Here is a 72,089-nt window from a genome sequence, read left to right as displayed (position 1 = left end):
CCATGGAGTTTAGGGTACCAGGTTTAGGGTTGCCAGCCTCCAGGTAGTGGCTGGAGATCTCCCGGAATTACAACTGGTCTCCAGGCCACAGAGATCAGTTCACCTGGAGAAAATGGCTACTTTGGGGGATGGACTCTATAGATTTATGCCATGCCAAGGTCCTTTCCCCCACTTTCTCCAGGTTTCACCCGCCAGATCTCCAGGAATTTCCCAACTTGGAGCTGGCAAGCCTAACCAGGTTGCCTGCTATGGTGGCAAGCTCCCATTTTCACACTCTCTCAATGGAGCAGCAGGAGACAAATAGAAGAGATGGCATCACATGATGCTCTAGGAATTTCTCAATCTCTATGTTCTTACCATTTGTGTATGTGTAGTGCCATCAAGTTGCAGCCACCTTATGGCAACCTCTGCTAGGGTTTTCAAGACAAGAGACGAATAGAGTGGTTTACCCTTGTCTTCCTTGGTACTTCCCATCCACTTACTAACCAAGGCTGACGGTGCTTAGCTTATAAGATCAGGCTAGCCGTTGATGTGATGGCACCCCCATGTCCCCCCCCCAGTCTCTTGCCAGGTCCCAGCTGCTGACTAGAAACTTTACTTAGAAACGAGAGGAATGGCCAAATAAGATTTCTCATGATTGTGGACATGGCTTCATTGCCCTGTGCAGTCTCTTGTCCCTCCCCTGGTTATCAGAAGCAAAATAAACTATGCAAAACACAAAATTCGCATGCACTGATATAGTTTCAACTATGTAAGATTCCAGTTTTCCTCGGTGCAGAGCTTGAGCTACCGTGACACAGATTTTTCATCTTAAGAGCCCTCTGTATTAAGTCCGAAGCAAAAAGGCTTAAGTTGTCATTAGCTTTTGGTTGTGGCAACAAAGTGAATTTCTCCCTAAAACTATATCCCTTTGTATATAATATGACTGAACAGAGAGATATACAGACACACTGTTTTGAGCACATCCACTTTGAATTCAGTAGATTGGTAGAAGTGAACTCTATGGCACTTTGACATTTCTGCAACAGCTTCAAACCAAAAGACAGATTGAGCTTTTTATTGAATTTAACATAAAACCTAAACAAACTCAAGAACTCACTCAATGGACTCTTCATTTTACATTGAATTTGATACAAATATCAGTTTGGAACTCTTTTTCTTTGCTGCTTTATCTCATTTTTCCAATGTGCTGGAAATATTAGTGCTAGCGAAAATGGCAATGCTTGAAACCGGCAGGAAGGGAAAGAGGATTTAAGTTCAATAAATAATGCTTTGTATGATGAAATGACTCTTGTTTAGTAATCTTCTGTTCTTAATGTTAACAGATCCATTTATGTTTAGGTTTTGATTTGATTTGATAGCACCCTGAAGGTGGTTCATATTAAAAGTATAGATTTACAATTAAGGAAGTGTAATTGGCTGCTTACACGAGCCCTTGGAAGGAGGTCCGACCTTCCTCACTGCCGCATCGTTTACGATTCATGGTCCACGTTCCCAGGCTGCACTTCTGCAATTAGTAAGAACTAGCCTCGAGCCGACTGCCCCAGGAACACTGTGCTGATATAAAAGGATAATCGATTGTAGGACCTGTCCTGCCTCTTCTGAGATTTGCCTTCTCTTTTTTTTTAGTGTCTAGAATTAGGAGCAAAGTATTCTTGACTTCCTCTCACATCCTCTTGTCCTATCAGTTCTGTGTTGAATTGTTGGAATTGAACTGGCTGCCCTCCCACTGTGCTAGAAGTAGTCATGAGTCACCATTACCTGAAAGGCCTGGTTAGGATAGATGGAATGTACTAGAGAAACGCTGTGAATTATTTCCCTCCTGTCTCCTCCAAACTGGGGCCTCCCATGCTCTACAGTGGCCCGATCCAGGCCCAATTCGGCCCGGATTGGGCTGCTATGGAGCATGGGAGTGATGCTGCACTCCGCAGTGACCTGATCCGACTTGATTCGGGCCCAATCCAGCCCAATTTGGGCAAATTTGAGGCTGGATCCACCCAGTCAAGAAAGCCATGGGAGAGTCTAGCTTGAAGGAAACCCAGGATCTAGCAAGACTTCTGTATTTTTGTAGAATTCAGTCAACGGCCTGGTGGCAGTCAGATAGATGTGCTCCAGGTCAGAAACTATTCCAACCATGCTGCCCTCACCAGGAAGGTACCCAGATCCCTTTCTGCATTTCAATTTCAAACTGAGTGATAAAAAACAGAATAAAAATATGCATTATATTTCTCTAAAACAACTTTTATTAGTGTTTTTAAAAGTTACTTTAAAGCAGACCTGCGCTATTGCTCCCTGTGATTCCAGAAGCTGTTATCTTCCCTCTGGCAAGTATTTTGAAACAAAAAGCTTGAGTGAGAGAAAGGCGCTTCTGCTTCAATCATTACAAAAATATAGACAAACTATGCCATAGTTCATTGGATCCCACAGATCTGTTCCAAGTGTCTCACGTCAGGAAATTATTCTTTTGCTGGAGGAAAGAGCTTACGTTAGCAAAACAGATTCTAGTGGGATCCTAGTGCTCGGCTTACTACGGACAGAGCTTCCAAAATAAAAACACTCTATAGAAAGTACGACTCTCTCACCCCCATTAAAGCTATGCCTAGCATTAATTTTGGATTAAGTGCAAAGATAACCAGGATTTCGCCTTTAACTTTCCATCTTGACAGCCATATATTCTTCTTAGTTATCTCCCCAGAATCCATACCTCCTGTATGGGAGAAGACATTTCTTGCATAAGAGGAACATACCCAGGATGCAGTATGCTAGAATCAAAATGTAAATTCTATCATCTGGGCTGTACAAGAACAGGGTCATGCCACTCTAGTGGCCATATTTGACTTCTCCTTCCCATTTTACTTGGGTCGCAATTATCATTATTAACATTTCAAGGGCTATCTATGCTGTCAAAAATACATGTGTGTTGGAAGCTGATACTTTTCTGAGGTTTCCTTCTAGCAAACATAGTCAGCAGATAGATATTTTATTTTTCTGTGTAGCTGTTAAAATACATTCAGCCTGATTTTTCCCTTTCTACAAATGCTAGGGAAGGAAGATGGCATGATACAGCCCAATCTTATCAGATCTTGGAAACTAAGCAGAGACGGGCCAAACTACAAGTGACGAATGACACTTGAACGGCAAGGGTATTCCTCCCTGTTCACTTGCCCTCCACTTGCTCTCCACTCGATCCACTTGCCGTTCAAGTGTCATTCGTCACTTGTAGTTTGGCCCTAAGAAGACATTGCAGAAGAAGGAAATGGCAAACCACCTCTGCTTCTCACTTGCCTTGAAAGTCCCATGCTGAGGTAACCAAAAGTTGGTTATGCCTTGATCTTGTATACCTACTTATGTACAAATACTAGAATATCAAAGTTATCAATTGTGCATGTAATTAAGTTGTTAAGTGGAAAACCTGCCCAGCTGATGAAAACAAACTCAATAAGAAAGCCAGTTTGAAGTAGTGGTTAAGAGCGGCAGGACTCTAATCTGGATAACTGGGTTTGATTCCTCACTCCTTCGCTTGAAGCCAGCTGGGTGATCTTGGGTCAGTCACAGCTCTACCAGAGCTCTCTCAGCCCCACCTACCCCACAGGGCAATTGTTGTGCGGATAATAACAACATACTTTGTAAATCACTCTGAGTGGATGTTAAGTTGTCCAGAAGGGCCATACATAAATCGCATGTTGTTGTTGTTGTTTTGCTTATGAACCATCTAAGACTGCCACAAATGGACCTATTTACAATGACAAATCTAGCTTGCTATATCTCCTATAGTTTAAGGAATTGCATTTAATAGCTTTTATTGTAGACTTGAGTCCCAATGAAAAGGCAAACTAGAAACGAAAATAAATAAAATAAACACATAAAAATATTACTTCAGGAATGCATAACTCACATATATAGGAGACTGAATTGTCCTGGTGTTGTGAGAATTCTTTTACCACTCGGATCCCCCCAAACACCTGCTACTAGTGTAGAATAGTGTAGGTAGTATTTTGTTGCTGCCTCCTAGTTCTACTTCTGATTTTCAAATGAGAAGATTGTTTTAAATTCCTCAAAGGCGAGCAACAGATGAGGTAACCCTCATGTCAGGTTCAGGCCTTCAAGGGCATCTGCTCTTACGCTGCTAACAGATTCTCTATATCATCATGACTGTATACAATAGAAAAGTCGGTGTCTGCTGCTGATCTTGGAGACAACAAACACAAACCACCCACACAGAACCTGAGCTTTCTAAATACTCAGGGGAGTCTCCAGAAATGCAGATAAATATGGGTTGGATCCAGCCAACTTTTTCATTCCGTCTCAGAAAATTCCTCTCCTTACTACAACCCCTGATCCACAGGACTTTTACCCATGCAGGAACCATCATCCCCTCACAGCCTTTTTGGTGGTCAACAGGGACCACCCGCTCCCTTTTGCACCAGTGGAAAAAACGGTTGAATCCAATCCGGTGCCTGTCAAGTGACGAAAACAGCTCAAACACAGCACATTTGCTCCAGTATGCTTTGAATGTTGGGATCCGTTAAGAATCAACTGCAGTAGGAAAAACAGGTAGGGGAAATCCACCTGCCCAAATCCATGAATGTCATTTATGTTCTGGATGCGGGGATACATAAATGGGATTTCCAAACTGTTCCCTCCCCATCCTGTTTTTCACTGTTTTCAGCTTTGGGGGCAATATTTTCTACCACAACATACAACATAGGAGGGTGATCAAGAATCAGATTCTCTCCATTCAACCAATCAATTGCAGCAGCCTACATTCAGAGGAAAGAATGACAAAGGACTTCACTGAGCAACAAAGCTCTCTCTTCCAGTATCCTTTTTTCCCTACTTGATATCAAAAATCTAAACTGCTTAATTATATGCCTTGTGCAATAATATAAGCCACCCAAAGCAAAATGGCCTTTATTAGACTAGCTCTGAGCTCTAAAACCAGTTGTAAGGGCATTGCCAGGAGACTGAGATTCCAAGTCTTTTTTCCATGCAGGTCTGTTTGGCCCAGGAACAGCACACGTATAACATTGGCTTGAATTAACAAATTATGTTCATGTGGGTTGTTGAGCCACCACTAATGGAATTCTAATAGATGTCACCATAACTCAAGCTCTCCAGCAAGATGGCAGTTCTATTACATTCCACAGCCAACATCACAACGCCATTTGCCAATCAACAGTTGAGAGTTCCCTCTTCTTTCATTTCCTTCTATGGAGAGCCACTCTTCATGTTAATAAAAGGGTGTGTGCAGGGCTTTTTTTCTGGGAAAAGAGGTGGTGGAACTCAGGATCGCACAATGATGTTACTTTGGGTCAGCTGGAACAAGGGGGGAGTTTTTTAAAGTTTAAATCGCCCTTGGCGAAAATGGTCACATAGCGCACGTGCGGCGCAGAGGGCAATCTAAACTCCCCTCTGTCTGGAGATCAGGGGGCGGGGGCACTGGCCATGTGACCATTTTCAAGAGGTGCCAGAACTCCATTCCACAACATTCCAGCTGAAAAAAAGCCCTGGGTGTGTGTGTTTCGTTCATATAATAACAACATTTGATTTATATACCGCCCTTCAGGACAACTTAATGCCCACTCAGAGCGGTTTACAAAGTGTTATTATTACCCCACAACAGTCACCCTGTGAGGTGGGTGGGGCTGAGAGAGCTCCAGAGAACTGTGACTCGCCCAAGGTCACCCAGCTGGCTTCGTGGAAGAGTGGGGAATCAAACCCGGCTCTCCAGATTAGAGTCCCATGCTCTTAACCACTACACCAAACTGGCTCTCCAATTGTATCTCTGGTTCCCCCACCATTGAATCCAGCTATCTTTTTCATTGAGAGCGGAACTACAAGTGACAAAAGGCACAGGTTGGACACATCAGCTTCCCTCAAGTTTTGACGGGAAATGTAGGCATCCTGGTCTTGCAGCTTGGCTCTCTGACTGCTGTCGAATGGACTTTTCAACTGTCACTTGTCCAACATTCCACCAAGCTGCCTACATTTCCCATCAAAACTTGAGGAAAGCTGACAAGTGTCCAACCTGTGCCTTTTGTCACTTGTAGTTCCGCTCCCAGTCTCACCTAATTCATCCCACATGGCTTTTGTCCATGCAGATCCCAAAAGACCTAGCATAGCTTTTAGGGTGGTCAAAGGGAACCCACCTCCTTACTTTTTTATCAGAGGAAAAACTGGTTGGATCCATCCCACTATATGAGCACTACACTTATTTTTCAGTTAAGCTATTCTTCTACCAACTCAGGTTTTCCCTTTCTCATTTTAGTGTACGGTGCCCATGATGGTTTCAGTGGGCTTCCAAGGTCTAAAGCTGCTCAATCCTACCCAAGGCACTTTTGCACGCACTAATTAACTTTGCAGCAGCAAGACTGTGCATTAGTATTCAATGACTCCACAGCAACTCAGCCAGTGGCTGGGGACAGGCTCATTTCTCGACCAGCCTTCCGTGATGTCATAGCAGCTTAGCCAATGGCTGAAGAGATCTCAACTACTTGACTTATCTTGAGCTCCAGTTTTGTCCCTTTACAAACTCATGCAAAGCGGTAAGGGGTGATGCTGAAATGACTGTATTTTACAAATTGGCATGGGAGACACCAGCCGATTTTAGAATTTGCCAGCCTTACCAACATAGCCTGTGCAATGATATTACACTTTGGTATAGAAAGGACTGAACTTGCTGGAGAAAATGGAAAGGCTACAGCAAGTTCTGCTTAAGCAAGAACTGGACATCTGAAAGCAGGTATAACATATCAGTGACAAAAGGAAGCAGGTCCCAAAATATAATGTGTTGGCCCAGATTTGTGTGCTTGCTATCAAAGTCCTCAATAAGTGGCCTCATAAGATTTCCTATTCGCAAGCATGTGACACTGTGATATGTCCCCTTCCCTAACATTAATATTGCTGATTGTGCTGGCTTCCCACTGTAGTGCAATAAACATGGTCCCTGAGATGACTCAGCCATAAGTTACACCCAGTCAGGCAGGTCAGCTTAGGGTTGCCAGGTCCCCTTACCCTCCCCCAGCAGGAGGGGAGACCCTGGCACTTACCTTTACTGTCTTCTTGCGTGCGCACACTCCCTGCACAGCTCAATGTCATCACTTCTAGGAGTAATGTCATTGAGCAGGCCACAGAAGTTCTCCTGGGCTCCACACTGGGCCGATTTGAGCCCTCAAATGGGTCAAATCAGCCCCGGCACAAAGCCCGGAAGCACTTCCAAAGCCTGAGTGATGACAACACAGTTGGAAGCAACATTGTTGTGCCGCACCAGGAGTGCACTCCAGGAGACACGTTCCCGTGATTCCCCCCCCCCCCACACACACACACCAACAAGGTGAATGGTGGAGGGGTGGAGGCTGGGAGCAGGGGATCCCCTGCCTCACCAGGGGAACAGCAACCCTAGGACAACTTAACATTCAGGCTTCAAACCCTGCCGGAGAATATTATGCCATCATGAGTATATTTAAACTTCAAATATCACCTGGCAAGCCCAAGCTGCATTGGATTTCTATGTAATAAATGTGGCATGTGTAGAAACAAAACATCTCCTTCTCCAGTAGCAAGGATCCCAAAGAGCAAACAACTGACTAACGAGAAGCAATCTGATGCATTCTGTCATGTCTGGTTCCCTAACTTACTTCTAACACTGATAAAACCTGGAGTTTATGGTCCCAGGGAGCCAGTCTTTAACCTCTTCTCTAGTAACAACTATTTTTACTTCAAGGCACATGTGAGATCAGAAAAATCTTAACAAGCCTTCTGTTCTGCTGCATTTGATTTTTATTAGGATACTTATTTGAGCAAGTCCGGTCAACATTTTGCTGCCTGAAGCTAAGTTCTTTAAACCACACAATGAACCTCCCCTTAGTATTTCCCACTAGCACAAAACCACAGAATCACAGGTGACACAGATGCTAGAAAAGTCTCCCCTGACACTCCTGGATTGCATCTGTCTGAATGGAAACCCCCGTTCTTGTTGCTGATAACTGTAAGAATATTTCTACACTTGCATCCAAATTCTTCCTTCAATCTCAAAATGTTTCAGAACACAAAAGTGAAGACTTTAAAATGCCACTAAAATAACACTAATACATAAAATCAGATTTAAAAACTATATAGTGCCCACACACTGAGCACCCACTTTGAGCACATCATGAGAAGACATGATTCTCTGGAAAAATCAATAATGTGAGAAAAAGTGGAAGGCAGTAGGAAAAGAGGAAGGCCTAAAATGAGATGGCTTGACTCAATAAAAGAAACCACGTCCTCCAGTTTACAGGATCTGAGCAAGTCTGTTAATGAAAGGAGATTTTGGAGGTCTTTCATTCATAGGGTCGCCATAGGTTGGAGGTGACTTGACGACATATAATACACACACACAAACATAAACCGATCCCTGTGTTCAGTTGGAAAGAGCACAATTCTTTGCACCTCTTTCCAGCTTCCTTCAAAGAGAAAGAAAAGCCGGAACCTTGTTCTGACGCGCACTTATCCCATACCTTCCACAGTCTACAATAAAGCCACCAGCAGCCACTAAACCATCTCCATCTGGTTTCATGCTTTCAAAGCAAATGGTTCTCTTGCAGCCACTTAAATATTGTACTTCCCGAACTCGTGTCCCACTTCAAACATGGGAGAGGGCTTTGGCTTCAACCATTTCTCATTCTGACTCTCGTTCCTCTTCCTTTAACCAACCACCCGAGAGCCAGCCAAAACTAAAGATCACAGTGTGCCCACCCTGTGGCTGCCCACACTATTTTACAGGAAAACTTAGCCCTTTCAAAATTGCCACAAGGCGCAGTGATATCATGTAATATTGTCACCTCCTTCCCCCAGCTCTCCTTTTCAGGTGCCAAAACCATTGCGGTGCCACAAATTTTTTTAAATGGCTTGAGTCTCCTCTAAAATGGCATTGGTGGCCTTGGGTTGGATTTGTGTCCACCGTAATATCTAGTTTGGCCCTGAGGCACAGTTATTCAAATTAGCTACCATCTCTCCCCTCCACACATACAATAACTTCCATTGAATAACTTCCATATAGACTACAGACAATGAGGCCCCACCCCAAAGAGGAGCATGAAGACATCTGGTGCCCTCTGGGCCCACCTGCAGGGGAGAAACAGGAAAGTCTTCTAAAAGACAGTGGCTACTTTTCTGTGCTGAGTAAACACATCCCAGACTGACATTCTCTGGTTAGCCTCAAAACAATTTCTCTTCTTTTTTGAATTTTATTCCTGAGAAGAATGGGGAGAATCAGCGCTGAAAAGGAGCATTTCTCCACAGGAGCTTCCCATGCCAGACCCATTCTTGCTCTACTGCAGATGGTAGCCAGGCAATCCAGTCAGGGATCACCATCTGGCCCTTCCTCATGGCAGAGGCTTCATGCTGAGATACTATCCTTGTCGTAGCTGCAATGTCAGTCGGCAAGCGCCTCGGGAAAATGGCATTGCTCCAAAGTGCCCCGGACTTCTCTGCAGGAACCCCACCTTCTTATTTCTGATGGGCAGTTTAGACAGAAGAAATGGAGAGAGCAGCCCTTAATCTGTAGGGCGGGATTCAGGCATGGCCATCAGGCAATCCCTGGAGTGGGATTCAGAGACAAAACCAGCAGGGAAGACAAACTTCACAAATCTTATGGGCTCCTGGACTGGCTCCCTTCCCAGAGTAGAGAGTAAGTGTACTGCAGAATGTTTAGTAAGCAGGGCTGTAGCTCAGTGGAAGAGCATCTGCCTGGCATGCAGAAAGTTCCAGATTCACTCCCCAGTATCTCCAGTTAAAAGGTTCAGGTGATGTGAAAGATCTCATCCCAAGGCCCTGGAGAGCTGCTACCACTCGGAGTGGACAAGAATGATCTTGATGGACCAAGGGTCTTGTCACAGCAGGCAAGGACCAGGGAAGCTCACTGTAAGCTGTCACCACGCTGGTACAGGTTCTCTCGGAAGGGCCCAGGGCACCCACCCAACCCCTTTTATTTACTCTTTTGCACTAGTTTTTATGTTACATGTGACCGAATGAGGCATGAGGACCCAGGGAGAATAACAAACCACTTCATTTTAAAAGGTTTATTAATAACTGGTGTTCAAAACTTTGTAAAATAAAGAGAATAGTAAAGGTTGGTGAATAAACAAACTAACACACCCTAACACATCTAACCAGACTGTTCTTCACTGTCTCCTGCTAGCTGGCTTCCAACTGTCTCACTCCTTCTGGATGAGGGATCCCTCCGCCTGCACCAGCCTCTCCTCAGCTCTGCTTCCTAGGAGTGAAACCCACCCACTGTGGTGAGGCCTTTTATCACTTCTCTCAGGCACCACCCCCCCTACTTCTCTATCGGTGTAATTTCCCCCTCCAAATCCCCTCTTAACCAATCACAGGGTCCAAAGGGGGGCCTGGGAGATGTAGGCCCTGTAGTCACTTTAGTACAGGCTTCCCCAGAGCCACTAGGCCTCACTGTGTAGGCCCAGGCTCATAACAGGTCTGATTCACTATAAGGAACTGAGCAGACCAAACAGAAACTGTCCGGAATGTGAAAAGAGAACCAAGACAGCCTGTTTCTGCTCCTTGGTCCAGGCCTCAGAACTAGAGCTGGATTTATACACAAGTGAAATAAACCACAGTTTAGGGGTGTCTGATTATGAGGACTCAGTAAATACAACTCACAAATTTCAATTTTTAGACATTTTTGGTAATGCTATAGGGCCTCATAAATCTGACATAGTTTACAACCTCAGTATTTTTAATCTGGTCCTGTCAGAACTTCTAAGGGAAGGAAAGGGGAACTAGTACAAGCAAAATAAAGAAAGTTGGGTTTCAAAATATCCTAGTGAAACCAAATCTCAGTTCATCAGGCCTTCCCTATCTCCCAGGGTAAATGTGAAGATAAAATGGGTAGGGTTACCAGGTGCCCGCCAGTGGTGGGTAAACTCCCAGGGATTTGCCCCCTTATCCGCCAATCGCTGAGCAATCGGCGAGAGGGGGCAAACTCCAAGAGCGTGCCCGCCACTGGCACGCACATCAGGAGCACGCACTCTGTGCGTGCTCCCACCCCTCGTGCGGGCCACAGGAGCATCCCTGTGCTCCAATTTGGTCCCAAACCAGCAAAACCAGAGCGCTGGAGCATTCCTGTGGCCAGCACGACAACGTCACTTCCAGAAGTGATGTCGTCATGCCGCCACCAGAGCATGTGCACACACTGACGCGCACATGCGAGGGTGAGTTCCAGGCCCCTATCCTCCCACTGAGAGGATAAAGGGACCTGGCAACCCTAAAAATGGGGTTAGGGAGGATGATGCAAACTGCCCTGAAATCCTTGGAAGAACAATGAGATAAAAGAGTACTCAAGAAACAAATCCCTCCACTAAGGTAAGGCAGTGAAACCCCTCTTTTGAGTTTATTAGGCATGGAAATACTCAGTGGCCTAACTAGGGTTGCCAGCTCCAGGTTGGGAAATTCCTGGAGATTTGGAGATGGAGCTTGGAATGGGTGGGATTTGGGAGGGGAGGGGCCTCAGCCTCCAAAGCAGCCATTTTCTCCAGGGGAACTGATTTCTGACAGCTGGAGATCAGTTGTAATTCCAGGAAATCTCCAGCCACCACCTGGAGGCCTAACCTAGAGAGACAACAGCCAGGTCCAAGCATTCAACTCATTTATTCATATATTTGCATCCTGTTTTTCTCCCACCACCAGAGCTCCCACTACCATTTAAAATACACATAAATATAAATTAAAACAAAATATATAACCCAATAATCCACTCATTTAAACTTAACACAGGGGAACGGGGGATGGTTCTGAGACAATTCACACAGGGCTGTGGGCTACAAGCCATAGGCTAAGGGTCAAGAGCTTTTCTGCTTTTATTAATTTAGATATTTATACTTCACCTTTGTCCCCACTGGGGACCCAAAGCAGCTTATATTATTCTCCTTACTTCCATTTTATTCTCACAACAACCCTGACCAGACTGCCTTCAATCAATGAGAGTTGATGGAATGCTGAGTCAGTGACTGTTGGGGTCCGTTGGAGGGAGTGACAGAGGAAAGAAGGGGTTCAGGTGCTGCTAAAGGAGGCAGCAGAAAGATAGCTGGCTGATTACAAATCTGATTTGTTACATAGCCAGTTTGGTGCAGTGGTTAAGAGTGGGAGGACTCTAATCTGGAGAGCCGGGTTTGATTCCCCACTCCTCCACTTGAAGCCAGCTGAGTGACCTTGGGCCAGTCACACTCTCTCAGAGCTCTCTCAGCCCCACCCACCTCACAGGGTGATTGTGAGGGAAATAGTAACACACTTTGTAAACCACTCTGAGCGGAAATTAAGTTATCCTGAAGGGCAGTATAGAAATCAAATGTTGTTATGCTGTTGTTAGTAATCATTCCCTGTTTAGCCACAATATATGAGTTCTGAAAACATTTACTCCTCTGTTCTATTCTGTAAATAAAAATTCTTTATCTGTTTAACCCTGGCTGGCTTGAAGTTGTTGGCTGAGGGGAATTAAAGCACACACACACCTCAAACACTCTGATCACCATCATCGGGCCAAGTTTCAGTATATGGGGGCAGTATATATATGGGAAGAAAACCCTAAGTTGCCTTTCCTCAACAGCCCTGGGCAGCAGCTGGAGTAAACAGAGGGAAGAGGATGCCTGTCTGGAGGAGCCTCTGGAAGAGGAGGGAGGGGACCCAGTGTGGATTCAATCAGGGCTCTCTGCAGGAAAAAATAGAGGTGTTGTGACTTCCCTTTACTGCCTGGTGAATCCCCCAGGCCTGTGAAGGAGGTTTATGGTGGGTGCGGTGTGGAAAGGCCGGTTGCCGTCGCTAGCTTAGGCTGAGAGTGAATGCCTGGCTCATGGTCACTCAGAGAGCTTTCATTGCAAGGTGGGAATTCAAACCTGGGTCTCCTAGATTCTAGCAAGATACTACACGCGTGGACTCACTTGCCTGTTTGTGTATTCTAAAGACTTGCATCTCTGGCCAAGCCCAGGCTTCAACAATGTTATCCAAAGCAACATCTACTCAGAATCCTACTCAAGTATGGTCAGTAGGGTTTACTCCCAGGCAAGTGCTCTTAGCATTGAACTATAAGTGACCTCCAGAAGCAGGGAAAGCAGGTGGCCCCAGTTCCCTCCCCTCCTTGCACCTCTGGCCAAGCCCCCAGACGTTAAGTTTCCTGCAAAGCTTAACATACGACGCAAGACATCCTAAGCCTCTCACACTCATTACAGACCCAAAGAACGGGCATTCCATTAAGAAAAGGTTGTGGCAAGAAATGCTATTGCTTGTGTCCTAATTCTCTCAATGCCAGTTCTGAAACATTCATTGCACAATGAATTGCAATGGTAAATGAAAGAAGTCACAGTTACTGCTGTTGAACTGGTTCGAAATATGCAAATGGTACTCAAGAGCTTGTTTTTTGTTAAGTCACAGGGATGTAAAGCCATACTTTCTGGAATACACCCCAGAATTCCTTGCAGCAGATGACTGGTTCAGCTGATATGACTAGAGGGGCAGGCTGTCACAGAACTGACCACAAGAAACAAGTACCTATGAGGTAGACCTCCACAAGGTTACCATCTGTGGCTCTGAATGAGGAATCTGACATAAACAGATCAGAATATACTTGCAATGTGCAACACCAAGGTCAGCAGAAATGTCTGCTGAAATAAAATTTTGCACACATGACTTGATCTTACAACACATGTGCATGCCTTCAAACAGAGACTAATCAAAATCCAAACCAAACACACCCTGTTCTCTACTAAACTTACTGTAACTTATCTGATTTGGAAGTATAAAATTTAATTACATTTGGATATAATGAATTATAGTAGCTAATTCTTTGTATCCTGGTGCCTCTTTGGGGCCGTTTCTATTCCTTGAGCCTGGACAGCAGAAAGGGAGAGGAGAGAGAACGAGTCAGCAGAGAATGGAAGTCACAGAGAGAGATAGGTTGATCACCTGCGGTGGGTTTCTCTCAGAAACAGGGCTGTGCTAATATATTTCCTTTCTGTGCACATGATTGCCCTTATTCAGTGCTTTCTGCATCCTGTTCAAGCACAGAGTGTAAACTCTTTCTTGTCCTGGGGACGAATCCTAAGCAGTTCTACTCAGAGTCAAGGCCTTTTTAGCATATTTAACATAAACATATTTAGGATTACAGCCCTTGTGTAATACACGCCTCCCACTGAGCGGCTGTCTTGTGTTTTGCATTGCCATTTGTCTTCTTGTTAAGATGCATGTGCCTGCACGTGATTTAGTGCCTGCCTTCTTGGGGTGCTAGTCTAGGGTTGCCAGCCTCCAGGTAGTGGCTGGAGATCTCCCGGAATTACAACTGGTCTCCAGGCCACAGAGATCAATTCCCCTGGAGAAAATGGCAACTTTGGGGGGTGGACTCTATGGAATTATGCCATGCCAAGGTCCTTTCCCTCCCCAAACTCCTCTTTCTCCAGGTTTCTCCAGGTTTCACCCCCCAGATCTCCAGGAATTTCCCAACGTGGAGCTGGCAACCCTATGCTAGTCTGAAGTCTTCACCTAATTAAACCTGGCCTTCTAGAGCTGCAAAACAGACACCCCTCTCGTGTCCTGTGCTCTGTAAAAAGAATGCAGTTGCCTATGAAGCAGGGATCCCGTTTTGGATCCTATGGGGCAAGGGGCACAATTGCTCTGAATCTCATCCCAACTGGATGAAGAAATACAGTATCAGAGGAAGAAATGCACCCTGCTTTTAACTATTTCTAAAACGTAAGAGGCCTGACACATTTTGCATGGAGGATCTGTTGGGTACGGGACACAGTCACAAAGAATTTAATCCCAGTTGGAAGGGAAACAAAACAATTGCATCCCCAAAATAGAATCCCCGCTAAAATACATGGAAACATGCAACAATAAAGAATCCAAAGATGTGTAATAAGCATAAAAACAAAAACAAAATGCAATTATTTGCGATACAAACAGCGCCACCCTAAGCAGACCTACACCATTGATGTTAACGGGCTTAGAAGGTTGATTTCAATGAACTAAGAATGGCGTAACTCTGCTTAGGACTGCATCAAAACTGGGAAAAAAATGCGAATTAAATTGTTGAACGTACCCTTATCCCAGTGGAATAAAGGTTATTTTGTTGAACGTTCTCATCAGACTGGTTTTTTTTTTCCTCAGCTTTGTGCCTGGACAGGAACGGCACCATGGAAATAAAGGCCAAGGTCTGGAGCTTTCCCCCTGCAGACTGAGTGCCCCAGTTCTGACGCCTAAATCCTAAACGGAGTTGCATCCTTCTGAGCCCATTGACTTGAGTGGAATTCGAAAGGACAATTCTGCTTAGGACTGCATTGTGAGCATCATTCAGCAGTGGCCCTATTCTGCAATAGAGGTTACTGCATTTCAATGAGCTGTAATTTTGATCAGCAAAAAGGTTTGGCATCTCTTGGGAAAACAAGCTGTTGTATATGTAAAATACATCACTATTATGTCTGTTTCCGTAACTAGTCTTCTCCCATTTGTACTTAGAATTTTTTCCCTTAGTTTATGACCTTGCATTTTATCTAAATTAAATCTCATCTTGTTAATTTTCACACAGTTCTTTAAACTCTCTGGATCCTTTTGTTATCACTTTCTGTCTTCCACAGTTTTATGATCCCTCCTAATTTGCACATCATCTGCATATCTCATTGCTGGGTGTATAATATTCACAGGGGTGGGGGGACATAAAATGGTGCTGCAGCCAGGACCGACCCTGGTAACACCCCTTCCCCATTGATTACCTTTTAAATTGATGCTGTGCCATTTATAATTGCAGAACACAGAGCCATAAGCTAAAGTAACGAGCGGCAATTAAAAATAAAATGGGGGATTTGCAGAATGTCAATAAAGGCTGTAGAAGAGTCTCCAAAAGGAAGAGGTCTATTGTTTAAAAATAATAAAGTAGTAAGTAATGTAGCAAACTATACTAAGTGCATTTTCAAGACGGTTTTCAGGAATAACTAAGGCCCATGAAGATCAAACTATTTTGTAAAACATTCTCATGATCTTCTGATATGCATTTTTAGGTTAATGAAATATCCCTTTCCACCTGACTCGAAGTGCCTCCACTGGAGGAAAGAACATGTTCACCGTCAAGGGAATGACCTTGAAGTATGGAGAGAGGATAGGATCACCGATCACTCTCCAGTTTCCATGTTTCAATTCCCCCACTCACGCTTCTAATAAACACCCCATAAATGGCATGCAAGGCAGCTTTTTAACACAGGAAGTATCATGTTCCAAAAGCTGGTTCTTGTGATCCACAAAGCTGATGAGCAATTTTCAGTCTGCAAACAAATCTGTCCATAGCTATCTCTATGCAGGCAGAACTTTTAACTGCAGCAAAAGCCCTCCAAATGGGGATATCATTTTTTTAAAAAGCACACTGCCCGACCTCACACACAACACTAGCTGTGTGAAGGTCCCTTCTCAGGATACCGGAATTGCTGCAAGGTCCTTCCCAGCTCTTGGCTTGCTTCCCACTGCTGAGACAGCTTCTCTGTGGAGCTGTCAGCCTGGAAGCAAGCATATCACTTTGGGCAGGTAGGTAATACACAAGACAATTTAAGAACAGGATCTGAGATCCATGACCCCCCCCCCCCCCCCGCAAGTATATTACATGCATCATTCAACTGAAGCAGCCACCCCCATGTGTTGAGAAATTCCCCGACTGGAAAACAGACATTGGTTTCCACCAAGATAAAAAGAGCTATAAGGAATGTTCGAGAGACAAAAAGTGTCAGGCTCTCCCTCTGTGGGGATGGAGTCCGGGGTGCAGCCCCCTCTAGGGGTGCCTCGTCCAGTGTCCAGCTGCTGAGAAAGGGCGGAGGAAGGCTGTTGCAAGCACACCCTTGTCCCTCTCTCATTCCTTGTGCTAGGCCACCCAAGTGTGTCTTAAGAGCGCTCGGGCCCTTCCTCTCAGGCTACCCTCGGCTCCCCCTTTTGAGGCTTCCCCTGGCGGTTGGCCAGAGCTGAGCTCTTCCTCCTCTCCCTCCCCATAGGTGAGAAGAGCCAGTCCAGCGCCTCCCCTGACTTCCTGAGGCAGCAGGAGGCTCTCTGGCTGTCGCTCCCAGGCACCAGCCACTCCCAGCAGCCCTTCGCTCGCCAGGAGGGTGTTGCCCTGCTTGTTGCGTCTGCAGCCGGGGCAACAGCCGATGCGGACGGCCATGGCACAGGCTCTTGCTGGGCCAGGCTCAGCCCCATGGCTCCCTTGCTCACCTTTGCTCCCACCAGCAGGCTGAGCAGGCAGCACCTCCCAGGACTGGTTGCTGCAGCATCGGAGGCTCTGGCCACACCTGCGAAGTTGCAAGTCGCTGCTTCTTTTCCAAGGAAAGAGACTACCCTTGAACTGTTGTGATCATCACCCAGTCAGTGAAGATGACTGGAAAGTATCCACTATAAACAGGTTAAAGCTAAAAGAGTTTCATCTGTCCAAACCCCCTTCAAGATAATCTGGAAACTGACTCCCCCAGATGCATTCGTTTTGCACCACAGATGCTTGATTTTTCTTGGCTAGCCAACAATTCCATTCTACTCAAACAATTGCATTTAAAAGATCCTTGTCAGCAAAGGGAATGAGTCAAAGAGACAAATGGAAATCTTCCCCAAGATTCTTTTGGTCAGACCAGAAATTGAGTAAAACAGGGAACCAGGGATCTTCTTACTCATTTGTCCCCAGCACTAGCAAAAGAGTATTCTGGGGGATGAAGTTTACTGGAAAGGACAAATCTCCAGTTACTAAAGAATACAAAATTTGTGGTAGGGTATGATGAACTATCGTGAGTCACAGCTCACTTCTTCAGATACTAGCTCTTTTCTACTGCTACAGACAGACTAACACAGCTACTCATTTTGATCTGAAGAGCACAGTTAGGTCCTCTGACACAAGATGTTGGAGGTGGCCGTGGAGATGGAAAGTCTGGAGGGGGTAAGCAGACCACGAGTGGCAAGCAGACCATGTAGAGGAAGTGGTCCGAGATTCCTCTCCTAGAATAGTGGTACTGGAAAGATTGTGAAGAAGTGAAAACAATAACTGAAAAGGAGAATAAAGGGCAGATACAACGAGAGCAGGAACCTGCGATTGGCGAAAGAATTATGGAGAAAATACTAGGCTAGATCAGTGATCTATCAGTGAAAGGGGGATCTTCTCCATTCCCCTCTCCCACCAGCAGTCCCTTCTGAGTCTGGGAAAGTAGATTCCTGAGGCTGCAGGACCCCTGGAGAGCATTAGCCATGCAGGTCAATAATCTGCACTCCACAGGGGATGAAATTGCCCCTTTGGTCCCTTCCGTCTGCTGAACCGGGCAAGCAGGGTGGCATCCAGCTCATAATGATTTTGGAAAACAGTGCACCTGCCTAAAAAGTTGACATATCAATGCAAAAATGAGGTGACCTCGATCTCTGGACAAAACTACGATTAGGAGAAGCCCCCACCGAGGAAATATCACAATTAAAGCATGTACAATTTATTATGGAATTGTATAGACTTCATGTGCTAAAGTGCTCTTAGTGCAACCCCCCAATATCTTTTTTCAAATACAATAAATACTCCAAATAAATATCTATAAATATTACAGTTTACAAAAATGTCATTCAATAAATACAGTCCAATAATACAGCAGTTAACATCAAATATGCCCTTTTTTACAATCTTAAACACCAGGAAAATCAAGTCCCTTTAATCAACAAGGTAGGTGTGTAGTAGAGGAACCAGTTGGCCACTGTGAGAGATGGGATATGGGACTAGATGTGCAACTGGTCTGACCCAGCAGGGCTCTTCTTCTGTCCCTTTGCATTTTTAAGAAGTCAAAACACAGACAATATTCTGGCTAGCAGAAATGTCTTAATTTCTAGGAACCTTCACATCTAAACACAACTACTGTGGGGGAAAGCCAGAGCAAAGATAAGAGTTGTCATGCTTCCCCTGGCCATGACGTATAAGATGGGACACACACATCCCACCCAAAGATGTTGTGGGAAAGACATGCATGTGTGTGCATAACACACGAAGCCAATGAAAGGAGAGAAGAGGTGAGGAACTGATGCTCTCCTGTGGTCATTCTTCTTCCAGTGCGCCAAGTGAAGCCGTTCTCAGAGTAGGATATCTTAGTGCCTGCAGATGCATCAAGGACACACAGAAAGGCAGCTTTAGCGAGGAACAGTCTGTGGGTGAAGGATGCAAACAAATCAGTGGGAAAAGACTGGAGTGTGAACAGCACAGCAACCCTGAAATGAGATGGGAAGAACGAAGTGCAGACATCCTCAGGTCATCACTGTCCTGTTAAAAAATAAGTGTTTTGTCACGTAAAATATATACCTATCCATGACTTCACTGGTTAACTTCAGACAAACTTGCCCAAGGAGAGCTACCAAAAACCTGGGTTTTAGTGATTTCAGGTTCTTTTAAAAAACAGAATCTTGTTGCATATGCCTTTTCTAGCTTGCTATTGCCCAACTAGGGCAATAGCCCCCAGCCACTGCACATTGCCTCAGCTCACCTGGCCATCAGGGGGAAACGGGAAAATAAAGGAATAAATAAAGGAATAAATAAAGGGAAAATAAAGGAGGGGAATAGCCTACTTACCGGCCTGAACGCATGCTCACTGGCTACATAAAGACGTCACTGCCAGACATGCTGATATCACTTCCTGTGCATCTGGAAGTGACATCAGCACGTCACTGGTAAAGCAATGGTTTGGGGGCAAAACCCACACAGTGGGCCAGAGACTTCCAGAAGTGATGTCATTACTTCACCAGTGAGGGATGATTTCCCCCCTGCTTCCTTCTATCTTTCCCAGCTCCCACCAGTCGTTAAAGGCAACCTGGCCACACTGGCTTTTCCATGAAGATGTTTAGTGATCTAGGCATGAGAAAGCGTTGTCATGGGCATCAGCAGGGCTTTTTTTCAGCAGGAACGCGGTGGAACGGAGTTCCGGAACCTCTTGAAAATGGTCACATGGCTGGTGGCCCCGCCCCCTGATCTCCAGACAGAGGGGAGTTTAGATTGCCCTCCACACCGCCAGCACGGAGGGCAATCTCAACTCCCCTCTGTCTGGAGATCAGGGGGCGGGGCCACCAGCCATGTGACCATTTTCTCCAAGGGCAACCCACTGAGTTCCACCACCTCTTTTCCCAGAAAAAAAGCCCTGGGTATCAGTATTTTAGAAGCAATGGGATGTAAATGTTAAAAACAAAATCAGCTCACTGAGCTTAAAATGAAAATCATGTATGCGGCTGTTATGCCCCTCATTTCCTGGGCCATCCCATCCTGGGCCCTTCATCCCCAGACTGGGCCTGCTAATGATATCAGTGGGTGCACTGGAGATACCACATGGACTGCTTCAGGTGAGTGCAAGCCTCTGGTTCACCTGCTGCCTTCTTTGTTGCCAGCCTCTGGACTGTGGCCCTGACCTCCACTGACCAAAAAGAGGCCAATATGCCATACTGGCATGTGCCAGCACATGAAAAGCTCTGCAGAGAGGTATGATATTTTTATTGCTCCTCCATGTGAAAACTCGCTGCAAATGAGGAAAAAAACACCTCTGAGTGAAAGTACTTCGGCACGATCCCTTTCATGCTGTACTCATTATTAAAGCAGGTGAACTTAGTCAAATATAATCCCCTGACTGTAGTCTAAAACCGTACAGTCCATTCTACCATTTCAGAAGTGCCACCACCTATTATCTGCCTGACTCTGCTGCAGGTGTAGACCAGGACTGTTTTCACACGTCTCGGCATAGTGCTAAACTCGTGGAACGAGGGCGTCTTCATGGCACGATTTCTAACGTCATCTAGCCGAGATTCTGTTTTCATGGTACAATGACATCAGAAATGCCCTCGTTCCGTGAATTTAGCGCTATGTCGAGATGTGTGAAAACGGCCCAGTTTTTCTCACCTGAGAAAAACCTTCTGAGGCTGCCACCCATTAAATGGGTATGATCAGCAACGGCTCGTACGCATGCATTCTCTGCTGCCACACTCAGCTCAGGGAATGGCCTGTCCAAGGAGAACAGGAAGCCCCCACTTGTTTATAATTTCACAGAAGCTACAGCCACCAGACTCACCTGGGGGCCGGATTGCTGCCACTGGCAGAGAGGAGGACAGGGCATGGCGGCTGCCATGTTGGTAGCTTGCCTAGCATCCACTGGACGAGCTCGGGAGCCAATCAGTTCAAAGTTCTCAGCTCGGGGGGCCAATCAGTTTAAATTCCTGGCCAGCTTATCAGGGGCAGCTGGGTGGGAGCAGCCGGGGGGGCAGGGCCTAGCCTCGAACCTCAGTGAGGTAGTTCTCCCTCTGGTCCAGCAGCTGGGTATTTATCAGCTGCTGGCCCCCGCTCCTCTGCACTTCACTCTTGTCTGTGAAAACCCACCCACCTCTCCCTGCGGTTATGTTTGTTCTCTTTGTCACAACTTTGTCTGCCGGTTTGTCATTGGATCGGATCCCTTTGGGGGGGAGGCAGGGCCCGCGTGCCCAGCCTCTCTGTTAAGGAGATTCCCATATGGAATCTTGGGAGTGGGTTATGGAGGTGCATGCCCAGCTTGGAGGCTGCCGGGGCATACTCACTCCCAGGTGGCAGGGGAATCATACAGGGGTATACACCCATATGATCTCCCCCTTAATGTCACTCCTGGGGTACCCCCTCAACGGTGGTATGGGAGGGTGAGGGACATCAGCTGGCAAGTGGGTCAGCCAATGCTTTGGGGTCCGATCCGAAGGGGATGTCCCCCTTCTTCCATCTAAGACCACCACTTTTTCTGGGACTGCCCTTGGCCATGTGCTACACCCATGTATGTGCCCATATACAGACTCCCAACTGTTTATTTAAGTAGCCGTGCCTGGACTATTTTAATGATTGTTTTAAGATTATTATTGATTTTATAGTTTTATAATCAACTTACTATATTTTATGAATGTTGTGAGCTGCCCTGAGCCCATTTGTGGGTAGGGCAGGGCATAAATCAAATGAATGAATGAATGAATGAATGAATGAATGAATGAATGAATGAATGAATGAATGAATGAATGAATGCATCGCCAATGCTCCTTCATGCTGTATTTCAATAAAGTTGGGGCCAATTTTCACTCCAGTAAATGGTTGGGTTTGAGTTTGTCGCCGTGCCTCCTCCGCTCTTTGCCATGAGCCATAGGCTGCAATGTGCAGAACAGAATTCCTCAGGAGGATGTTTTTATAAAAGGAATAGGATTATAGACTATTGCAATGTTTACAGTATTATCACGCCGCAGTTACTGCATTATTTTCTATCCTCTTTCTGCATCATAGGGTGTCATGCCTTAGATAGTTCTTTGTTTGCATTCTTTTATAACTTTAATCCTAATACTACTGCTTTATTGGATTCTTATGCTGTTCAATTGAATTGTTTTCTATATTGTGTAATCTGCTTGAGTTTTCTGTATTGTGTAATCCAATTTAAATTAACCTATCTTATAGGGCAGTGACACGGATAAGAAAGGTAAGGATCCATGTGGCCCCACCCTGAGCTCCTTGGAGGAGACAGGCAAGATAAAATATGTGATGAATAAATTAATGTAATGAAGAAACCCTCAACTGAAATGATGCCTGAGTAATGGAAATACAGTTATGTATAATGGTCCCCCATGATCATTGTCTCTCTCCCCATTCTCTCTGTATGTCTTCCCCATGGACAATTTTTAAATTGAAAACTCCCTGAGACTTGAACCTCTTTTTCTTTTTTCACTAACATTACACTGCAAGGTTGCCTGATCAGTGGATAACAATGATAATCATAGCACCATTCTCTGGAGCGGGCAAATGAAATTAGGAAGGTAGGCATGATCAAGAATGAGCAAACTATCGGAGATCACAAAGACAGTGAAAACTAAGTCAGAAAGATTTTGCCATTTCTGTCTCAGATTATGTCGGGGATGTGGTGCTACATTTTATTGAGAAATCAATTCTAATTTGGCAGTCCAACCATATCTGGCAGAAGCCACTGGAAACAGTCTCTGTTGAAAACTGCCAGACAATTTGCTTCTGCTGACTTTATGCTAACAAACAGAGACTAGGAAGCCAGCGTATGGCAAGGAGCCTTGCAGTATAGCTGACATTTTCCCATTGAATACTCGGGCTAATCAAGGTTGAGAATCCTTTCCACATCTGTTTCACACTTAAGCATTCAATTTTCAGCCTTTTTAAGAAAGAAGGAGCCCATCTGTATGCCGTAGGTTTAGCAAAAGGTGAAATCCTGAGCACAGCTTCCTATCTCCACTTTTATAAAAGCTTAACACCATTTGTTCTTTAATTCCACTGATCTTGGGAAGTCCAGAATTGGGTCCTGAAAGAGACTGTCAAAACTGGAAGAAAAATAAAGCTTTTAAAGGCTAGTGAATTATTGAAGAAACTGCGTCTATTGAAGTTGCAGAAATGTACTGCGTAAAATTTATCACGGCTACGTGGCTGGGAGAATAAAATGTACTGCTTAATGCAATACTTTGCTGACCTTTAAGTAGCCGCAGCTGTCCTAACCTTATTTGTTGCATATAGGTATTCACTCAGAATTTATACAAACTATCATTTTTTCCCCAGAGGATCCATCCAGCTAAGGGGTCTGCACTGACTCATGAAAAGCTACCTGTGAGTGCCTTATTCTGACCCAAAAAGAAGGAGTTGTCCTTAAATGTTAATATAAGCAAGAAGCAGAGGTGCTTCATGAGTTAATTATTTCCTGATACATTTAACTGACAAGTATTTGTACTAGGACAAAGGAGGAAAGTACACAGGAGTGCAAAATGTAATGCAGCTTATTTATCTTTTTATGACCGACTTTCTTTTTGGAATTCTTACTGACATCTCTATGGTGCTATCACACAACCCTAAATTTCAAAGCAATCTGCAAGGGGTTGGTGGCTTGCCTGTTCCTTCGCCTTTTTTTACTTGCAAGCCTAGAATCTTATGGCATGAACATCTCTTGGTAAAGTGAGAGGTTTGTGGAAATCAAGAAAGCAGCAAAAGCTCCATCTGGCCCTTCCCACTTTCTAAAAACACTTGGTGGGTGTCAAGAAAAGTGTCGGTCGGCCCCACGAGTATCCACAGTCCTCCGCACGGGAGACTCTTAAGTTGGTGGTTTCCATATACTGCAAAAGAATATGGAAAAAATATAACTTATATAATTAAAATATAAAAAGAGATGCCAAAGATTGCAGCAACTATTGGACCACGGCATTAATTTCCCATGCAAGCAAAGTCATGCTCAAAATGCTACAGCAAAGATTCTTGCCATCTATGAAAGTAGAAATGCCAGATGTCCAAGCTAGATTCAGAAAAAGAAGACACACCAGATATCATATTGCAAATTTATGATGTTTAATGGAGCATGCCAGAGAATTTCAGGGGGGGGGGAGAAACAGCCTGCGTTTTATGGATTAAAGCAAAGCCTTCTACTGTGTGGATCATGAAAAACCATGGATGGTGTTAAAAGAAATGGGTGTGCCACAACATGTGATTCTGTCGATGCACAACCTGTACTCTGGGCAGGATTCCATTTCCATTGGCCTGATGGACACAATATGGAGAAACAGAATGACTTCCAATGGTCAGAGAGGTATCAGACAAGGATATATATTCTCTCCATATCTGTTCAAACTATATACAGCACATATCATGAGGAAAGCTGGACTAGATTTATATGACGGTGGAATGAAAATTGGTGAAAGGAACAATACCAATCTGAACTATTGGAGATAAGCAAATGATACCACATAACTGGCAGGAAAAAAGTGAAGACTTCAATGATTACTGATAAAGATTAAAGGAGATAGTGCTGAAGCAGGATTGCAGCTGAATATAAAGGAAACAAAAGTAATGACTGCCAAGGAATTACACAGTGTTAAGGTTGACAATGAAGAAATTGAAATTGTTAAAGGTTTTTCTTGGCTCAATTATCAAACAAATGGGAGCCTGCAACCAAGAAATCAGAAGGAGTCTGAGACTCGGAAGGGCAGCCCTGAAGGAACTAGAAAAGACTCTTAGGAATATAAGGACCAAGATCAAGGTAATTCATACTATGGTATTCCCCATTACTATGTATGGTGGTGAAATTTACCCGTGTAAAAGGCTGATAGGAAGAAAATGGATTCATTTGAGATGTGGGCCTGGAGACGAGTTTTATGGATACCATGGATGGCCAAAAAGACAAATAAGTGAGTTCTAGATCAGATGAAGCCTGAATTCTCCCTAGAAGCCAAAATGATGAAACTGAGGCTTCCCTACTTTGAGATCACGAGAAGACAGGACTCCTTGGAAAAGTCAATAATGCTAGGCAAGGTGAAGACAGTAGGAAAAGAAGAAGACCCAAAATGAGATAGCTTGACTAAAAAAAAAAAAAAAAAGGAAGCCACAGCCTCCATTTTGCAAGATCTGAGTAAGACTGTCAATGATGAAGACATAAGTTGGAAGTGACTTGATGACACATGAGGAATTTCACCAGGCCTTCAGCAACTTCCACCCCATTATCAACCTGACCATGAAGCAATCCACACAGGACCTACATTTTCTAGACACCACTGTACAAACACATGACAGATGCTTAAAAACCACCTTATACTGGAAAACTACCAATCAGTAAACACATCTACATGCCTCCAGTTGCCATCCTATACATACTAAACAATCCAGTGTCTACAGCCAAGCTCTACGTTACAGCCACATGTGTTCCAATCCCTCTGACAGAGATTCTCACGTGCAGGATATTTTTGGAATTACAGTACCCACTTGATGTAGTAAGGAAACAGATTGACAAAGCCAACTTGCTACAAGATAGGCCCAAACAAAACAACAATAGAACACCATTGGTGGCTACATACAGCTCCCAGCTCAAACCACTTCAACATATCATCAATGACTTGCAACCCTATGCTGGACAATGACACCCGTTCACGCACTGGGAGGCAAACCCTTTCTTGCCCACAGACAGCCCCCCCCCCAACCTTAAACAACTTCTCACTCATAATAATGTACTTTCCAACACTGACACAGACTCTTGGACCCAGGCTGGCAATAAACCAAGATACCAGCTCTGTCCCCATATTTACTCTGAAAGCATGAGCACTGGACCTAACAACACCACTTGTACCAGCTCCGTTTCATTCACGTGTTCACCTTGCAATGTTATATATGCTATCAAGGGTCATCAATGCCCTTCCACTCTCTACACTGGACAACCAGGTCAGTCCTTATGCAAAGGAATAAATGGACATAAATCTGACATTAGAAATGACAGCACTCAAAAATTAGTGGGAGAATACTTCAACCTTCCAGGACATTCCACTGCTGACCTAAAAGTGGCTGTCCCCAAGCAGAGAAACTTCAAGGGGAGATTACAATGTGAGATTGCTGAATTTGAGGTCATTTACAAGGTCAGAACAATGGACCCCCACTGGGCTAAACACAGACTTACAATTCTTATCTCGCTATAGTTTTAGGTGGGTAACTGCGTTGGTCTGCAGTAGAACAGCAGGATTTGAGTCCAGTGGCACCTTAGGATCAATAAGATTTTAAGGGTGTAAGCTTTAGAGAGTTGGTCTGAAGAAGGGAGCTTTGACTTTTAAAAGTTTATGCATCATGAAAATCTTGTTGGTCTCTAAACTGCCACCAGACTCAAATCCGGACTCAAATTAGCATCACCGGACTAGAGATGCTAATTTCTGCTCTAATCAAGCTGCATTGTACCATTGTACCTTTATATTCTGATATCTTTCTTCACTACATGCCTCCCATCTAATCAAGCTGCATTGTACCTTTACACTCTGATGCTTTCCCTTGTAACACCCCACCCACCTTTTGGCTGGGATATAAAGGCTCAGGGTTTCCATTCCTACTTGTATCTGAAGAAGGGAGGTCAGACTCTGAAAATCTTGTTGGTCTCTCTAGTGCCACTGGACTCAAATCCTGCTGTTCTACTGCAGACCCACAGGGCTACCTACCTACAAGCATCTTCATGCTGCAAATGTGTGTGTACACATGTGTGTGTGTGTGGGGGGGGGTGCAATTGAGTCCATCTCTCTCTCCCCTCTCTCTCTAGCCATAGCTACAAAGTAGTTGCCATCTAGGTATACAGAATATGTAGTGGAACATCATTGCTCACAGCCATGTTCCTGTTCTCTAGAAAATGCTGCCTGCACCAGAGCAAGAAGTACAACCACTGCTTTCATTCAAAACAAAGAGATGCATCTCAGATTTGTGCCTATTAATGGTGTTGTCCTCACCACAAATGATAAAACCAGCCCAGCCTGTTTCATAAATATAAATGCGCAAGCAGAAAAGAAAACAAAATTCACCAAATAATGAAATTCCAAACTCTTCACGTCACTTGCATTTAAATTATGACCTTTGTATTACTTAATTGCTCTTTGGGCGGGTTGAAAGAGTTCCAGTCTTCACTTTAAAAGCATTTATTTGACGAAAGCTTAAGCCCCCCCTGCCCTAGCACCACTGAAGGCCATTTTCTCTATCTGAGGTTTCTTGCCATATTGAGAAGTGTATCATGACTTCCATTTCCACAATCCTTTTGACCCTGGTTCAGTGCCCCAGAAGGACCCGGTTCCCTCCCCTCCACATCAACAACATTTAGAAAGATCCATTTTCCTTTCTATATTCCCCAAGGTAAGTTGTATCTAGGACAATATGCCATAAAAGTATTATTTTTCTTTTCATTCCAGAGGGTGGGGGGGAGAACTTGGTTGCTTTTTTTTTTTTTAGGGAAAACAATCGTTCAAGCTAACATTATTTCAAGCCACATACACATCTCTTCTAATCACTTTGTGCACCAAAGAACTCTCTCAAGGAGGTTCTTGGCAAAGCTATGGACTCTTGACCTAAGAAGGAGCTGAACCTTTAAGGACTCCAAACTCACACTCTGTCTGTCTGTCTGTCTGTCTGTCTTTCTCAGTCAATATAGATATATCTGAAGAACATGTAATCCTATACACGGTTAACTCCATCTAGGCAACTTGAAAACAATGGAGTTAGATTGGAGTAGCTTTGCATAGGATTGCACTGTGAATGTTATTCCTTAAAAGAAACTTTAGATGAAATACAGATGTGAAGTTCTTTTAATAATTATTGCTGCAAACATGATTTGTCTCTGCACTGCCCCAGACTATGTTAAAACATATACTCTTTCTCTCTCTCTCTCTCTCTCTCTCTCTCTCTCTCTCTCTCTCTCTCACACACACACACACACACACACACTCGCTTTCCAATGCTGTTTAATTCAAACTGATTTCCATTTTCTTAAGTGAGATAAGGGGAATACATTTCACAAATATGTTCAGCTTTACTTATCACTACTAAAATATTTTAGAACTCTTTTTGGCATTAACATCTGGTTTTAAAAACAATCCCTGCCCATGTAACTGAGGATAAGCTGGAAGTCTACAAGGAATCACAGGGGGAATAAATGATCGGGCAATTTCTCCCCCGTCCAAATGATCTCCTCTCCAGAATTCTATCAGCTCTTTGAGGATGGGACCAGACAAGGACGCTCCTTCTCCGTTTTCATTTTTCTTGAAACAGATTGCAGCGATAAGCTGCTTTTGAGTGCTTGACAGAAAGGAGTATTTATATATATATATATATATATATTCAAGGCAAGAAACATTCAGATGTGGTTTGCTGCTGAATCATGATAACAAGCCATTGAAGCATAAGCAAACAGACAATTGAAGATGATCTTCATTAAAACAAGAGATGGGACTTTAGAGGAAAATGCAAAAAGATATAAGGCCTGGTGGTGGAGGGGAGGTAAGCAAAGGGCAGCACAGAGGAGGAGGAGGACAGCAGGCAAGCCGAAAAGGAAGTTTCATCGCTAATACATCTGATTACAGGGGATTAAACATGCGTCTCCAAAGATTCTGGAGACTGAACTCCTTGCTTGTTCCCTTGAGCACCGGATGGTCCTGTGAAATGCCAGAAATGCACATTATAAGTCCCTGGAACTTATAATGGTTTGCACACAGCACTCGCCTCTTTCCTGGGATGGGGGTGGTACTTTTATGGGCAGCTGGCACGCCCTGCTTCAGAGGAACAGCCCATTGTCACTGGTCAGAGCTTGAGAGGAAGCCGGGTGACGATTTCACTCCTTACCTGACACAGAAGCCTCATTACGCTGATGAGGCTATTTCAGACTCAAAGATGCTGCAATGATACTAGAAGGCATTTTCAGGAAAGAAAAAGTTGCATAAAGTGGGAAAATCAATTTTTAAAAAATCAGAGTGGATTCAATGGATACACATTACACTGATGCTCAATTGATCTCAATATATCATGCCTCTTGGAGAGCAAGGTTTATTTATTTTTACAAAATTTCTTTCTTCCTTTCTTTCTTTTGCAACCTGGGGAGTCCCTGTGGTGAAGAGTGCCATCAAGTCATAGCTGACTTATGTCAATCCTTGCTGGGGCTTTCAAGGCAAGAGACTAACAGAAGTGGTTTGCCTCTGCATAGCAACCCTAGTCTTCCTTGGAAGTTTACCATCCAATTACTAACCAAGGCCAACCCTGCTTAGCTTCCGAGATCTGATTGGGCTTGTATGCAAAACCCCTTAACTTGTCTGTGGGTGGCTCCATATTGCCACCAATGCAACACAGGATTCAAACATGAACTTAAGTGTTAGAAGAAAGAAACTCAGAATCCACTGTAATTCAGAAGATAAAAGACTGGAAAATTTCCCCCTCCCATTGACCAAAATGTTCCCCTTCCAGGATATCCCTTGGAATTTCTTAGGGCTAATTTTGGGATACCAACCTCCAGGTGGGCTCTAGAGATATCCTGGGCACGAACCAAAAAATCCCTGAACCATGAGATTCATGGTTCGCAGATTTTAATGACCCCCAAACCACAAACTGGCACGGAACTGGGGCCAGTTACGACCCAGTTCGTGGTTCATGGGTGTTTAAATACCCCTTTCTGGCTGCTTAGCAGCAGCAGGGAAAAGGACATTTAACTGTTTAAAGAGCCCTTTCCTGCCTTGCAAGCAGCAGGTCCTTTTAAACTATCAGCTGGCAGGCAGTGGGGGGGGGGGATTCCCCCCAACTGCCAGCTGATAGTTTAAAGGGATCTGCAGTGGCAGGGCCCTTTAAACTGCCCAAACCCCAGCCCCCCAGCCCCAGTCCCCCACCCCCAGCCCCACCCCCACACCTTCAAGAGGCCTGTGGCATCCTCCTCCTCCTGTGAGGGATGGCAAGGCCGTTTTTGGCCTCCTCTGCCCCTGCGCAGGCCTACAGAGGGATGGAGGAGGCCGAGAATGGCCTTGTCGCACCTCATATGGCCATGGCAAGGCCATTCTTGGCCTTCTCCTTTCCTCTGTGGGCTTGCACAGGGGTGGAGGAGGCCAAAAACGGCCTTGCCGCCCCTCACAGGAGGAGGGGGAGGATGCCACAGGCCTCCTTAAGGTAAGTGTGGGCTTCAGGCTGGAGGGTGGGGGGGGGCTGGGGCTGGGGCTGGGGCTGGGGCTGGGGGGGTAGGGGGCTGGGGTTTGGGCAGTTTAAAGGGACCTGCCCTTGCAGGTCCCTTAAAGAGGCAGTTTAAATGTCCATTTGGCCATTTAAACTGCTCCTGTAATATGACCCAACAAACCAGTATAAAGTTCGTGGAAGTTCCGTGAAAAGAGCTTCCATGAACCCTGGTTCACGAACCACGAACCAGCCTGTTTCGTGGGGGTTTTTGGGTCGTAATTAGGTTCGTGCCCATCTCTAATGATAATTGATCTCCAAATGACCGAGATCAGTTCCCCTGGATAAAATGGTTGATTGGATGATGGACTTGATGGCTTTATACTGTGCTGAGATTCCTCCCCAAACCTCACCACCCCCAAATCTTCAAGAATTTCCTAATCCAAAATTGGCAACCTTTAACCTGAGGAAGAGTGCTATGTATCTCAGAAGCCCATATATATTGTGGACCTTGACTGGCCTTAATAAAGGCATTTATTTCATTTAACCTGTTTGAATTCTTTACCTGAAACAAAACACTGTTTTACATTCACTTCAGGCCACAAAGTCCAGCACATGGTTAACAGAGAAAGTTTTGCCTCTTAATTGGCTTATAAAGACGAAGCAGAGGCCCTGACACAGTTAAGTGATTAACACACTCCCATGACTGCCTTTGGCATTGAATATCTATACATTCATTTGCCCAAACAATTCATCTTCTTGATAAAACTAAGATTAGCAGTGGAGAAGGTTTACTTTTTATGATTAATAAATGATAAAATTCTAAATTATCCTATTTGAAATGACTGCTTTCTTAGCTATTAATTTCAGATATATCAGCTTCTATAACCCACACTATTAAGTTTAAAAATCAATTTTCCCCAAATATTATTTTAATATGCTAAGAAAAACAAGTACATAATACACTGAATGTGAAGAAGCATCTCAATTAGAAGAAAAATACACATTAATTTGAGAGCCATTTCTAAATCAAACTGTAAAGAGGCAAATGTTTGATATATAAGGCTCACATCTGAAACAGATGAGGCCTGCCAGATCCCTGGTGGGGTGGGAGACCCCCACTCCCAGCCTCTGCCCCTCACTTGCACTCACCTGGCTGGCATGGGAAGAAGGCCCCGGAGAATGGGCCTAGAAGGCAAAAAAGCTCCCGGGCCAGCATGCAGCAGGCTCACTCCCACCGGCCATGGCAACATCACTTCCTTAAGTGACATCATTGTGCCTGGTGGTGGGCACGCCCCTGAACTTCACAGGGTCCCCAAATTGGCCCCTGTGAAGGGCAGGAGCATACCTGCTGCCAGACATGATGACGTCAACTCTGGAAGTGACGTCATTATTACACCTGCAGGGAGGGCAAGAGAATCTGGCAACTCTAGAACAGATGTGATTCACAGACATGCTGTATGGTGATTGAACACACAAACACACACACACCGCTTTGTAATGCAAAATCTGCAGCAAACAAGGCACTTTGTGAACTTTTGCTTCAGCACATGTCAAAGAAGTATTTTCAATAAATTAAACTCTAATTTGCTTATATTTTCATCCTCATTCACACTGGCTTTGCAAAAAAACTCAAACGCTGCTCATTTGAAATAATAGTTCCCGTCCCCCCACCCCATCCCTGCCTTCATGGAAAAATGAATACGGGAAGGCTTTGCTGCATGTTCAACCCTTCTGATCCCCCTTCCCTTGCCTAGAAATCCTCAGTAGGGGCTGCTGCTTGGGGGAGGCAGTTGCGGAAGGGGAGAGCCCAAGGCTATCGAAGGGCATTACTGCCCAGAGCAATCACAGTTCCTAAGACCAAGATTCCATCCGTGTTCAGAAGAACACCTATAAGGTTGGGTTAGGACAGGCATGTTTCTACTGCTCCCTAGCGGAACCTTATGTCGCTTCTGAAGCCTCCCAGATGACCTGGCCACACCCTGTATCCCAGCCTCTGTCCCCTCCCCAGCAGCAATATCGACTGGGAAGGCTAAGGAAACTGGCACTGGCCTTGTGTGGAAACCACGTTGTTTCTGCTCCTGATAATAGTCTATAATGCAATCTTGAACATATAATGGAGTCACTGACCTCTTCTCAGGCCACCCGTCTATCTGGCTGGGTACTGTATGCCCAGCAAGCCCAGGATCTCAGGAAGAAGTATGCCTGCTAGCTAAGACTGCTTAACTAGAATAAATCTCAGACCTTCTGCATGCAAAACATATGTTCCACACCCCTAAGCCACAATCCTTTCAATTTTTTATAAGCTACTTTTTGATCTTCTTGGGGCTATACGTTCAGATATACATACTTATCAAGCGCAAGTCGCATAAATACAATTCTTAAAAGATAACATAATCATACAAAAGGAGATACAGTTCTTAAAATTTAAAAATCTTACCAGGATACATCAGTTACAATTTTCGAATACTGTAGCCGGAATCAGAGATTAAGTTTCTAGATTGTTTAAATTCTTGTTTGATGTGTAAAATTTCCTGATGGATTTTAGAGACAGCTGCGAGGAATCTCAAGCTGAATGCTAGGACCTGCTGGTTAACACTCATAAGAAGCATCCTGGTAATCTGTAGGTCAGAGCAGCCAGCCCAGGATACCTTCTCAGTAACGGGGAAATTATCTTTAGGTGAGTTTCTTGATAGAGTGGACAATAGAGTAAAGTATGTTCTAAAGTTTCGACTTTTCTGTTTCCACAGGGGCAGATCCTTTCCAACATAGGAATCTTTCTATATCTCCCCTCCACCACAGCAGAGGTGAGTACTTGCCATCTAGCAAGAGAAAATGCCCTCCTTTGGCCTGAAGTCTCCAACACTGAGAGGTAAACAGCTGGGGCAACAACATATCTCAAATGCTCAGGAACTAAAAAATTTGGCGTTCTGCCAATGTCGCCCTAGCATTCAATGTCTAGCAACTTTTGCTATATAATTTCTTTTGAGCGACCGAATCCTATTTCTGGGATAACTTGCGGAGAGAAACTCAAACTTATCAGCTTGCGGTCCACTGCCTTTAACCATGAGGATTGAAAGCTGTCCCGGAGTGTGAGAGGTGTTAAGCCCTGTGAGGTATAATTTAGTTTAAGCCATAAATAGATGTGAGGGAAACTCTGGCCTCTACTTTGATCAGTCCAGCTTCTAAATGTGGGCTTGTGTATTAGAGATGCAACTGGGAAGTTGGAATAAGGACCTTAAAATTTTTGCTTGGACTTGATCAAGCGGCACATAGCTGGAGGGGGATGGGCCTAACGTCATGCCATACGTAAGTTGGGGCAAAGTTTTGGCCTGATATAATTTGAGGGCTGCTGAAATCAATTGCCCTCCTTTACTGCATGTGCACTTAACTATGGCTTGAGAAAATTTGTGACCAGCTTTGGCTGCGTACGCCTGGTGGGCTTTTCCTGTCCCAGGGGATTGTAATACCACCCCAAATACTTGTAACTTGCCATCTGTCCTATCTTGTGGCAATTGATGTTCCATGTCCTCATCTTGGGTTTCTTAAGCTATTCACTATGTTGTTTATATAAAAAATGAACAAAAATGGAGCCAAGACACATCCTTGTTTCACTCCTTTAAAGGCTGGGATGGAATCAGAGAGATGCCCTTTTCTGTTACATCTGACTGTCACATCAGTATTAGAGTATAAAGCTCGAATCAGATGTAAAAGTCTGCGGCCTATGAATGAACCATCTAATTTTTCTCATAGGTTTTCCTGGAGATAGAGCCAAACGCAGATTTTAAATCAACGAAAGCTACATGCAGGGAAACCAAGCTATTAGCTGCATACTTTTTGACCAGATGTTGCACAATCAGGCAACTACTTAAGGTGGTACTTCCGTTCCTGAGGTCGGCTTGCTCTTTGGCGATTAGATTTCCCTGTTCGATCCAGCTTTTGAATTTGTCCAAGAGATGACTAGCCTAGAGTTTGCTGGTGATGCTAAGTCTGTATTAGCTGGAACATCCCTCTTCCCTTGCTTGAAGGACAGAACTATAATCGCCTGCTCCCAGTCCTCTGGGTACTTATATTTAAAAAGCACACTAAATGCTCTGAAATTGTTTGTATCCTAGAGATCGGAGCTGCAATCTTAGCCTGAAGTCAGATCATGGCTCCTTTCCCCTCCAGGCTCATTGTGTGTGGTACAGTACAGTCGAGGCACCATTGCTCTGCGATATTTATATAGTATAAATTATACTCACCTCGTTATCAGTCGGACAAACTGGTATTGAAAGTATTTTTATTTTTCAAAGTCTGATGAATCAGCCTGCACAGAGACGAGAATTCCATGCGCACACCATGGGAAATGATGCCTCTGTCACGTTACTTTTAGCTCTTTTAAAATTATGGGTTGGGTCTTAGGGCTCCCTTCTGCTAAGTTGGATCCTCTCTTCTGTTAAACCTAGAGAGAAATATTTCCTTCAATGGAGAATTACATTTTTCTGATGGAGAGAAGTCTTTCTTTGTTGAAGGAAGACATAGTGGAAAGGTGCCCTAGGATCCAGCTTAGCAGAAGGGAGACATCAGGTTAGACCCAGCACGCCATTTCCATGGGCACAAGAGGCCATTGCACAGACTGGATGCCCAGTTCATCGGCCCCTTTTTAAACCCTGTGGCATATCACTTATGCCTGCCGCCAATACTCCTGATCCCCCCGGGTGTTCCACTGGTCCCTTCTGGTTCCTGCTTCACCCCCAAACTCACAAAAGCCTCAGCCGCCTCCTCCTCCCCTGCCGATAATCATCGACGGGCAGGAGGAGTATGAAGTCACCCAGATCATGGACTCCCGTTGTTGCTGAGGCCAGCTACCATACTTGGTTGACTGGAAGGGATATGGCCCAGAGGACGGGTCCTAGGAACCCACAGGCAACCTGCCCGCTCCAGATATCATACGCCTGTTTCACCAAATGTACCCCTAGAAACCGAGCCCACCTGAAGGGGGATGGTGTCATGGGGCTCAGTGATCGTAAGGACTCCTCAGAAGAAGAGGAGGAGGAGCTCCACGCAGCCAGCTCTGGCTCAGCAGAAGCCTGCAAGCAGGGAGAGAAGCTGCAGGTTGATCAACGGTTACAGCCAGCAGCTGGGGCAGAGCCACTGACCCCTCTACGCTCCAGCTATCAAGAAGCAATCAGAGTTCACAGCCAGCAGCTGAGTCAGAACCATCAACAGATCAGCTCCGGCACAAGAGGTGGAGCTCAGCCAGTCGTTTCCAGCCCTCCAGGATCACCCACACCCTTAAAGCGTCACAGATGGAGGCGTAAACTAGAGTTAGAGGCATGCCTCCGGGCCCGACACCAGCCGCTTGCAGATAGCAACAGGGAGTAGCTGCAGGATAAACCCCAAGCAGCTGGCTGCAAATGCAGTCCTTCCACAAAAGTCTATAAAACCAGTCAAGGTGGGGAGGTGTGAAAGCAACATGTCAGAATCCTCCTGCCACCGCAACCACTCCAGTGGACCTTGCCTTGTTCCTGTGACCTTTAGACCGTGCCCTGACTCTGCTTTCATGTAGCCCTTAAACTCACCGATAACTGGCCTTCAGACCTCCAGACTCTCCTATTCAGCTCATGACTGTGTGCCCTGACCTTGCAATGGACTTTGACCGCTCTCCTTGGGCAGGCACTTTGGCCCGGCCTCCGACAGCGATGTTTGCAGGCAGAGGAAGTGCTAGTGTGTGAAGCATGAACAAGCAATTAAAATGAAACTAGGCCTGAGTGACCTTAACTTTCAGCCATATTCCAGGAGAGAATGTCTAGATAAACAACTCTGTGCCTAGGGGTACACAATTACGGTAAAGGCTGCTAACAAGGGAGCAATTTATCAAGGCAGAAAGGTAACTTAATAGGGGAGATTATCAAAGAACAGACATAAGAGATTATCAACCAGACCCTCAAAACACTCTCAAGTCCTATTTAAGAATGGCCTTGAAGATTACAAAGAAGAAATCCTAATTCAGCATTTCTTAGTAACACCCAGAGGGGATGCTGAATGGGGGGCACACATGGCTACCCATAGATTTACAGTCTGCACATGTTGCCTGTGCAAACTTCCTTTTCTGGCATCCCAAAGAACTGCTCTGAAGCAAATGTATCCTGCATCTGTTTGGATGGTGCTTTTCTTGTAACATCTGAACCCCCTTTTTCAATACATCCAGAGGAGTTAATCTATAGTAGCAAAATAGTAAAGGTCTACTGGGCTCTTTACTATTCCCCTTTTTCAACGGAACTTGATTTGATGGCTTGAAAATCAAGTTCATAATAGCTTCACTTTTTTTTGCTTTCCTTAGCCACCTAAATTTCATGAATGTGTTTTCACATAAAAAATGTCCCAGGCACTTCCAAGGAGTTCGCACTAATAAAGCACTTTATGGTTTAGAATGGTTGTGTGTATACATTCATATGTGAGTGTATCTTAGGGGCTGTTTTGCAGGACAATTTAAATTAAAATACCCAGCGTTATCATTCGATTTCTATACTACTTAAACTAAAAATCCACTGTATAAATCAATATCATAAATAAAAACTGCAGGAATGCTTCTGCAACAGCCAATAAATTGAAAATAATTGACCTTGTCTTTTCAAAAGAATGAATATCTTTAGATCACAACAACTGCTACAAATAGACTTTAAAGTGAAGAGCAAGAACTGAGCATTTCACAAGCTATTAAATTACACAAGTTCCCAGAAGCAAAACTTCTGCTGCTGCTTCTTCCGTTGCCCCCCAGGTGTTAGCTTGAAACTAAAAAAGGCAAAAACCATAATACTTAAAAAAATAAAATATGTTCATCCTATTATGTTCCCTGCCACTTTACAAGATGAAACTATCTACATCTCTTATTATCAAATGTCTCCTTGTCACATTAAACTAAGAAAATCTGTGATACATTTTTGTAGCATTAAATTGTTTGATCTTGATTAAGAAGCATTTGATGCCATGGGATGAATTGGGGACACGCAGTAAAGAGGACATCATATGGTGTTTCTCATAAACCCATTCTTGGCCAAGGAAAAATGCCAGACACACTCGGAAACTTTCCCTACCGTGCTACTTTTTAAGAACAAAGGGAACATCGAAGATTGCCAAAACTGCGAGTGCTGAACTAATGAACCATGTAATGAGATTAACGGGGGGGGGGGTGACTTATAAGCATGCCTTCGATGGGAACGACAGTTCAAAACAATGTTTTAGGAAGGAGATAAGCATTTAAGGTTGACAACCTCCAGGTGAGGCCTGGAGATCTTTTGGAATTACAACTGATTTCCAGACTAAAAAAGATCAGGTTGTTTGGAAAAAATGGCTGCTTTTGAGGGCATTATACCCTACTGAGCTCCTGTCCCTCCCCACACCCCACCCTCCCCAGGCTCCACCTCCAAATCTCCAGGAATTGCTCAACCTGGAGTTGGCAACTCTCTATATAAAAGATAGTATATTTACAGTTTTGTTAAATTTGAACAACAAGTACTCCTGCTCATTATTAAGTACATCTTTCCCCCCAAAATACTACACTCCTGGTCCCAGATTGCATCAGATAATTGAAATGGCTATCCAAGGCTGTGTAATCCTAGGCAAAGGACACAAAGGACTTCCACCGGGAAGTCCCCTTACAAAAAACCTACTGACATGAACAGGAGCTGCACATGTGCCTCTTAGGTTCTATAAGTTACTGATCTGTAGGAAGGCAGGCAGGTAGAGGGCTTTGCATTCCCTTGTTTTTGGTACACCTTTTGCTTGCTCCAAAGATTGGGCCTCCACAGTCCACCCTGGGGGCAGACCTTTATTAAATATATGTGGCTTCAGCAGACCCATATATAGTTGGTGCACAAAACAAATGCCTAGCTTAGGCACCCATAAGTAGACATAGGCATGAACAGCATTACGAATGGAAAAAACCCACGAACAGCCCATTCGTCTGTTTGCGAACAAGCCATTCATGAGGCTCCATTCTAAACGAACAAGTGGTCGTTGCAAGCCTCGTTTGTTGCCTTCGTCAGCCGTTAGTCAAGCCAGACAGTCTGGGGCCTTTCAATCAATTCCCCTGGCAACGGCAGGGACTGAACTCTGTCTGAACTCCTTCTGGCTTTCCTTCTGGCTTTAACCCTTCAAAGTACTTCCAGCAGAGAGTCCCGTTTTGCCACTGTGAAGAGAAAATGACAGCAAAGGGGGGGGACACATGGATCATGCCTTTTCTGGGGTGCAATCTCTCTGAAACTTGGGGGGGGGGGTCTTCAGAGGACAGTGAGGACTATGTCCCCTGCAAATTTGGTGGGTATTGGACATTGGGAAGGTCAGTTTGTGGGGTGTTTAAAGGACCCTGCCCCTTGCACCTGGCTTGGAAAGGGCCCTTTAAACTATCAGCTGGCAGGTGGCAGGGGGGGTTCCCCCTGCCACCTGCCAGCTGATAGTTTAAAGGGATCTTTAAGGGGCCACAAACAACAGACATGTTTGTGAACAAGGTCATGTTCATTGTTCGTTGTTCGTGGATGGCAATGAATGAACGGCTTGTTCGTTTTTTTTCCGTTCGTGCCCATCTCTACCCATAAGCACTAGTGCACTGTACAGTAGTTTAGTTGTCATATTATGAACTCTTCGTAGACGTGCCATAGCAGTCACAACTGGGGCCTGCCAACCTATTGGCCATGTGGAATATTTCTGGAGCTTGGAGGCTCATGGAAGCGTAAAGGTTCTCAAAGCACTGGTGGAGGGGAACCAGCATGATCTCCATTTTGGGAAGCCTTAAAAGACCAGGGCCGTTTCCAGACGACTTACCGGCCCCCGGAACGTCGCGCCACGGTGCAGGGAAAACGCGAAATATCGCGTTTTCTCATGCGAGTTTTGCGCGACGTCACGCAAAACTCGTGCGAGAAAATGCGATATTTCGCGTTTTCCCCACACCGTGGCGCGACGTTCCGGGGGCCGGTAAGCCGTCTGGAAACGGCCCAGGTCTGGCCTTGCTCAAGAAGGCCCAATTGTTTCATCATTCTAAAGGTATGATGAATACCTTTGTAATTCAGAATTGTCTGTAAAATGAGAGTCCAATAGCACCTTTAAGGCTAACCAAGTTTATTGTAGTGTAAGCGTTTGAGAACCACAGTTCCCTTTGTCAGATGCAAGGATCCATGCATCTGACAAATAACAACAACAACATTCAATTTATATACCGCCCTTCAGAGTGACTTAACATCCACTCAGTGCGGTTTACAAAGTATGTTATTAATATTATTATCTCTACAACAATCACTCTGTGAGGGTTGTGAGAGCTCCTAGAAGCTCCTAGAAGCTGTGACTGACCCAGCTGGCTTCAAAGTGAAGGAGTGGGGAATCAAACCCTGATCTCCAGATTAGAGTCCCGCGCTCTTAACCACTACAATATGCTTACAATAAACTTGGTTAGTCTTAAAGGTGCTATTGGATTCTCTACTATTTTGCAACTATAGACTAACATGGCTAACTCATCTGATTCTATAAAATGCTGTTCAATGAATAAAATCTATATTTTATTCTATTCTTGGCGTGTTTTTAAGAAGATAACCAATCAGCAAGATACAATGGCCTATACCTTTCCACTTGGTTCAGCTGGATTGGAAATCTTCCTTGAGCCTGAGGAGACTTATTCCACTCTTGAGAAGCCACTTAAGTAAGACAAATGTTTCTAAGGATTAAGGAAGGTTTCAAAGTTGACTGGGCAAAATGGTAGGACATGACCCAATATTTCCTGTGAATGGCATATAAGTATCACTGGCTAATTAACGTGCCAAAGTATTTGGTCTTGAAGTATTTTCTTGAAGTATTTGGTCAATGGAAATACATGGTAATGAAATACATATAAAGTGCATAATCCAGCTAAAGTTAAGTATTCTTAAATCCCATTAAGTATGTGCTGAGACTTCGATGTTTAACTTTCAGTGTATCACACACCAAAGTTTCTCCATTCATGACTTTGGCTAAATCAAAATTTAGTAGCTCAAGTCAAAAATCCCTCCACCCATAGGTAGAAGGTTCTCTTCAAGTTAAGTGCTTATTAATTTTGGAAAAGAATTTTGTACAATCTCTAGGAAAGACTACACAGCTCATAGAGCAAGAATTAGCATGTGAATTTACACATTCCTTCAGCTGAATGGTTTCTATAACTTGTGTATCAAAATGAGCCTGTTCGTTTTATGACAGCACAGTTTCACAGTCACAGCTCTCTTAGAGCGGAACCACAAGTGACAAAAGGCACAGGTTGGACACTTGTCAGCTTCCCTCAAGTATTGATGGGAAATGTAGGCAGCCTGGAGGAATGTTGGACAAGTGACAGTTGAAAAGTCCATTGGACAGCAGTCAGAGAGCAAAGCTGCGAGACCAGGATGCCTACATTTCCCATCAAAACTTGAGGGAAGCTGACTAGTGTCCAATCTGTGCCTTTTGTCACTTGTAGTTCCGCTCATAGCCTCACCCACCGCACAGGATTGTTGTGGGGATAATAACAACACACTTTGTAAACAGCTCTGAGTGGGCGTTAAGCTGAAAAGCAGTATATAAATCAAATGTTGATGTTATAAAAGCAAGCATACTTGAAATAATATCCAATGACTACCTTTCCACAAAACACAGCAGGTAGCCAGAGCACCAATTGTGAGCCAGCTGACAGGGGGCAGGGCCACCAGCCATGTGACCATTTTCGAGAGGTTCCAGAACTCCGTTCCACCGCGTTCCCCCTGAAAAAAAGCCCTGGTCTTAACTCTTTTTAGGACTATGCTGCAAAACAGTTTAACTGTATTCAGGATCTTCTAAGTCCAAGCCCTTTTTCTTTGTGAATACTTAATACTTTTCAGCATTGAAATTTTGCCTGAAGGGGAAATCTGAGGCCAATTCAGTCAAGACAGTTGAGGAGTTTCAAGAAAAGCATTGGGGGGGGGGAGTCTTGATGACTGCTGGAATCTCTTCAGGGAGTTCTCCTTAGCCTTCATGCAGTTGCCAGAAAAATTTTGGGTGGAAAAACTAAATTTTTATATTATCTTAATAACAAATGGCTGAAAGTTCAGAAATAAGTGCTTTCTATAGAACTAGGGAGTGCTAGCTGTGGTTAAATATCTAAAGAATATCATAAATATATGAGACTAGATTCATGTCTGCCATCCTCCATTAAATGACTCTAAGACTATACAGAGTTCAGGGGTGAGGAGGGCAAAGCTGAGGTAACCCGGAAGCAGATAAATGGCTGAACCATGATCTAGGAAGAAAACTGTAAATGTTCAAGATTTTCAGTGTGTCTGCAGAAACAGCCTTTGTGTCTGAGATAATTCTCATCTCTCAGGACATTTTGGCCTACATTTTTCAATCTATTTATGCAAGTGACTCTCACATTTTGCATCACCTGAAGTTAGCCTGGCATATCCAGGGACTTTCTTAAAACTGACCTTGTATGCATAATATGGGAAGCAAAATATATGCCAGTATCTTCTGTCTGTCTGCCTGCCTGCCTGTTTGCATCGAGACATTTTCATATAATTCTTTTTATTTTAAGAAAGTGGCTCAAGAATGGTGATCCCTAATACAGTGCCAATCTAAGTGCCAAACTGAACAGTTTCACATCAGCTGTGGGTGTGCAAACTCAAAAAGGTGTCCTGCAACCCCTCAAGGATACAATATAAGATTGCTATGGCACAAGAAACACATCAGACAGTTCATATACTGGGTTGGATCCAGCCAGTGCTTTTACTCAGTCTTACCCCATTTACTACAGCCCAGTTCCCATGTGAGTTTTGTGCACTCAGATCTGATGACCCCACTGGCATGACCTTTTCGGAGGTCTAAGGGGACCTTTCCTCCCATTTTCATCAGTGGAAAAGCAGCTTGGATCGAACCCATAATTTTAAAAATGGAGATTTGTTTAAATTAAGGCTGTTGTCAGGATTTACTCCTCAGGAGGACTGGCCTGTCTTCCAATGCACATTCAGCTAAAACTTTTAAAAAGTGCCCAGCTTCTTCTCTGCCTGTGTTCTTCAGATGCCTGTTCTCCTTTGTAAAAGGAAGCAGGAAAACACTGGCGGTAGGCTGGCAAACATCCCATTCCTGTGGGACAAAAGATCCTGCTGTCCCATTCTCCCAGTACCCCCTTTGATCCTGACCTCTTTGAGGATGGTAACGACCACAATGGATCCTGTGGAACTGTTCCACTAGGAGAAGCGCTTAGGCTGGATGACGTGGAACGGATCCTCACAATCCAACTCGGTATCTTCACTTTACCTACAATGGGTCGGATCAAATTATTCCGTTCTGTTAATGGCAAAGACTTCTTCAGATACAAGGAGCCGTCCAGCAGTGGAAGAGGCACGTTACACCAGCAGAAGACTTCTTAATCTAGCAGAAGGCTTCACACCCAGACTCTAAGTCGGTATGCTCAGGTCCATTCAATGGGGCTTACATCCAGGAAAGCATGCTTAGGATACACCAAATCCATTAAATGTGAAGGGCATTCCAAGTAGGTGGTGGCGTTTATTGGGTAATCTTTACCTGGAGGACCCAAGGACCCAATCTGAAAGAGTTTTGAGGAAGATCTGCAGTGCATGTAAGGGCCAATCTATATATCCCCTCTGTTGTGTGCTTTCCACTTCTCAATGCCGAGTCTAAATTCAGCAAACACAGGGGATCATATGAAATGCACCATACCAGCGCCATTGGCTCTACCACCCTGCATGGTGGCAGGACTGGCTCCATCCCATTTAATCCCTGACAGATATGGGGTGAGGTTACTAGAATGGTATGGGAGAAGATAACAAAGAAGCAGTGGTGGCGATGTTCTAGGAAAGTGCAAGTCAGATCTAAATGTATAGTGTTTTGTCAGTAGTTTCTCTATAATAATAATCAGATTGTTACCTGCCCTTAACCTCTCCAGTAGGGGGGGCTTGCAAAACCAGCAAAATATATGACACAGTTTTAGATATGAAGTCTTAATGCCATTGATTAAAATTCTGATTAACCAAACATCCTAGGTATTAAAATCTGCCATGTGGTTCCCACACAGCACTAAACAAACAGAGCTTCTGTTCCTCGAATCCCTAATCACCCCAAAGTATTGGATGCCCCCCAGGATAATCAAGGTCAGATCACAGTAACACTGGTTACTATTTGCAATTCTCTTTCTCAACACGAAATAAGGGAGAATCTGGTACATCTGTGCATGTGTGTGCACGCGCGCGTGCAAGCGTGTGTGCATGTGTAACTGTGTATAAATATACGTATATGTGTGTATGTATACACACACACATACATCCTTCTCAAGGGGGGAAAAAGCTATTGGCATGTGGTAATCTTCCTTCCTCGGCAGATTCTTTTAAGCAATTTCACAGGATAGCAAGTAATCACATTAGCTACTTTATCAGCAATTTGTTAACAATGGCATCTCCTAAAAAAACAGGTTGTGAGGAGTGTCAAAAGGAGGAAGAATCTACCTTGAGACGTATCTCTTGAAAATTGTTGCTTGTCTAATTAAAATGCAGTAGAGCAGAAAAAAGTGCAGGGATGCTGTGCTGGGTGTAATGTAAAGAGCAATCAAAGCCACTCAGGGGTGCCTAGCAGAGGATTTCATTTATCAGCTTATGAAACGGAACTATCTAATTCTGCAAATTTGACACAGGTATGGCTGAGGGTAAACACGACTGCCCTTAATGAAAACTGCCTTTCCCTACATGCATACCTACCATTAGTTCAGCACAATAAAAGGCAAGCATGGATCATGATATTAAAACAAGGGGTCAAATCATGAACGGAGATTAAAACAAACAAAACCTTGACACAAATTACTAAGATGCAGTGGGGGTGGCAGGTGTTGTATTCCTTTTTTTAAAAAAATAATGCAATAAACTTGCACTTGCATTAGGACACAGAGGAAAAAGCCCTCCCCGTTTCTTTTGATAGTGCAGTGCACACCTGCAGCTTGTTAACATAAGTACCATTATTAAGTGAAGTGTAAATTTAGAAATGCAAAAAAAGCCCCCTGCTTATTCCCTTCCCCAACTCACCCCTCCCAATTTAAACTAAGCAGATTTGGAATCGCCTAGCCATTCTTTCCAAGACAATGAAAACCTAATGATCACTGATTCCCTGTGAATGTGCTTTTGTAAACTGCTGAGCTGCAAAGCAACTTAGAAAAAAATTTCCTCTATACTCAGCCGCAAAGTTTAGAGATTCCTGGCACTTAAGACAGAATAATGCACTTCCAAGCATTCAGAGACCCCCTTTGTGTTACTGACCTGCCAGCTAGGTTCCCGCCGCAGCCCTTTTATCCAGTCTTCCTCCAAGTCCTTATTCTGCCTCGTGGCTGTTTCATCCATCGCAGATGTGGTTTGCACAATCTTGATTGGACACTGGCTGTTAGACTCTCTTTGTAAGCCTTTTAACTGTGGCAGCGGCAAGTGCAGTTCAAGGCAGACTGTCATGAAGAAAATGTCATGCCACGAGATGGGGGGGGGGGGTGAGGACAAATTACCCAAAAAAGGGCTCCTGCGCTGTCACGTGCTGACAAGTCCAGGAAGTACAGAGCCGCATCCAGGGAGTTCGCGACAGTTTAGATAATGAAAAAAGCTTTTGTGGCAAAGGGAACAAGTCCTAATTAGATGTCAAAGAAGAATGGGATACACATAAAGTAATTTGAACACATTTTTTCCTGTCCCAAATTATTTGTGAATGGTGTTATAAAATAAACTTTACAGACCAGAAATAAATTTGGAGCATCTAATATATAACTAATAGAATCTCTTCACAGGCTATTTAGGAGGACTCAGGAGCCAAAGAATATTTATTAGTATATCTGATATAGTCTGGACACCAAAGTGAGCACGATACGGCCGCCCACAAGCAAGATCAGGATATTAATTTTTTAAAAGAAAAAAAAAGGATCTCTTCCTATTGAGGTGACCTCAGAGGCAGGCAATTCCAGGCAGACGAGGCGACGCACTGGATCATTTTGCTTGCCACCCAGGGCCAGAGTTCCACCCAAGCAACCAAGGAACAGGCACCCTTGCTTGAGCCGGTGGTACAGGAGAAATTAAGCATTACCCTGACGGCAATCGACAAACATACAGCCCGTTCTGCAACGAAGGGTCTATTCATCATTTCCTTCCAGCGATTTCAAGGTGCTTTTTACATGACAGAAACAAGGGCAGGGGGAAACACCCAACCTGATGAACACGTCAGGAACCAGAAAGGTTGAGTGACCAAGAAAAAGTAAAATAAAAAAATGATAAAATAAAAAAAGAATAAATATAATTTCTAATGTCTATTTTTATTTCCAATTTTAGGTTTCATACTTTCACTACCTGGACTGAACTAGCAACATTTGTATTTATATTTATGAGCCAATTTTTTTTAATGTGTGCGTATTAACTAGCTAGACCACTGAAGACAGCCCAGCAGGCCGAAACGCGTTTGGTCTCAATGTGTCGTGTATGCCTGCATACCTGCCATTAACGTGTTTTGCATTTTGTGCTGATCATAAGTGTTTGTTAATGTTGTATTCTGTATACTGTATAAATCATCTGAGAGTGTGTTAACTGCTAATATGTAATGTACTGGGCCAGTGGGGGTTGACTGTTATCTGTTGAAAGTATTTACTTTTTCACTTCTGTAGCAAGTGTCCTTGGAGGCAAGCTGCGGGCAGTGAGCGATGTATCTTTTCATTCTGTACTCTGTCTAGCCTAAACTAATCAGTTCCCATCTAACTCTGGGGTTTTGCGCCAGAATGTTAACGGGCCCGAAGGGCGGGAAGTTTCCCTATAATTAGTAGTGCCCTTTTTTGAACAGTCACTTCTGCCAATTGCTACCTTTGTGTGAACACCTTGAACTGTATGGATCTCTAATAAAGTTGCTTCAACTGGAACATCTGAGAACTTAAGGGACCTAACTGCCAGGGACTGACACCGTGCTTGTATTGTCAATTCTGTGATTTGGTTCTTTTTGGTTCTTGGTTCTGTGTCAGTGGGTTTCTAGTTTTTAACTTTGTTGCAAGGTTTTTGTCACTTTTACACAAGCTGAATCCACACATACCAACATAGCGATAAACTGTTGGGATGCCAGCGTCTTCCTAGCGTGATTTTTGACGTCATGGCACCACGATGCTGCTCTCATGGCGCGATGACATCAGAAATCGTGCCAGGAAGATGCTGGCATTCCGACAGTTTAGCGCTATGCAGGTACGCGTGGATTCAGCCACAGTGTAATGGATACTAATTCTATTTCTTCTTTATTTTTTTATTTTATCATTTTTTATTTTATTTTTTCTTGGTCACTCAACCTTTCTAGTTCCTGACCTGTGTTTTTTTACACAACACTTACACAAAAAGAGTTTTTACACAAAAAGCCCAAAGAGATCTAGCCAAAGAACAGTAGCTAAATGTTCCAAGGCTTATGTAAGGAAAGTTCAGGGAGCAATAAAATGCAATCGGCAATCATTTCATTCCAGGAAGTTTGTTTGTTTTGCCTCCTGAAAAATTTATTTATATCCTGCCTTTCTGATCTCATTATGTAAATTTTAATCATTATATGATCAAATATTAAAGTTTTTGGGTATACCATAAGACAAAAGATATTAAAAAATAGAAGTTTACAAGCAAGGATGTAGAGTTGCCAGCTTACCCAAAATAGCAGAAAACCTTCTGCTGTTGCCTTTCAGCCCCTGCCTTTGCTTGAATAAGTGATGAGGCTGATCGGTGTCATGTCATCACTTCCAGGTCTCACCCAGAAGTGGCATCATGACACTCTAGGAACTGCCTGAAACTTTATGGGTTTGCTATAGAGTTTTGGGGAGTTCCTAGAGAGTTGTTATGTCACTTCCAGGTGAAACTCCAATCAACATTTTCCCTTCCTGTGCCCTGCCTCCAACAGCTGCCATTAATTGAGGGCAGAACCCTGGCAACCCTACCTGGTAGGCAACTTCTTTGCCATATTTATGTCCTGAAATTCCACCACCTATCAGAAATTAAAAGAAAGATAGCAGGATAGCAGCCTTTTTAATATCCATTTGGAAAGTGGGACTACTAGGGACTCCAGTGACACAGCAAGGGGCAGGGCTGCTTGCTCTTGGATTTGGATAGATGGAAATTCCGCTCATTCTCCAGTCCGCTCCTTCTCAAGAGGGGATTGGATAAACATATGGAGCAGAGGTCCATCAGTGGCTATTAGCCACGAGGTATAGATGGAATTCTCTGTCCAGGGCAGTGATGCTCTGTATTCTTGGTGTTTGGGGGGGGTGGAATCAGTGGGAGAGCTTCTAGTGTCCCTTCCCCACCGGTAGACCTTCTGATGACACCTGGTTTTTTTGGCCACTGTATGACACAGAGTGTTGAACTGGATGGGCCATTGGCCTAATCCAACATGGCTTCTCTTAAGTTCTTAGGTTCTCACACGAGGCCACTGATCTGACAAGACAACATGAGTTTTTGTTGGGTTGCAAAATCCTCTGTCTTGTATCTGTGCTCAGGTCCACTAATAGGGTCTTTCCTTCTTCAGAGTCCATCTCTGCCTCCTCAGGAGGGGCCACCACAGCAGCAGGGAACAAATCTCCCTTCTTGCTACTTTGACATGTTTGAGTAACTGGATTAAAGTTTAGATGTCTTCCACATTAAAAGTTTGAGTGATTTAATTTCTGTCATTATTTGGTTTTAAAAAAATACCTCCACGAGATTTTTTCTAAATGGAGCAATCTGTAAATATACAGAAAGGATGGTTAAAGTACTTAATACACTTAATTTTATTTTCTGTGCTCCAATTATTACACACAGAGCAGGATTTTGAGGGTAGAACACAAGACATTACATTATATTTATTATTACCTCCCTTGTTCATCTGCTATTATTTACAACCTAGAATTCATTTAGAAAAGTACACTATGAGATCCCATAAAAGTACTTTTTCCAAGTACTATTCAGGTCTCCAGATTTAACTTCTACAATGCGAGAAATAGGTGCTTTGCATTTTCCACTTAATGGATTCCTATTGTGGTGCAACAAGGGTTCTAGACTCCCAAAGCAACAAGGGTTCTAGACTCCCAAATTAAGTATCTTTCTTAGTCCTTCTCTTCCTATTGCTGGAAGAACAAGATTGCACATACTAACTTCTAAACCAGAATCACAGAATCACAGAGTTGGAAGGGGGCCATACAGACCTTCTCGTCCAACCCCCTGCCCAATGCAGGATGAGCCTAAAGCATCCCTGACAAATATTCATCCAGCCTCTTCTTGAAAACTGCCAGTGAAGGGGACCTCACCACCTCCCTAGGCAGCTGATTCCACTTTTGAACTACTCTGACCGTGAAAAAGTTTTTTCCTAATATCCAGCCAGTACCTTCCTGCATGTAATTTAAGCCCGTTGCTTTGAGTCCTATCCTCTGCTGCCAACTGGAACAGCTCCTTGCCCTCCTCCAAATGACAGCCTTTTAAATATTTAAAGAGATCAATCATGTCCCCCCTCAATCTTCTCCCAATGAAACATTCCCAAGGCCCTCAGCCTTTCCTCAAAGGGCTCAGTCTCCAGACCCCTGATCATTCTCGTTGCCCTCTTCTGCACCCTCTCAATTTTGTCCACATCCTTTTTGAAGTGAGGCCTCCAGAACTGCACACAGTACTCCAGGTGCAGCCTGACCAGAGCAGTATAGAGAGGGACTATGACCTCCTGCCATTTCGATGCAATGGCCCTTTTGATACACCCCAAGACTGAGTTTGCCTTTTTTTGCCACTGCATCACACTGACTGCTCATACTTAGTTTACAGTCCACTCTTACTCCAAGATCTCTTTCGCATACACTACTACCCAGAAGTGTATCCCCCATCCTGTATTTGTGCTTCACATTTTTGTGGCCCAGATGTAATACTGTGCACTTATGTATGTTGAATTACATCCTGTTCACAACCGCCCACTGCTCCAGAGTATTCAGGTCTTGTTGAATTTTAACTCTACCTTCTTGGGTGTTTGGTATCATCAGCAAATTTAATGAGTAGCCCATTTACCCCTTCATCCAGATCATTGATAAAATATTGAAAAGTACCGAGCCCAAAACCGAGCCCTGTGACAACCCACTGGACACCTCCCTCCAATCTGATGGAATGCCGTTGACCACCACTCTTTGAGTGCGGTCCTCTATCCACCGAACTGTCCTATAGTCCAGTCCACAGTCTTCCAGTTTACACATTAGAATGCCATGGGGGACCTTATCAAAAGCTTTACTGAAATCCAGGTAAATCACGTCGACAGTTCCCATGATCCAGTAAGCTCCACTCAATCAAAGAAGGAAACCAGGTTGGTCTGACAAGATCTGTTGGGGACAAAACCATGTTGATTTCCCCAGATCACTAAGCGGTCCCTTTCTTAAAGAGAAGAAGCTTTGGAAAATATTTATTTGATTCATACCCCACCCTCCCTGCGAACAGGCTCAGGGTAGCTTACAACATAAAATATACATTAAAACGTCATAAAAACATAAAACTAATTTAACAAACCAAATCCAGGTGCCTCTAATTCCCTGCTTTCCCCCCCCCTCTGGGAATATGCATATTCAAAACCATTTGATAGAGTTTTATTTTCACTTACTCTCAAAATTGCCAGTTATAGAGGCACCCCCTAAACACACACAGATGCATGGTGGAGGAGGTGTTCTCATTGGAAATGGGCTTCCAATCGGTGTTAGGGATCATGGATACAGAAATGAGCACAGCAGTTATTCTGGTGAGGAGTGTAAAATTGTATGTTCTTTTGGGCTGAAATAAATGGGGGGGGGGCGTGAAAAAGAAATGGAAACCCATCTTGGGACAGAAAAAAATTGCAGAATGTTGGGAAAGGGCTGAGAGATGGTATTTGGTCTTGTACTGAGGAGGCACCTAAGGAGGGGAGGGCATTAGCAAACGTTTGTCAAAGGTGTCGCGGTTGGTATCTGGAGAGGAATACAGACCTCAGGAGAGAGCCTGATAAAACACTCGTTGACACCCCAAGTCTGAGACTAATAGCAGCAAACTTTCCACTGGTGTGACACTTTGCTTTTCACAGGCACTTTTCAATAATGTTTAAAAAACTGCAAAACAGAGCTTGCTCAAATAGTAGATTCTGTGGTGCATAAAGCAAAATTCCTTCAGAGAACACTCCTGACTTTTGCTCTCATGTTGCAAAATAAGAGGAAGAATGAACCGGAGAGGTTGACACATGTGTGAGGGTGCTTTTATTTTTAGATCCAAAGAGCAAGCAGTAAACCAATATGTGAGCAGAGGAAAGAATCAGACTTCTTCTGCAGACGCGAAAGAGACAGACCAGACGTGTGAGAAAAAGAAAACTGAAAGTCATCGACTGCAATGGTTATTTCCCAGATATGCTGATTTGTTTATCATGTTTGAAAAGCAAGGTATACTTGCGAAGGGAGAACTGTCTAAATTTTCATAGAGCAGCATAAGAAAGCTCTTTTGTATCTAGGAGCTGAGAGCTTGGGTTTTGTGATAGGCCTGCCAATAATAAGATGCCACTTTGTACTAGGGTTACCAAGCCGAGCCTGGCAATCTGCATGAGGGCAGGAGGCAGGGACACAGGGGTAAAACTATAGAGTTTCTGGTAATTCCTAGAGCTCCCCTTTGTCACTTCCAGGTTGTACCCAGCGTGTACTCGGGTTGTAGCCGGAAGTGACGTAGCAATGCTATTGGTGGCGCTTTTTATTTTTATTATTGTTCTTCCACCTTCCAATCTGAATGGCAGTAGGCAGTGAAGCTTGAGGCCTCCCACCACAGCAGGAAGCCTAGTATGCCTACTAGGGTTGCCAGGTCTCTCTAGCCTCCCGCCAGGAAGGTTGGGACCTGGCACTTACCTTTGTCTGCCCTGGTTCGAATCTTAGCGCACATGCAAAATGCACACGTGCTCTTTGCGGCGGTGTGATGATGTCACTTCTGGAAGTGACCACCACGCCACGTGCATGGTGGCGTCATTTCATAAGTGACATCGTTGCACTGGCTGCGGGAGCACTCCCAGGCTCCACACGGCTCAGATTCAGCTAATTTGGGGCCCAAATCAGCCCCAAACAGAGCGCGGGGACACTCCCATGGCCAGTGTGATGACATCACTTACAGAAGTGATGTTGCCACACTGGGTGGGAGCCCGTGCCATGCGTGCACTCCTGAGGTGCCTGCCGGTGATGGGCACGCTTCGGGAGTTTGCCCCCTCTTGCTGATCGCTGAGCGATTGCTGGACAAGGGGGCAAATCCTTGGGAGTTTGTCTGCCACTGGCGGGCACCTGGGAACCCTAAAGCCTACTTAGTACAGATCTGGAACAAATGGATTTCAAAATCATAAATCTATCTAAATCTGTGGCATCCTGAGTAGATACAATCTTTTACGGAGCATCACTTCACACATTACAAGGAGATCCAACCAGCTTTTCTGTTAAGGAAAGAAGTGTCCCCTTTGATCACTCAAAACATTTACGCCAGGGGACATGGGACCTTTATGGCCAAAGTCATGCGAGACAAGGGGAGCAGTAAAGATGAAAGTTGAGCAAGACTGAGTAGAAAATCTGGTTGGATACATCTTTAGGTATGCATTGAATACTTAAGCTAAAAAGACAAAGCATGAACAAGACAAACACACTTTTGTGAAAACTTGTAGCCTTCAAGCGCTTTTGCCAGGAAGCTGTTTTGGCTCAGTTGTGTACACACACAGTTGCAGACTCAGTTTGTCTCTGGGTGATGTGTACAAAAGCCCTGAGATATCCTTGTTGCATGAGAGTGACTCATTTAGGCACTGAAGCAGGGGGGGGAAATCTTTGACTGGAAGTTTCAACCATTAATTAAACCTCTCCAACATATGTAGCTTATTGCTTGTATCACGTGTATTCTCTCTCTCTCTCTCTCTCTCTCTCTGTCTCGCAAGAGAACTGTGCACAATTTGGTATGAACTATAAGAACATGAAAACATTTATTGATGGAAATCAGAAAACTTCTTACGCAGAGAATGTTTGAATTACTTTGAAATGTGAGAGCCTGAGGCAAATACCTTTTTTAAAAAAGCATGTGAAAAGAAATGGCAATTTCCCTCTTTGGAAGCTGTCCTTTTTGCAAAGGATCAAATCTATCTTTATGCAGTTAAAGAGGTTTATATATCACTTGTCTGTGTGCCCACAAGAAAACAGAGGTGCTTATCCATTGTTCTTTGTGTCCAGAGTTTTTTTTCTGGGAAAAGAGGTGGTGGAACTCAGTGGGTTGCCCTCGGTGAAAATGGTCACGTGGCTGGTGGCCCCGCCCCCTGATCTCCAGACAGAGGGGAGTTGAGATTGCCCTCCATACCACATGGCGCGGAGGGCAATCTCAACTCCCCTCTGTCTGGAGATCAGGGGGCGGGGCCACCAGCCATGTGACCATTTTCAAGAGGTTCCGGAACTCCGTTCCACCACGTTCCAGCTGAAAAAAAGCCCTGTTTGTGTCTGCCCTGTGAAGTGCTGGGATGGAAGACCCTCTGAGAACAACACGTAAGCCATGCCAAGTTCTTCTCAAGAATAGTGGGATTCAATTCATGAGAGGGGGCAGCCACAGGATTGCTTCATGCAAGCATCTTGGGAGCATGAGAACATCCGTATTCTTACAACAGGTAATATTCACATGGAGGTGCCACCTGGGCAGAGACCTGCACATATCCATGTGGAGACAGCCAGGCTGCGCAACTTTTATAATCACAGCAGTTGAAGAAATGTGTGGGCAGAGTGTTGGATCCCCACTCTGTCATTATTATTGATTTTATATTGTATTTTATGTCATTGCAATTTTATTAATGTTGTTACCTGCCCTGAGCCTGCTCGTGGAGAGGGCGGGCTAGAAATGCATTAAATTAAATTAAATTAAATTAAATTAAATTAAATTAAATTAAATTAAATTAAATTAAATTAAATTAAATTAAATTAAATTAAGCCTAGGGGGTGACCTATGTGCAGTTGCATACCTAAATTACCTTACAGGGCTGTTGTGAGGATAAATGGAAGAAAGGAGAATGACATAAGCAGCTTTGGTCATAGATCCAGAGGAGTTAGCCATGTTAGTCTGTAGTAGCAAAATAGTAGAGTCCAGTAGCACCTTTAAGAGTAACCAACTTTATTGTAGCATCTGATGAAGGGAGCTGTGGTTCTTGAAAGCTTATGTAAAGTTGGTTAGTCTTAAAGGTGCTACTGGACTCTACTAACAAGCTGCTTTGGGTCACACTGGGAAGAAAGGTAGGGTATAAATCAAACCAGCAAGCCCCTGTATAGTTCTATGGTGTGGCTTCATTTGAAATGCTGTGTGCAAATCTGGTGACCGTATTTCCAAAAGGACATTGCAGAACTGGAAAACGTACAGAAGACAGCAACCAAGACGACTAAGGGCTTGGAGAAACTTTCCTGTGAGGAAAGGCTGAAGAGTCTGGGATTTGATGACTAAGAGGGAACACAATAGAGCTTTATAAAATGATGCATAGTGGACAGACAGAACTTTTCTTCCTCCTCCCAAAAGAAAATACTTCTTTACTCAACAAGTGATTAAGAGGTGGAATTCATTGCAAGAAGATGTAGTGATGGCCTCAGGCACAGACAGCTTTAAAAGGGGATTAGACAGGTTTATGGAGAATGAGCCTAGCCGAAGCTTCTAGCTGTGGTGACTAAAGGAACTCCACATTCAGAGGCTGTAAACCTCTTAATACCAGGAAACAACATCAGGGAAAGACCTCGGCCTCTATGGCCAGAGTAGCTGGTGGGCCACCGTGTGAGACCGGAAGCTGAACTAGATGGGCCACTGGTCCGATCCAGCAGGGCTCTTCTGATGTCCATCAGAGCATAAATAAACAAGAGTCTGGATTCAACCCAATGGTCTGCCAACTGGGCAACAAAATCATAACAAATCCCAAGCCATCTAGATTCGATAGACAGTATCATCACTGGTGAATAAACCACCTTCAGGGGTAACTCTCCACAATCCTTAGTCAGGCACAAAAGGCCTAGCTGCACAAAATCGCCTTGCAGAGCCTACTGAAGGTGACTAATTCAGGGGTGTTCCTCACATCCTCCAGCAGAATATTCCAAAGGTATCGCCAAGAAAGGATGAGCCCGGGCAGCGGATGATCAAATAACTTGAAGGGAGGGCTCTACTAGGAGGAAACTCTGGGAGGGTCTGAGATAGCGCTGGTGTAACAGGCTCATATACAGAACGTCTGTTGGGTAATTAATACTCCCGCATACCCTGAGGGGTATGAGCGACGCAGACTAACACCCAGTTAAGAACTGAGGACAGCTTTCACTGTCCAGTTTCCCTGTCAGGATCTTAAGCCTTGTGGATATAATCTTACCATAAAGGTTCCTTCTCCTTCATATTCCTTTTGTGGGTAAGCCTCAGCATAGGAAACTGCGTCTGGCTCACTCATAAACAAGACCACATTATCTTCTTTAAGACTACGGGGTAATGGTTAGAGTGTCAGATTAGGACCTGCGACAACAAAGTTCAAAGCCACTGCTCAACCATGGAAAGTCCACCAGGTGAACGTGGTCTGATTACAATCTCTCAGACTAACCTACACTCACAAGGTAGTTACTGTGATGATTAAGTGGAGGAGGGGAGAACAATTTGAAAAGCTAGGCAGGGTCCCTATTCAGAGAAAAACGCAGTGTGTGTGTGTGTGTTCATTTCAATGTATAGCTCTCCCCATTCCAGGGTTTCAGGGTGGGTGCCAAACATTGGTTAGGTTAAAAATCACTCCATTTCCGGAAGAAGTACAGTGAGCGTACATTGGTGATCATCAAGAAAAAGAATCCCAACGATGAGACAGCCTAAGAGACAACCACCTCTTTGCAAGTCTTTACAGTATATCAAAGGTAGCATTCCCTGGTGATATAAAAAGTTGTGATGGAACACAGGTTAAAGAGATCTCTTTGGTAGTCCAGGCACTTCAGGTCTTTTAGCTATGGGCCCATCGGTCATATTCCAAGAAAGAAGCTCAACAAGTAAAGCACTCTTCTGTCCCACATTTTCAGGCTACTCCTCCAGCCTTCAGACCAGCTTTATAAGCACCGCATACATAATAGGAGATGTCCAAAGCGAAGAGAACAAGAGCCACCCTCCACGTGACAGTGGCAGGCCCACATCCAAATTGGTTGTCATCTTTCCCCCCATAGGGCTCCAAAACCAGAATTAACTACTGGTGGAAGAAAGCAGCTTAGCAGAAGCAGTTTGTAAGGAAAGCATACCGACCCACTCCTAATGCACTTTAAATCCCCTCCCTTTGTTATGGCCAAAGTTGGGGCACATCCAGCTTGGTCCTGAGCTAGCCTCAAGATTCACACATCCTACCACATAAAATGATTAGTGTTGCAGTTCAGGCTCAGTTTGCTGTATTTAAAAAGCCCATCAACCACCAAATTGTGTGCAAAGAAAAATGCAAATTTAATGGAAATGCTGTTGTGTAGGGTCAAGTGATTAGAAGACCATCTTTTTATGTCACTTGATTGCCTGCTAATGAGTGCTGATGGTCAGCTGATGTTTCTAGAGCTACCTGAAGATACTTCCTCAATCACTTATGGTGGTGAGAAGATGGTGCTTTAACAAACGGAGGTGGCCGAGGACCAAACCGCACAGGATGCTGATGTTCTGTGATGGGAACGACCAACATATAATTTGGTCCTAAAAAGGAGAGGGAAGTGGGGGGGGGGGGTTAACTCTTCTGCTGTTCCATCCCCCTATGCTACATTAAGCTCGATAATGAAGAAAAGGACCAAGCAAAATATTTCCCTTACCAGGGTTCAAAGTATTGCAATATTCCCTTTTACCTGTAGGTTAGGATTCAGAATAAGGTACTCACTCAGGTGCCTGCTCTCAGGTCTGCACAACAGAGACAGGTGTGCTCAAGACAACATCTGTGTATCAACAAGGAAATAAAGGGAGGTGAGCAACTGGTTTCAGGCCAAGAGTGCTCACGCCACCTTAACAAACAGAACCGATTTAGTGGGGCCTCCACCCCCTCAGACTAAACCAACCCTCGCAAATATCAGGGGGGAAGAAGGCCAATTCCATTGTGATGTATACACAGGCATATCCAGGAAGAGTTAAATACTCCCTTCTCCCCCAGCCCTGAGCCCTGATTCATAAAGCTCCCCATGGCTGCTTTTTAAGTAATGTGTCATTAGTATTTTCTGTTTGGGTACCAAAGGAAAGAACCTTATACCAGAATAATCAACTGTAAATTAGTCCCTTGCTTAAGCTTGCCAACCTCCAGGCAGGGCCTGGTGTTCTCCTGGAATTACAACTGATCTCCAGACTATACAGATCAGTTCTCCTGGGGGAAATGGCAGCTCCAGGGGGTGGGCTCGATGGAATTATATCACGACTGAGCTCCCCTCCCCCACCGCCCCCCAACACAAACTTTCCCCAGCAGTGCCATCAAATCCCCAGGAATTTGCCAGGCTGGAACTGGCAAGCTTACATTCATGGCAAAGGCTGAATTTAAGCAACTTTAAGATATTCTTATTTAAGATGTTTTAAGCCACTTTTCACCCAGATGCAGGCTTACCAACTGGCTCATGTTAAAGGACGTCATTTTAAAACACATGGTTACATTCATTAAAATTAGTACAAATCAGTAACCCACCCCGGGGGTGGGCAGGGAGTAACAATACTAAATACAGACCGTTTTCAGAATCATAGAATCATAGGGTTGAAAGGGTCCTTTAGGGTCATCTAGTCCAACCCCCGAATCAATGGAATCCAAATGTCCAATCTGACTAGACAAAACGAACACAAGAGAGTAAGCCATTGAGAAGGCCCATTGTTCCCAGGAAGAGGGGAAGCAGATGACTCCAGCAGCCTGTGGGCAGGGTCATAAGGGTGAAGGTGCTCTCTGAATATTGTGAATTTGGTAAGTCCTACTGGGCAGGCATGACTGGCCGTGCTATGCTTCAAGCTGCCTGGGGAATGAGAGAGGAAGAGGTATGGGTCAGGGCCAGGGCCAGGGGATGGGTGCCTTTGTTGTGCTTCCAGGCCTTTGAAGCTAATAATAACTGATGGGTGAACTCAAATTAAATATAGTGTGCCAATGTGGTAAAGTGGTTACAGTGCTGGCCTAGGATCTGGGAGAGACGGGTTTGAATCCCCACTCTGCCCTGGAAGCTTGCAGGGTGGCCTTAGGCCAGTCACACATGCTCAGCCTGACTACCTCACAGGGTTGTTGTGAGAATAAACTGGAGGAAAGGAGAATGATGTGAGCTGTTTGGGGTGCCCATTGGAAAGAAAGGCAGGGGGCAAATGCAGTGAATAAACACACAAGTATGTTTCTGCCGAGCACACCTGCCTGCCAGAGAACAAAGAGGGCTCTTGCTAGCTTCCTTTCCTTTCCGTTTTTGCAAGCTACTATCTATCCTGGAACATCGATCCGGGATATGTTTGCTGATGTATAAACACTTAGGCTGTGTGGCGAGAGCAGAACGCTGCTATATAAATAGCTGCCTTCCTGCCTTCCCTTTCCTACTGCAACCTTCGATGACTCCGAAACTGTGCCCCACCCCCCAGGTTTGTAGACCTCCCAGAACCTTATGGGAATTGAAGTGGGACGCTGCTGCAGTGAGAAAGTGGGGTGGGCCAAAATCACCCTCTCCCTCTTTTGCGAGAAAACGTGGCTCACACAAACAAAACGAGAGGTTAAGAGGTCTTCATTGCCATGAGTTGAATTAATGAACACTGAGAAGCATTTCGTTTGCTCTCTGAATATAATTTTCTGTAGTGTTGTGTGGCATTCAAAAGGCTAAATCTGGGTTAATTCCCCCCCCCCCTAGCTACCAGTCTTGGACATGAAGTCCCTACTGTTGTTCTAGCCACCAGAAAGTTGCCTTTTTCTTTATTCTTGCCTCTTATTCTCACCAAATTTCATGTTTCTTATGCCTGACTCTTATTTCTTTGAGATCACAGTTTCTGGATCTTAACAGATTGGGTATACACAATTGTTATATTTATTACTAGAGAAAACCACAAATGACAAGTGAATAAAGCACAGCATGGATCTTGTATAAATCAATACAGAATGTTATAAAATGTCAGAAAATATCAAACAAGAAGAAAAGAATCGATAAATACCCTTTGAATTAAATGAGTGATTAATATTCTTTACAAGCCAGATAAATTAAAAGGCACATGCATGTGTGTGCATATCCCCCCCCCCAATTAAAGGAATATCGGACACTTAGCTCAAGACCAAAAAGGCTGAGGTCTTACTTAGAGAATCACTTGAGTCATTCACACAACTTACATCTCTACAGAGTACATGACTTCAAAGAAAGTCGACATTTGGATTTTTAAAGACCGAACTTGGATTCCCCACAGACATACAGCAGCTGCAGGGAATGGCTATTAAAAAATAAAGTGGAGCCCACCTGGGCTCAGTTTGGACCTTCGGAGCCCTGACTTCAAAGGCTCTATTCAAGAAGTGTTCATGTTGTGCGACCAAGATGGCCCAATCTGATGGGAGCATGACAAATGCCTTCTTTGTCTGAGCGCCGGCCGTGACACCACCCGGTGTGCCGTCTGCAAACAATTTACGCCGCCCACGGTGCACCATGAAAGGGCGTCATGATTGACAGTGGCTCTTTGGGAGCCAGCCCTGAAGGGGGCTTCCGACGCCGGGAATGCTGCTGCCACAGGAAAAGGACTGCAGCGACAGAGCGGACCTCCTCGGTACCTCCTATAACCTTGGCTCCAAGTGCTGATAAAGAGAGCTAGTTGGCTTCCGAGACTCAATCCACAGTTCTACCTCAGTGCCAATTGGAACCTCCATCAAAAAAGGTGAAGCTTAAGTCTAAGTTTGCTGAGAAACAGTCGACTTCAAAGTCACAATAGAGAAAACGGTCCTCTTTGTTGGTTCCAGCCATGTTGTTTGCATCTAGTCCTCCTACGGTTCCAAAGACCCCCTCTCCAACTCCTAGATGTCATTCAGCGTTGATGCCATCTCTATCAGTAGGCGAGATCCCAGAGAATATGAAGATGTCGATGGCTCTTTCTCCATCACCTCCGTCTCTGCTGTGAGCTGCCTGAGTGGAATCGGCTTCAGACAACAGACGCCAACGATTCCACTACTCTCCCTACAACTAAATGCCTACAAGTTTGAAGGTTCTCTGGACCGATACCCACCACCCCACTAGGACTTCCATGAGGAAGACTCCTCTCTACCAGTTCAAGCTGAACCGAGACTGCCTCTGTGGCATTATTAAGTAATTGCAGATTTATGAGTTATTATCAATAAGTAGTCTATAAACATGCACTTTCATTCACTTTCATTCCTCCCACACCCCAAAGGAGCGCTAAGGATTCATAGTTTATTGTTCTGTAGTTTTTCTTTTAGTTAGCTTACCATAGCACTCTTGCTTTGTTCTTTCTCTTATATTGTCATCTGTGGCAAAAAAATTCTTTACCCAATAGCATACTAATACATTACATAATACTCTACTTCGCATTACAGGTCTTCACATTGATTTACAAGCAAATGTGGTACATCTCAAGCAGTTCTGTAAATATCTGTTTTGCCTTCCTTTAGCCATGGATCTCAACCATCTCTGTCCTGTCATCTGAAATGTCAGGTTTTATCTCACCTGCCTGAGTACAAACAGAACTTTTGGTATGCAAACCAAATTTGCTTTTCTCTTCAGACTCCCTTTTTATAACCAGATTTGCAGATAATGTCAATTAGTGTAACAGCCAATCAGCAGAGGCGTTTATTCTACATTGCTTTTGCCTAACAAAGGGTTTTAAGACATTACTTTTGAACTTGGTACCTGAGCAATTCCATTTATCTCTATAACATTGATCAGGAAATGTTAATCACATGCTCACGCACTAAAGGGAGGGTTTATACTGTTCATAATAATTTCTTTCCCACTGAGTTTTGCAAGCCCTTAGATCCCAGAAAGTGATCCCCCCCCCTCCAACAAACAAACAAATCCTCACTTTCACGCTTGACGCAGCAAAGGCTGGTCGACTTGACACAACAGGACCCTGCCGAGGGACTGGATTCGGCTGTAATCCGTGCCGCTGACCCAGTACAGACCCAAGTCATGAGGAATTCAACATGGCCTCCCTTGGCACTTCTATACCAAGTTTCAGGACAGGTCAGTTTGCCCTTGCAGCCACAGCCAACATGGAGTAACAAATGCATTTTTATTATAGAACTAGCAGTAGTATATCTGTATCCACGGCAGTTTATAGAGAAAACAAGGAAGGTAGATTATTCCCAGGATAGCCAACTTGTACACTATCAGATTCAGGAGACATCTGATTCTCCCCATCCAGGGGCTGAAATCAATTTGATCTTCTCATGGAGGGTCATATATTTCAACTCAAGTTGGCTACACTTCATAGGTCAAGACTTGGCTATACACCTCTTGGTGTCGTGGTTATTATGTCAGACCAGGATCTGGGAGATCCCAGCTCAAATCCTCACTCTGACATGGAATCTCTCTGGGTGACCCTGGACCAGTCACACACTCTCAGCCTACCTCACAGGACTGCTGTGAGAACAAAATGGAGAAGATGAGAATGACGTAAGCCAGTTTGTATATACATTAGGAAGAAAGGAGGAGTATAAATAAAGTAAATAAAATAAATAAGGGGGAGGCTAAGAAACGGATATATTTCCTGAAAGATCATGCTCTTGAGAAGCAGACTAGCAGTAGTCCTTGGGGTTTCCAAAGACCAGAGAAAGAGAGAGAGCGTGCACAGTAAAGATTCATTGACATGAAATACACAAAACATTCTCATTCATATTCTTTACAAGTGGGCATTTTTTAAACACACCAAATTTACTAGGGCCACTGAGGGTTGCCAAATGGCCATTGCTGATTTAGCCCATTGCACTATCTCAAAGGAAATCTTATTTGAGAAGATACTACTTTGGCTAGAAAGGGGGCTAGCACACAACATTTCTGATGCTCAAAGCCAAAAAAAATCTGAAGCATCTTCTGAGACACACTGTTATGTCTTCATCCTGCCCGTGGATTTTCTTTCTGCTACCTTGCTAGCCAAGTAATTAAGGATTAGAGGCTTAACATCACAAAGGGAATTTTTACTTCATGGTTTAACTCTTCCCCACAAAACAAAAACCACATAAACCCTGTTGTATGATCTACCAGGTATGTCCCCCACTCCATTCTTGGATGTAGCATTCAGACTGAAATTCTGTATTTACTTACACACAAACAGAGAGAGAGAGAGAGAGAGAGAATATCCTGGACTCTGTCACACACATTTCAGCAAACCCTTGATACTGTTTTTCATGTCATGATGGGGTCCCTGTCTCTAAGGTTCTTGGACCTACAGGGAAAGTATTTTTTAAAAGGCCCAGTCCACCATAAAGAACTGAGTTTCAGAATCAGATACACGCAAGCAGGAAAAGAGGTAAAAGGAAAATAGGACCAGTTTGATTTTCATATGAGGTTTTCTAACAATGAGATTAATCCTTAAGTGGAAGGTAATGCAGGACTGACATTTAAATGGGCATTTTGGTTATGATACATACACAAGGAAGCCATTGTGGTGAATATGATCTTATCACTGCATGCATGCTTATGTGCCGTCAAGTCGCAACCAACTTATGGCGATCCCAGCAAGGGGATTTAAGGCAAGTGAGAAGCAGAGGTGGTTTGCCATTGCCTTCCTCTGCAAAGTCTTCCTTGGTGGTTGCCCATCCAAGCAGTGACTCTGCTTAGCTTAAGCAATCTGATGAGATTGGGCTATTCTTTGCTGCCTTCCCTCCCTGATGTTACCAACCTCCCCCCCCCCCCGCCCAAAATTCAGAAGTATTATGTGAGAGCTAGTTTTGGCATAAGAGTTATTATTTGAACCAGGGACTTCCTGGCTCACAGCTCACATTCTTTGATTTACACGGCTTCACGTCAATGCAGCTTGCAAAAGTTCGTCTGGGCTACGCTGGTCCTAGGGATCAGCTCCAACGCTCCGACTCCCTGTAGCCCAAGGCAGGTCAGCGCAGGCCTGGCTCGCTGGCCTAATGCAACAGAGAAGAGATTCGCTTCGGGTGTAGGGACGCGCCCTTCAAAAATGATCATTTTAATTCTTTATTGAAAAGCCAGGAAGGGCATAGTTGCCATTTTCACAAAGAATCGGGGGAACTGTTCTTGTATCAGGAAGTTGTTTAAATAAATGCCGGGAAAATCCTTCCAAGAGAAAACAATAATCGGGTCCTTTAAAAATGATACATTTTGAAGCCACCCCCCCCCCCCCACAAGGCATCAGTAGCAGGGAAAGAAGGAGAAAAAGTGTGCCCCAGCTCCCAGCTGGTCTATAACCCTTACACCCTTACACTTTAAAGGGCCATTATTTTCTATGAGAAGTCCAGGCCACTGGAGTCCAGAAGCCCAAACTATTGCCCTTTATTTCCAATCCCCCCCCAGCAATCCATAATGTTTCTGCCCTATACACTCTATACAGTCATTGTTTTCTATGGGTGGTAGATCTGGTCTTTGGAGTCTGGAGACCATAGAAAATAATCTCCCTATCCTTTATCGAAGCACCTCTTCGAACCATTTTCTTACAGCATAGCTGTATTACCTGTGTATGGAAGCCCTCATCATTTGTTTGCACAGTTTGGGGGAAGACAGAGGGCAATCTCAACTCCCCTCTGTCTGGAGATCAGGGGGCGGGGCCACCGGCCATGTGACCATTTTCAAGAGGTGCTGGAACTCCGTTCCACCGCGTTCCAGCTGAAAAAAAGCCCTGAGTGAGTTTAATTTCCCATAAATCATCATGGACACTTGAGCAACAAATTGTCTGCTCAGTCTCCCATGTTAGGAAATTAGTAACACTAACAATGTGAGGTGGGGGGGAGAAGTGGCATAAATCTTTAAAGTAATATATTGCATCAGAGCACCAGACAGATTTGCTAATGACAGATGGAATCTCTTCAGACTCTTTTGATACCCTAGTAGGAGTGAACATCTTTTAATGAAAGGGAAAGTAATTAGATTCATTGTCATTTTTAAACAAGTCTCCTCCTCCTCTTTCCCATTTTAAAAGTTAAAGTAGAATGAAGTCAACTTGCTTTCCTTTAGAAGACAGTCTTGCAATAAATGCTCCCCAGTGAATCTGCAACCATTATTAGAGGTCAGACTTGCCCCAACAACATGGCTGTGCCATAAGCCCCTTCTCTGAACGTGCTTCAAGCCCTAAAACCACCGCCCAGGCAGGCAGAAACATGGAAGCCAGATCCTGGCTGGGATATGGAGCGTGCCAACATGGAGAGTAACAGGCAAGGCCAACTCACCTCCCCCCACACCCCAGAGGAGAGCTAAGGAAGGATCCTGACGCAATAGGACCTTCCCGGAGTTACCGAATTAATCAGTGCATCACACTCTATCAGTCTCCCCTGAACCACTTTCCTATTCTTGTGTGATTCAGGGAACTGATAGCCTCGCCTCTCCCACCTTACAGGTTGTCAATCATAATTGATAACTTTAGTTTCACCCAGGAAGATATAATCAAACCTTCCCAATTCATTGTCACACCTCGGAGATGGTTTACCGGCTTATTGTTCCACTTCAGAGTCAGGTCGCCAGCATTTTGTCTTGCCCCAGAGACAACTTCTCAATCCTTTGTCCTACCCCGGGAATAACCATTCAAGCCTTTGTCTTTGGGATAGAAGATGCAAGCTTGTCCCTGAGTAGGATCCATGATATAAAATAGACTGCCCCTCTGCCATAGCTACGAGCATGCTTTGGATCCAGAATCCATCCTCAAACCTCCATTTGAGTCCTTCCCCCTTGAAGTGCAGGCCGCTCAATGCTCCTCCTCTCTCCGGGACATCTGGATGGTAAATATCACCCAATCCAGTTCTATCCAACTTTCACCCTTGCTTTCTAGTTAGCTCTGAAAGGCACTGGGAAAGCCCAGAAAGATCACCATTGCACCAAAATAACAGTAAGGAAAATGCCTAGCTGCTGTTCTAGGAGGCGATTAAGAACGCACACGAGCTCCTTCCATCCATTTTATACTGTCTCCTGCTGGTTTTTATGTGTTTTATGGCAGTAATTTCATTTTTATTGATTTTAGGTTTTTTTAATTTTCTTATTCCACTTTGACAATGGTAAAGTTGAGAAGTGCTTCATAAATAATATCCATCTTTGATTGTTAAGTGAAGTATGCCTCTAAATTTAATCCAGAAAAAAACCCTGCACCCACCATAGTTTTAACCCTGGCCTTAATAACACAGTGGAAGTGGACCACAGTGAGTAGACGAACACAGCGGAAGTTGCAAGCTCTTCACTTCTCTTGTGATGGTTGCCATACATGCCTTAGAGCTGCATGGTGAAGCAATCAAGCATTTCCCCAGCTTTTCCTTTCCGACATGGGCAAACGCCCACATTAAGGTTCGAGGCTGACTGTTGGCTGTACTGTTGTGGCATGTGTTGCCTGTCTAAGTCTGTCAGCCAGTTATTTTAAAACAAAAACAAAACACGCAGGACCCTATTATAGAAGTTAAGGAGCAAATGGTATGTCAGAATGTGAAGTGGAAATGGGAAACTCCCAAGTAAGAAATCTGTTACCTTCATCTCTCTGTCATGTCTGCACCTATCCATGTCATTTATGTTTCTCTGATCTAATATCTTGATCTCATGCATTGCTCATATGATTGTGCTTTGTACTGTAGTCACATAATCAAGTACCAATGTGGACCTGCTTGAAAACGAAAGTGCCTTACTCCCAGAGACCTAGCAACGTTATCTCTGAAAGTATGCTCAGTGACCTTGCAGCTGTACTGTAACTCTTCACAGGGGAAAGAGGGAGTTTTGATTCCTTGTAATCTTCTGCCTTTCTCTGTCCAGACTAAGCTATTGTGTTCTCATGGAACTTTTTAGGTTTTTCACGCCTAAACGCTAACTGCTCAAGGGGAGGGGGGAATAGTGCTCCTTATATCAATAGTGCATATGCTTGTATACTCATTCCTGCCAACCTATCCCATCTATGGATGTACCCATGAACTTAATGGATTTCTGAATAAAGACCTTTTCAACCAATGCACTGGAGTGCTTGCTGTGAGAGGTTTGGGGATCTATCTGCCATGGACTGATGTACTTAGAACTGACACTCTCCACCCCAACCTTTACAATCCACCAGGACCTTTGTTGGTTCATTCTCAGCCCCATTTTGAATGTTTTAGGCTTTGAATGTCATGGCATACAATACACTACTAGTTAGAACTGGATTAAAAGATTTCTTGACTTCTACAAGAAAGAGTCATTTACCACAGTCCTATACATTTGTGCCAGCATATATGCTTCCGGGACCATAATGCCGATCTACCTCTATGTTCTGCAATGTTCTCCAAGCATAGTTTTTGATAGCCTCATCCTAGCATCAGGATTAGGTTGGTAGGTAGCCAGCAGTGCCATCCTAAGAAGAATTACATCCTTCTAAGATCACTGACTTCAACATATAACACTACATAAAATGCCTGGACTGTCCCATTACCAATACATGTTTTGTGTGGAACAGTGCGTGTTCGGGAAAGATAAGTTTGTTTCATTATTTTTGAGAGTTTGCTTTAAAATCTGATACATTCAAACGGAGTGGGGATGATGTTTATTCTTGTCTTTGGAAGGCATTTCCTCCTGGGTAATATTATCCCCCATTGCTCAGGGGAAGGATGGTGGGTTGTAGATGTTCATTATTTCTATTTCATACATATAAATCAGGGCAGGAGTGATTTTGGTGGTTTTCCCATGATTCTACCGATAGTTTGCCTGTTTTGAGCCAGGGGTATGCAGGAAATGTTCTATGCTCTAAATTTGTTTTGTTACTCACAACAGCCAAATAATCCAATCTGATTGGTTACCTACTGCTATGATATCATTGTGTTCATTATGCAGCCTCTGTTGTCAAGGAATTCTTGAAGAAGGAGGGGAAAATATGTCAGAGTAATAAGAGGAAACAACTGAATATAAGAATTGAAAAAAGATAGAAGGACTTTCTCAGGGAATGTTTTGCTCCTATTGAAAACATTGTTTTGTGTGGAAAAACAATGTACAGCACAGTCCTATTATGAATATGGTCTCTAATTTGTTGCATTTGCTTGTTGGAGTTCCTTTTGTTATTTAGGAAAATGTTCCAGTTTCCTACAGTGGCCATACTTATCTGCAGGGCTCCTTTTGAGGAGGAATGTGCAGGAACGCAGTTCCAGTAGTTGCCCAAAGAGGTCACATGACAGGTGGCCCCACCCACCTGACTCTCAGCCATTTTGGGCCCATTTCGGCCTGGATTGAGGCCAAAATGGCCAAGATCAGGCCTCTGATGGGTGGTGGATCACTCTCTGGCTCAGCAGCAGCCCGATCCTGACCATTTTGGGCCCCTTTTCAGCCATTTTAAGCCCCTTTTTGCCATTTTGGGCCCAATTTTGGCCCTGAAAGGCCAGAATTGGGTCCAAAACAGCCAGGATAGGTGATGTCAGGGGGTGTGGCATATGCAAATCAGCTATGCTAATGGCACTTCTGGTGATGTCAAGGGGCATGGCATATGCTAATGAGTTATGCTAATGAGTTCCTCCAGCTCTTTTTCTACGAAATGACCCCTGCTTATCTGCTCTATTGACATAGTTTTCTCAATATTTTCTTGAGCATCAAAAACTGGACAGTGGTTTGCCCTGAATGTTTAAGCTAGGTGAAAATATGAAGAGTGTAAGTTTCCTAGCTGGCACGAAGGTGAGGTGGTAGCAACAGAAAAGGAATATACCATTTACCCACTGTAAGACATCATCCGTTCTACCCAGTACTCTAGGTGATGAGCCAGTATAAATTTCCCCATTCTCTCTATTGTGCTTTTCTCACCTTCCAGTGTCACATCTTTTCTTTCCTTTGGGTCTGTTCAGCTAATTTATTCCAAAATAATTTTTTTAAACGCCAAAGCTGCTCTACATTTCCCTTGTTCACTCTGCTCAGGGTCTAAAATACTTGCACCACATGCTACCTTTAAATTGTTTTTTTTTTTTTGGATGAGAGTGCCAATTTTTAGATAATTCTATATTCAGGTTCAGATCAGGAAAGTTTTACTGGTCCACATGAAAGTCACAAAGCAGTCTGTCAAACAACAGAAGATTGTCTGCTGCAATCTCAATGACATTATGGGTAGCAAAGGTGATGTGATGGGTGATCAGAGAGAGAGAAAGAGAGAGTCAGAGAAGAAAATTAGATGTATTGCCAAAGCCCATAGTTACCTTGTTCAGAACTAGAGATGGGCACAAACAGCAATACGAACAAAAAAAAGCCACGGACAGCCCAATCTGCTGTTCGCAAACAAGCTGTTCGTGAGGCCCCATTCTAAACAAACAGGTGGTCGTTGCAAGCCTCGTTCGTTGCTGTTCATCAAGCCAGACAGTCTGGCACCTGCAATCAATTCCCTTGGCAACTTTGGCAGGGATTGTCTGAACTCTGTCTGAACTCCTGCTGTTGCCCTGGAAACCCCAATCTAAGCCCAATTTAGCTTGACAGGCAGGTCTTCCTTTCAAGTGTGGAGCTCCAAATTGGTTACAAGGGAACAAAGAGCAGGAGGGAGGGGGGCTCCCAGCTCTGGCTTAGTTTGCAGACAGTGGAGAGGGAGAGACAGTTGCTGTTGGCATTTTGATAGAGAGAGTGCATTGAGTTTGAATTTTCTTTGTGTGTGGTGGGATAGGGATCCACCCCTTCAAGTTTCAGGGCTGCTGCCAGGCTCTGGGCCAAGCTATTATTTATTATTGGTACCTCTCCTGGTGCCTGCTCAGGTCAGGTTTCTGGGAGTGGTGCAGTAGGGATCTTGACTTGGATGATGGCTGGAGGAGAGCCTGCTGGCCCCCATGAACAGCCAACCACGAACATGTTCATGAACAGGCCCATGTTTGTGGTTGTTCATGAGTCTCTATTCGTGGATGGTAACGAACAACAAACATCATGTTCGGGTTTTTTTTCTGTTTGTGCCCATCTCTATTCAGAATACAAAGTTGTCCAGCTCCTAATACTCAGACATATAAATCAAGCATCATTTCCAAAAAAAGGTATTTTCTAGCTCAACATTTAAAACAAGGATCTGTCATAAATGCTCCATGTTCAGCATTGTAAGTGCACAGATGTTGTTTAATGTTTTAGCCCATTGCTCTAAACACAACTATGTGATTGGAATACCCAAATCACAGTCTGTTACTCAATGTCTTGGCTCAACTGGGGCCAGTTCTTCTATTTATACAGTTGCTGTCCTAGGTTTGCCAGTCCCCGCTGATGGCAGGCGATCCCCCACTCCAACTATACACCCCCTGCCCTCACTTAGCTGGCTGGTGGGGGGATACACCTCCTGTGGTGCACTTCTGGGCCGCACAGCACACTACTGTGCTCCACAGTGGCCCAATCTGAGTTGAATAGGCCCAATCGAGGGCCGATTCAGCCAGAATCGAGCCCGAATTAGGCCCAGATTGACCCAATTCAGGTCTTGGCAGGCAAGGAAGAGCTCCCAGGGTGGCCTGAAGCCCACACAATGATGTAACTTCCTGGAAGTGATGCCATTATGCAGGCTGGGGAAAAAGGGGGGAAGGCTGCTCCCATTGCAACCAGTACCAAAAAAGAAGAGAAAATATCTCGTGGGAGCCACAATATTGAAACACTCAGTTGTTTAGTTATTATAGTTAAGTATTTTCAAATACAGTTACTAAATTAATAATGCAACCTGCTCAAATACAGTCAATAAAGATTGTCCAGAATGTCTACCGTTTATGTATGTTCTTTAACAACGGTGTACAGATGAATCTTCGCAAAGTCTTCTTATATGAGAACAGTTGAAAGATATAAATAAAAAGAGAGCGCCACGCCCAATCTGGGGCCGGCTACATACAGATTTCATCCCCTTCGTCAGGGGCGTGGTTCACAACTGCAACAAAATAACATTCTTATATTAATATACACAGTTAATATCACATAAGGTTCTTTATATAACACCAAACCAAACTGACCTGTTGTATTCACACAAAACAAATTATTTTAGTAAGCATTTATCAAGGACGCATGTATTCCCAACATCCAGACTGCGGCAGCTGTATCTTCTCCTGCGTGTCGTCAATTACTCCATTCAAAGCTTAAATCACGTCCTCATTATCCACTAAAAAAACTTTAAAGGAACATAACTAATTATAAAAAGCAATTCAATGAAAGTTCCATGTTGAGGCCATGAGGTCTGACCGTCTGTAAGTAGACAATCCCAAAAGCTTCCCTTTTCAATAACCTGTTTTGATTTACATGTCCCTTCATTAAAACCTCCAGTACTGATACTCTGAAAGAAGTATCATCATGTTGATACTCAGTAAAGTGTTGGACCAGGGGCGCCTCCATTATTCTATGTCTGATCCTAGACATATGTTCAAAGATCCTAGTTTTTAAAGGTCTTATAGTACAACCAACGTAAAACATAGCACAAGGACATTCAATCAAATATACCACACCTGATGTATAACATGATGCAAAGTGTTTAACAGTCAGTTTCCGCTCCTTAACAAAAATTTCCTTCCCCTCCCGCATTAGCTTACACATAGCACATCGGCCGCATTTGAAATTGCCAACAGGTAACGATGTTTCTTGTGGCCAAGCGCGCATGTTTGCATGTACTAAATCATCCTTTAGGTTCTTTGATCTTCGTAAACCGCATAGCGGTGGTTGTTCACAACCTTCAATATCCTGGATTAAAGTCCAATGACGGGCAACAATCCTTTTTATTTGATTTGTTAAAGGTGTATAATCCAGAGCCCATCGGATTCTCTGATCTGGCTGGCCTATCCGGGTCTGAAATAATGAAGATCTGTCTATGACTCTAGCTTTGGATAGGGCTTGAGAAATAATTTTAGGTGGATAACCCCTATTTAAAAAGGCTTGTCTCATCTGCCTACCATCCCTCTCAAAATCAGCCATTATAGTGGAATTCCGTCTGATGCGCAAAAATTGGCCATATGGAATATTTTGTCTAAGGTGCCGAGGATGAAAAGATCCAAAATCCAGATAGGAATTTCGGTCTGTTTCTTTAGTGTAAGTTCTAACCTTTACTTTATGGGAGGGGTCTCGGTATGTTATTACATCCAAAAAATTAATTTGGTGGTGATCTGAACGCCAGGTAAATTTAACATTGGGGTCTCAGTCATTTAGCCAATTACAAAAATCCAGCACCTGATTAGCTCCCTGAAATAAAAAATATAAGTCGTCAAGGTATCTGCAAAAAAAGTAAATACTGCCCCTAAATGGGTTATTGTCATGCAAAATATAAAATCTCTCCCATCGGGTCATAAATAAGTTTGCAATGCTTGGGGCCACAGGGGACACTACTGTGCACTTCTGGGCTGCACGGCACACTACTGTGCTCCACAGTGGCCCAATCTGAGTTGAATAGGCCCAATCTAGGGCCGATTCAGCCAGAATCGAGCCCGGATTATGCCCAGATTGACCCAATTCAGGTCTTGGCAGGCAAGGAAGAGCTCCCAGGGTGGCCTGAAGCCCACACAATGATGTAACTTCCTGGAAGTGATGCCATTATGCAGGCTGGGAGCATGCATGCACGTGCTTCATGCACATGTGACCAGGGCATGGAAGGTACGTGCCGGGCCTCCCACCTTGCGCCCAGGGGGTTGGGGGATGTGGCAATCCTATGCTGTCCCCCATCCACATTTAAAACTCTCTTGTATTCTTCAGTGAGGTTTTTTTACTTGGCAGGGAAGCAGCTCTCTGCCACAACTGGTAAGGAACAGCAATTCCCACTGGTCAATAAGATGCACATGGCTCCTGCAGCCGCCCCCCATGAATCAAGATTATGAGCTCGTAAGGAGCTCTGAGAAATGGACAGTCTTGTTTCTGAATGTTCGCTAAGAAAGCTCCTAAATCCTGAGCCAATTCAGACTCAAGTTAAGGAGAGTCCACAATTCCCAAACAGAAACAAGAATGTCATTCCCAAAAGGAATCTCTTTGAAAGCTGGGAATGGCTGCATTGTGATCTGAGATCCATCACTTGATCATTCGGGGGGGGGGGGGGAGGACAGTCTTTGTTTGATATTTTGAAGTTCATTGGATTCCTTTATCCTCATCCAGAGGTGAATTAGACACTCTTGTTCCCAATTGCCCATTATAAACCCACAGAGTGTTTCATCCATAAAGGTTACATCTGCAGCCATGGAGGTCACAGCTGGAGATTCTAATATAAGCAAAGTTGTGATGGCATAAGCAGTGTTTGCCAGATCACCGGAGAGCCAAAGGTCTCAGCATTTAGAACCAGCACTGATGCAGAGGCTGCGATATGTACCTGCACCGCCAGAGCAGTTGTGTGAGGAGTTAGCACAAAATAGATGCAACACCATATGTCAAAAACGATGAATGCAGCTACTAGGTAGCCTTGCTGTCAGGAGGCAGCCTCCTGAAGTAGTAATGCAAAAGAGTTTGTCAGTTGTAGAGCTTGGTTGACAGCGACCAACTGCAGCAGGGAACCAAATGAAGGGGAGAATGAAGCATTTGCAGCCGTTTTTGGACTCACAGTATCAAGGATCAAGGTCAGGGAGAGAAAAGGGATTCATGGGGGGTGGGGAATAAAGAGCATTTTGCAGGAGTCAGAACAAATTG

This window comes from Eublepharis macularius, chromosome 15, assembly GCF_028583425.1.
Source record: "Eublepharis macularius isolate TG4126 chromosome 15, MPM_Emac_v1.0, whole genome shotgun sequence".
In the NCBI taxonomy this organism is placed as follows: Eukaryota; Metazoa; Chordata; class Lepidosauria; order Squamata; family Eublepharidae; genus Eublepharis; species Eublepharis macularius.
Note: the sequence above shows the minus strand (reverse complement) of the source record.